Here is a 72,089-nt window from a genome sequence, read left to right as displayed (position 1 = left end):
CACAGGAGAACTTGTTATGGATTAACATAGCAAATGACACATACTGAAGCCCCAGACTCTCATCAGATAAATGGTGGTTTGGGAATACGCTTATACAGAAAATGGAAAAGACTTTGAATAAAGTTGAATATAGAGAAAAGTATTAACTTAAGTGGAAAGCAAATACAATAAATAAACTACACATACAGTAATCTACAAAGAATGGGGAAAGTAAAAAAAAAGTTATAAACATTTTCAAGGGTATATAAATACCAAATAAGTAATGCATGCCTGTGATTTGAATCCTGAGGAGACAAAGGCAGAGACAAATAGGTTCCTTGGGAGTCTGATGCCACATAACCTAAGGAGCAAATCCAGGTCAGCCTAAGCTATACAGAAAAACTAGCCACAAAGATTATTAAGAAGTTGTTTAAATTATCAAAATAAAGCTAATTATAAGCTCAGTGGTTATAATGACATGCTAAATCCTCTTTGACTGAGGTAAAGTAGAACAAATGTAATTAAAAGGAGGATTGCTGCCCTGCAGACTGAACTGCACTTGTAGGGGTGCCCCGCCATCTTGGCTCAGGGAAGCCAGAGCTATCTAACAGACAGTGCCAGCTATGCAGACATAGCCCGAGGCTAACATCCCTTGTGTCTCAGCCTGTCATGTTTTTGCTAGCTCCAGGGCCTAGGCAGCTCTGTGGGCCGTTTCTGTGACAACCCTGTCAGGGTTGGTTTGTCCTGCAGAGTGATCAGCACTTGGAATAGGTCCCCGCAGCATCTGCCTACGTTGCTCCCTGACAGAAAAGACAGACAGCACTAGGTTCACAGAGACAATCCGAGTATAGTATTGTTTGGGGCAGGACAAGTCAGGGCTCCAAGGGCACACAAGAGGAGGGCAGCATATCAGCAAACTCTGCCAGGGGAAACCCTGTCATCCATTGATGCAGAAATAGCCTTACAGACTCATAGGATGTTCAAGCACCAGCCAGAGACAACAAGACCAACTAATGCCAGAGATAAACAGATGGCAAAATGCAAATATAGGAACATTACTAACAGAAATCAAGGCAATATGGCAGCATCTAAACCCAATTCTCAAACAACAGCAAGTCCTGGATACCACAGACAACAGAAAAACAAGATTTGGATTTAAAATCACTGGTCATGATGCCATTAGAGGTACACAAAAAGGGCAAAAATAAATCTCTTAAAAAATACGGGGGAACAGGAATAAGTAAGAAGTCCTTACAATGAAAACACAAAGATCACTTAAAGAAATTCAGAAGAATATGGGTCAACAGATAGAAGCTAATAAAGAGGAACCACAAAGATCACTTAAAGAAATTCAGACTAAACAAAGGGAACAGTGACAATATCCAAATAACAAAATAAAAAATGAAGAGGGAGATGTAACAAGAGAAGTTAAAGAAACTCAAAAAAACCCATCAGATCCTACCACAAAAGCCTATAGTCAACAAGACTGGAGAATCTGGAGGAAATGAAAAATTTCCTAGACATCTAGATACCAAATACCAAAATTAAATCAGAACCAAATAGATCATCTAAACAGTCCCATAACCCCTAAAGAAATAGAAGGGGTCATAGAAATTCTTCCAACCAAAAAAAGCACAGGACCAGATGGTTTCAGTGCAGAATCGTATCAGACCTTCAAAGAAAGAAGACCTAACACCAATACTCTTCAAACTATTCCACAAAATAAAAATAGAAGGAATACTACCCAACTCATTCTACAAAGCCACAATAATGCTGATACCAAAACCACACAAAGATCCAACAATGAGAGAGAACTTCAGATCAGTTTCCCTTATGAACATCTATGCTAAAATACTCAATACAATTCTTGATAACAGAATCCAAGAACACATCAAAAACATCATTCACATTGATCAAGTAGGCTTCATCCCAGGGATGCAGGGATGGTTCAATACACGGAAATCCATCAATGCAATCTACTACATAAACAAATTCAAAACAAAAAAAACCACAAGGTCAATTTATTAGATGCTGAAAAAGCATTTGAAAAAAGTCAGCATCCTTTCATGCTAAAAGTCTTGGAAAGAACAGGAATTCAAGGCCCATGCCTAAACATAGTAAAAGCAATATACAGCATACCAGAAGACAACATCAAAGTAAGTGGAGAGAAACTTGAAGCAATCCCACTAAAATCATGTACTAGACAAGGTTGACTGTCTCTCCATATCTTTTCATATAGTACTTGAGAAAGTAGTTAGAGGAATTTAACAACATAAGGAGGTCAAAAGGATACAAATTAGAAAGGAAGAAGTCAATCTATAATCATTTGCAGATGTTATGATAGTATACTTAAGTGACCCAAAAAAACTCCACCAGAGAACTCCTACATCTGATAAAAAACTTCAGCAATGTGGCTAGTTATAAAATCAACTCAAGCAAATCAGTAGCCTTCCTATACTCAAAGGACAAGCAGACTGAGAAAGAAATTAGGGAGATGACACCCTTCACAATAGCCTCAAACAATATAAAGTATCTTGGTGTGACTCTAACCAAACAAGTGAGAGATCTGTATGACAAGAACTTCCGGTCTCTAAAGAAGAAAATTGAAGAAGACCTGAAAAAATGGAAATATCTTCCATGCTCATGGATTGGCAAGATTAATATAGTTAAAATGGCCATCTTGCCAAAAGCAATATATAGATTCAATGCACTCCCTATCAACATCCCAACTCAGTTCTTCATAGAGTTAGAAAGGGCAATTCTCAAATTCATCTGGAATAACAAGAAACCCAGGGTAGCTAAAATATTCTCAACTGTAAAAGTACTTCTGTGGTAATCAGTATTCCGTACCTCAATCAATACTACAGAGCAATAGTGATAAAAACTGAGTGGTATTGGTACAGTGACAGGCAGGTAGATGAATGGAATAGGATTGAAGATCCAGAAATGAACCCACAGAGCTATGATCACTTGATCTTTGACAAAGAAGCTGAAAACACCCAGTTTAAACAAGTTAGCCTTTTCAACAGATGGTGCTTGTTCAATTGGAGGTCATCATGCAGAAGAAATGCAAATTGATCCATTCTTATCTCCTAGAGCTAAGCTCAACTCCAAGTGGATCAAGGGCCTCCACATAAAGCCAGACACACAGAAACTAATAGAAAAGAAACTGGTGAAGACCCTTGAGTACATAGGCACAGGGGGAAAATTCCTGGTCAGAACACCAATAGCTTTTGATCTAAGATCCAGAACTGAAAAATGGGACCTCATAAAATTACAAAGTTTCTGTAAGGCAAAGGACACCATCAAAAGGACTAATCAGCAACCAACAAATTGGGAAAAGATGTTTACCAACTCTACATCTGACTGAGGGCTAATATCCAATATATACAAGGAACTCAAGAAGTTAGACCCCAGAAAACCAAATAACCCCCTTAAAAATGGGGTGCAGAGTGAAATAAAGAATTTTCACTTGAGGTAGAAAATAGCTGAGAAGCAACTTAAGAAATGTTCAGCATCATTAGTCATTAGGGAAATGCAAATCAAAACAACCCTAAGATTTCACCTCACACCAGTCAGAATGGCTAAGATTAAAAACTCAGGAGACGACAGGTATTGGCGAGGACATGGAGAAAGAGGAACACTCTTCCACTGCTGATTGGATTGCAAGCTGGTACAACCATTCTGGAAATCAGAAAACTGGGCATGACACTTCAGGCGGACCCTGCTGTAACACTCCTGGGCATATACCCAGAAAATTCCCTAGCCTGCAATAAAGATACATGCTCCACTATGTTCACAGGAGCCCTAATTATAATAGCCAGAAGCTGGAGATAACCCAGATGTCCTTCAACAGAGGAATGGATACAAAAGATATGGTATATATACACAGTGGAGTACTATTCAGCCATTAGAAACAATGAATTCATGAAATTCTTAGACAAATGAATGGAGCTGGAGAACATCATCCTAAGTGAATATAACCCAGTCTCAAAAGTACACTCATGGTATGCAATCACTGATAAGCAGATATAAGCCTAGAAGCTTGTAATGCCCAAGACACAATCCACATATCATATGATGTCCAAGAAGAAGGAAGAATTGGCCCCTGGTTCTAGAAAGGATCAGTGCAGCAGTGTAGGGGAATACTAGAAAAAAAAATCAGAAGGGATGGATGGAGGAACAGGGGGAGAGAAGAGGGTCTATGGGACTTGTGGGGAGGAGGGATCAAGGAAAGGGGAAATCATTTGAAATGTAAATAATGAATATATCGAATAAAAAAAAAGAATTGCAGGAGAAATTAAGTCAACAGGCAAAAGTCATGAAAGAGGAAAGACAAAAATCACTTAAAGAATTACATGAAAACACAAACAAACATGTGAAGAAACTGAGCAAAACTTTCCAGGATTTAAAAACAGAAACAACTAAGAAATTGCCAAGGGAGACAACTTTGGAGATAGAAAACCTTGGGACGAAATCAGGCACCATAGATGCAAATATTAACAATAGAATACAAGTAATAGAGGAAAGAATCTCAGATGCCGAAGATACCATAGAAACCTTGTAACTCAAAACATCCAGGAAATCCAGGACACAATGAGAAGACCAAACCTTTGGATTATAGGTATAGATGAGAGTGAAGATTTACAACTGAAAGGGCCAGCAAATATCTTCAACAAAATTATGGAAGAAAATTTCCCTAACCTAAAGAGAGAGATGCCCATGAATATACAAGAAGCCTACAGAACTCCAAACAGATTGGACCAGAATAGAAATACCTCCCATCACATAATAGCCAAACCCCAAATGTACTAAAGAAAGAATGAATATTAAAGGCAGTAAGAGAAAAAGACCAAGTAACATATAAAGGAAGACCTATCAGAATTACATCAGATTTCTCACCAGAGACCATGAAAGTTAGAAGATTCTGGGCATATCTCATGCAGACTCTAAGAGAACACAAATATCAACCAAGACTTCTACACCCAGGAAAACTCTCAATCACCATAGATGGAGAAACTGATATATTCCATGACAAAACCAAATCTACAGAATATTTTTCCACAAACCCAGCCATCCAAATGTTAATAGGTGGAAAACTCCAATTCAAGGAGGGAAGGTACACTCTGGGAAAAGCAGAATAGTAACCTTCTTTGATCAAACCCAAAAGAGGATAACCACTCAAATATAAAAATAACATCAAAAATGACAGGAAGTAATAATCACTATTCCTGAATACCTCTTATCATCAATGGACTCAATTCCCCAATAAAAAGACATAAACTAACAGACTGGATACAAAAACAGGACCCTACATTTTGCTGCATACAGGAAACACACCTCAGTGTCAAAGACAAACACTACCTTAGAGTAAAAGACTGGAAGACGATTTTTACCAGAAAATGGTCTCAGGAAACAAGCTGGAGGAGCAATTCTAATATCAGATAAATTGACTTTCAACCTAAAGTCATCAAAAGAGACATGGAAGGACACTTCTTGCTGGTCAAAGGAAAAATTCGCTAAGAAATCTCAATTCTGAACATCTATGCTCCAAATGCAAGGGCAATGTCATTTGTAAGCAAGGGCAATGTCATTTGTAAAAGAAACTTTACTAAAGCTTTGGACCAGTTGGATTTAGCAGATATATATGTGTATATATCTATATAACATTTCATCCTAAAGCAAAAGAATATACCTTTTACTCAGCACCTGATAGTACCTTCTCCAAAATCGACCATATAATTGGTCACAAGACTGACCTCAAAAAATGTGATAGCATACTTAAGTGACCCAAAAAACTCCACCAGAGAACTCCTACAGCTGATAACAACTTCAGCAAAGTGGTTAGTTATAAAATCAACTCAAGCAAATCAGTAGCCTTTCTATACTCAAAGGATAAGCAGACTGAGAAAGAAATTACGGAAATGACACCCTTAATAATAGCCACAAACAGTATAAAATGCCTTGGTGTGACTCTAACCAAACAAGTGAAAGATCTGTATGACAAGAACTTCAGGTCTCTGAAGAAGGAAGTTTAAGAAGATTTCAGAAAATTGAAAAATCTTCCATGCTCGTGGATTGGCAGGATTAATATAGTTAAAATGGCGATCTTGCCCATAGCATATACAGACTCAATGCAATCCATCAAAATCCCAATTCAGGTCTTTATAGAGTTAGAAAGAGCAATTCTCAAATTCATCTGGAATAACAAAAACTACCCAGGATAACTAAAACTACTCTCACCAGTAAAAGAATTTCTGGGGGAATTAGTATCCCAGACCTCAAGCAATACTACAGAGCAATAGTGTTAAAAGCTGCATGGTATTGGTACATTGACAGGCAGGTGGATAAATAGAACAGGATTGAAGACCCAGAAATGTACTCACACACCTATGGTAGCATGATCTTTGACAAAGAAGTTCAAAACATCCATTGAAAAAAAGATAGCCTTTTCAACAAGTGACTGGTTCAACTGGAGGTCAGCATGTGGAAGAACGCCAATTGATCCAATCTTATCTCCTTGTATTAAGCTCGACTCCAAGTTGATCAAGGGTTTCCACATAAAGCCAGACACACTTAAACCAATAGAAAAGAAACTGGGGAAGAGCCTTGAGGACATGGGCACAGGGGGGAAAGCTACTGAAGAGAATACCAATAGCTTTTGATCTAAGATCAAAAATTGAAAAGTGGGACTTCACAAAATTACAAAGTTTCTATAAGGCAAAGGACACCATCAAAAGGACAAATTGGCAACCAACAAATTGCAAAAAGATCTTCACCAACCTTACATTTGATAGAGGGCTAATATCCAATATATACCAGGAACTCAAGAAGTTAGACCCCAGAAAACCAAATAAACCTATTAAAATTGGGGTACAGAACTAAACAAAGACTTTTCTCCTGAGGAATATCGAATGGCTGAGAAGCACCTTAAGAAATGTTTAATGTCATTAGTCATTAGGGAAATGCAAATCAAAACAACCCTGATATTTCACCTCACACTAGTCAGAATGGCTAAGATTAAAAACTTAGGAGACAACAGGTGTTGGTGAGGATGTGGAGAAAGAGGAACACTCCTCCACTGTTGGTGGGATTACAATCAAGTACAACCATTCTGGAAATCAGTCTGGCAGTTCCTCATAAAACTGGGAATGACACTTCAGGATGACACTGCTATACCACTCCTGGGCATATACACAGAGGATTTCCCAGCATGCAATAAAGATACATGCACCACTATGTTCATACTGTCCTATTTATAAAGGCCAGAAGCTGGAGAGAAGCCAGATGTCCCTCAACGTTGGAATGGATACAAAAAAAATGTGGTATATATACACAATGGAATACTATTCAGCCATTAGAAACAATGAATTCATGAAATTATTAGACAAATGGATGGAGCTGGAGAACATCTTCCTAAGTGAGGTAACCCAGTCTCAAAAGAACACTCATGGTATATACTCACTGATAAGTGAATATTAGCCTAGAATCTTGGAATACACAAGCCAAAATCAACATATCAAATGATGTCCAAGAAGAAGGAAGGAGTGGCCCCTGGTTCTGGAAAGGCTCAGAGCAGCAGTGTAGGGAAATAGCAGAACATGGAAATGGGAAGGGTTGGATGGGGGAACAGAGGGAGGGACTAGGGCTTGTGGGAGTTTTGGGGAGTAGGGATCCAAGAAATGGAAAATCATTTGAAATATAAATAAAGTATATCAAATAAAAAAAAGGGGGTATTGCTAAATTGAATCGGCCCATACTTTTAATGTCTTTAAATTGCTGTGCTAAGTACATGCTATGTTGGGAGAAAGACTCTAGGTTTGGGATAAAAGGAAAGAAGAAAAGATTTTGGACTCCTTCTAATGTTGTAAAGATCAAATTTGATAGGAGACACCCTGAAGATCTTGGTGTCAGAAAGAAAAAATTCAAACGTACCAAATTCACTGGCAATACGTATTGCTAAACAACCTAATGAAACATCTCCAAAATTGATAGGGGTATATATATGTTTTCAGTCAGATCTTAAGCTTATTTGCACAATAAATCATGGTGGCTATATAATTCTCATACTTACTACAACATACCATCATTTTATATGACATGAATGGAGATTCACATTAAAGTTTGATTATATGATCAAGCCAACTTCTGAAGAAAGAGAGTTGTCTTTCATTTCCTCAAAAAAGAGCAGCAAATCACCCTTAATTGATCTGTGCCCTCTGTATGTTTCATACAAATATCTTTGTTGTACAATGTATTGGTGATAAAGTGTGTATTATGCAGAATGCAAGGTCAGCAGGGTAACACTGACATGATTCACCATCTGGGATGCTGAAATGCTGAGACCTACTGTTTAAGCTATCTGATTGATCCTGCCTCAAACTGAAGTTGTTTCTACAGACTTACTTCAAGAACTTCTTCAGAAAGACTGCTAGTTTCATTTGGTCTTGGCTCATCCATCCTTTCAATACTGTTTCAGTTTTGAGTTCACATAAAGACTCCCTAAACATATAGACACTGGGTAAAGTATACTACAGTTACCTTTCTTTATCCATTTTTCTTATTTTGGGGGGTACACAAAAATGAAGTCTTGACTCTAGTTCTCCAGGAGGCTATTATCAGAAGATGTCATCCCCTTCCCTTAATTTGTAATGGAGGAAATTTGTCATTTTATGAATGATACATATGCTTTCATTTTAGAATATTTAACAATAATTATGGTCTCGGACAGGGAAGAAATGGAATATGAAGCTTAGACTCAAAGTTGTCTTTCCTTCCCTCTTTTCTACCCTTTTGTCTTTCTTAGGTAAGGAAAAGAGGAGGAAAAAGAAAAAGGAGATAAAGTAATATTATAGTAAATTATACAAATAGGGAAAGATTATTGAATCTACCCTTAGAAACAGTTTATAATTTTGACCTTACATTGGTTGAAATTTTTTATTTTGATGCAAAATTATGATTATATTTTGTTATATAGGTACAAAATTTTGTATATTGATATTTAAATACATTTTTGGTAAAATGCAATAGCTTATTGCGTATTAATACAAATGTAATGATATTTGATACACATGATCTATGTGCATGCTTTAGTATATATTTCAGGAATTGTATTTGTATAATTTTCCTTATATTTTTAAAGCCAAGCAAACTCTTAATTTTTATTACATTATTTATTTACATTCCAAATGTTACCCACATTTTCATCCCCCATTCAAGACATTTTTACCCCCTAACTTCTCCCCTTTTTCTCTCAGAATGTGCTTTCCCACCCACCCAACTCACCCCACCCATCCCAACTAACATCACCTCATCCCCTATCTTGTATTGTCTTTCCCTGGAGCATCAACTCTCCACAGAATAAGGCACATCCTCTCCCACCAAAGCCAGGAAAGGTAGCACTCTCCTACATATATGCCAGAGGCCATAGACCAGCGCATGTATGCTCTTTGCTTGGTGGCTTAGCTTCTGAGAGCTCCCAGGGGTTTGGGTTAGTTGATTCTGTTGGTCTTTCTATGGGATTGTCATCCCCTTTGGCTCCTGCAATCCTTCTCCAAACACTTCCATAGAGGTCCCCAAACTCAGTCCACTGATTGACTGTATCTATATCTGTCTCAGTTAGAAGATGGGAGAGACTCTCAGAGAATGGCTGTACTAGGCTTCTGTCTGCAAGTACTGTATGACATCCATAATAGTGTCAGGGTTTGGTGCGTGCCAGATGGTTTTAGTACAGAATTTTATCAGACATTCAAAGAAGAGTTAATACCAATACTCCTCAAACTATTCCACAAAACACAATCAAAACACTTCGTAATTAATTCTATGATGCCATAGTTAAACTGATACTTATCCCACACAAAGACCTAACAAAGAAAGATAACTTCAGACCAATTTGGTTATGACTATTAACACAAGATTACTTTTATAATTATTTTTCTTTTTATTGGTTATTTTATTTATTGACATTACCAAGTTTCCCCTCCAGCACACAACCTCTATCCCATTCCTCTTTTCCACTGCTTCTATGAGGGTACTCCCCCTCCAACACTTCCACTCCTGACTCATCTCCCTAGCATTCCCTTATGCTGGAGCATTGAGCTTCCATAGACCCAAGGGCCTCCCCACCGACTGACGGCAGATAAAGCAATACTCTGCTACATATGCAGCTGAAGCCAAATGGATACAAAAAAAACGTGATAAGTTTACACAATGGAGTACTACTCAGATATTAAAATCAAAGACTTCACGAAATTCTTAGGCAAATGAATGGAATTAGAAAATATCATCCTGAGTGGGATAACCCAGTCACAAAACAGCACACATAGTATGCACCTACCGATAAGTATATATGAGACAAATAGCTCAGAAGACCCACAATACAACTCAAAGATCATGTGAAGCTCAAGAAGTGAATGCTTCAGTCATATTTATATTTAATATATATTTTTATTTTGTATATTCTTTGTTTACAATCCAAAAGCTTGCTTCTTTCCCAGTTCCCCCCCTCCCCATATGTCCCATAAGTTGTCTTCTCTCCATCCATTCTCCTATCTTCCCCCTCCCTTTTCTCTGTCCTGGTACTCCCCTACAATGCTGGATAAGCCTTTCCAGTATTAGGGCCTTCTTCTTCCTTCTTGATTGGAATCATTTGATATGCTAATTGTATCTTCAGTATTCAGAGCTTCAGGGCTAGTAAATTTCCACTTATCAATGATTATATTCCATGTGAATTCTTTTGTGATTGCATTACCTCGCTTAGGATGATATTTTCCAGTTCCATCCATTTGCCTAAAAAATTCATGAATTCATTGTTTTTAATTGCTGAATAGTACTCCATTGTGTATATATACCACATTTTCTGTATCCATTCCGCCACTGAGGGATATCTGGTTTCTTTCCAGCTTCTGGCTATTATAAATAAGGCTCCTGTGAACATAGTGGAGCATGTGTCCTTATTGCATGCTGGGGAATCCTCTGGGTATGTGCCTAGGAGAGGTATAGCAGGGTCCTCCAGAAGTGTCATGTCCAGTTTTCTTAAGAACCACCAGGCTGATTTTCATAGTGGTTGTACCATCATACAATCCCACCAGCAGTAAAGGAGTGTTCCACTTTCTCTACATCCTCGCCAACACCTGCTGTCTCCTGAGTTTTTAACCTTAGTCATTCTGACTGGTGTGAGGTGAAATCTCAGGGTTGTTTTGATTTGCATTTCCCTAATGGCTAATGATGTTGAGCATTTCTAAAGGTGCTTCTCAGCCATCCGAATTTCTTCAGGTGAAATTTCTTTGGTTAGGTCTGTACCCCATTTTATAATAGGGTTATTTGATTCCCTGGGGTCTAACTTCTTGAGTTCTTTTTATATATTGGATATTCGCCCTCTATCGGATGTAGGATTGATGAAGATCTTTTCCCAATTTGTTGGTTGCCGTTTTGTCCTTTTGACGGTGTCCTTTACCTTACAGAAACTTTGTAATTTTATGAGATCCCATTTGTCAATTCTTGATCTTAGAGCATACGCTATTGGTGTTCTGTTCAGGAACGTTTCCCCTGTGCCTATGTCCTCAAGGGTTTTCCCCAGTTTCTTTTCTATTAGTTTCAGTGTGTCTGGCTTTATGTGGAGGTCCTTGATCCACTTGGAGTTGAGCTCAGTACAAGGAGATAAGAATGGATCCATTTGCATTCTCCTGCATGCTGACCTCCAGTTGAACTAGCACCATTTGTTGAAAAGGCTATCTTTTTTTCCACTGGATGTTTTCAGCTCCTTTGTCGAAGATCAAGTGAGTATAGGTGTGTGGATTCATTTCTGGTTCTTCAATTCTATTCCATTGGTCCATTTGCCTGTCACTGCGCCAATACCATGCAGATTTTAACACTATTACTCTTTAGTATTGCTTGAGGTTTGGGATACTAATTCACCCAGAAGTTCTTTTACTGTGGAGAATAATTTTAGCTATCCTGGGTTTTTTTTAAATTTTTTTTTATTTGATATAATTTATTTACTTTTCAAATGATTTCCCCTTTTCTAGCCCCCCAATCCCCGAAAGTCCCGTAAGCCCCCTTCTCTTCCTCTGTCCTCCGACCCACCCCTTCCCACTTCCCCATTTTGGTTTTGCCGAATACTGCTTCACTGAGTCTTTCCAGAACCAGGGGCCACTCCTCCTTTCTTCTTGTACCTCATTTGATGTGTGGATTAGGTTTTGGGTATTCCAGTTTTCTAGGTTAATATCCACTTATTAGTGACTGCATACCATGAGTCACCTTTTGAGTCTGGGTTACCTCACTTAGTATGATGTTCTCTAGCTCCATCCATTTGCCTAAGAATTTCATGAATTCATTGTTTCTAATGGCTGAATAGTACTCCATTGTGTAGATATACCACATTTTTTGCATCCACTCTTCTGTTGAGGGATACCTGGGTTCTTTCCAGCATCTGGCAATTATAAATAGGGCTGCTATGAACATAGTAGAGCATGTATCCTTATTACATGGTGGGGAATCCTCTGGGTATATGCCCAGGAGTGGTATAGCAGGATCTTCTGGAAGTGAGGTGCCCAGTTTTCGGAGGAACCGCCAGACTGATTTCCAGAGTGGTTGTACCAATTTGCAACCCCACCAGCAGTGGAGGAGTGTTCCTCTTTCTCCACACCCTCTCCAACACCTGCTGTCTCCTGAATTTTTAATCTTAGCCATTCTGACTGGTGTAAGATGAAATCTCAGGGTTGTTTTGATTTGCATTTCCCTAATGACTAATGAAGTTGAGCATTTTTTAAGATGCTTCTCCGCCATCCGAAGTTCTTCAGGTGAGAATTCTTTGTTTAACACTGTACCCCATTTTTTAATAGGGTTGTTCGGTTTTCTGGAGTCTAACTTCTTGAGTTCTTTATATATATTGGATATTAGCCCTCTATCTGATGTAAGATTGGTGAAGATCTTTTCCCAATTTGTTGGTTGCCGATTTGTCCTCTTAATGGTGTCCTTTGACTTACAGAAACTTTGTAATTTTATGAGGTCCCATTTGTCAATTCTTGCTCTTAGACCATAAGCTATTGGTGTTCTGTTCAGAAACTTTCTCCCTGTACCGATGTCCTCAAGGGTCTTCCCCAGTTTCTTTTCTATTAGCTTCAGAGTGTCTGGCTTTATGTGGAGGTCCTTGATCCATTTGGATTTGAGCTTAGTACAAGGAGACAACGATGGATCAATTCGCATTCTTCTGCATTCTAACCTCCAGTTGAACCAGCACCATTTGTTGAAAAGGCTATCTTTTTTCCATTGGACGTTTTCAGCCTCTTTGTTGAGGATCAAGTGGCCATAGGTGTGTGGGTTCATTTCTGGATCTTCAATCCTGTTCCATTGATCCTCCTGCCTGTCACTGTACCAATACCATGCAGTTTTTAACACTATTGCTCCGTAGTATTGCTTGAGGTCAGGGATACTGATTCCCCCAGATTTTCTTTTGTTGCTGAGAATAGTTTTAGCTATCCTGGGTTTTTTGTTGTTCCAGATGAATTTGATAATTGCTCTACCCAAAAAACTCCACTAGAGAACTCCTACAGCTGATAAACAACTTCAACAAAGTGGCAGGTTATAAAATCAACACAAGCAAATCAGTGGCCTTCCTATACTCAAAGGATAAGCAGGCTGAGAAAGAAATTAGGGAAATGACCCCCTTCACAATAGCCACAAACAGTATAAAGTATCTTGGGGTGACTCTTACCAAACATGTGAAAGATCTGTATGACAAGAACTTCAAGACTCTGAAGAAGGAAATGGAAGAAGATCTCAAAAAATGGGAAAACCTCCCATGCTCATGGATCGGTAGAATCAATATAGTTAAAATGGCCATTTTGCCAAAAGCAATATACAGATTCAATGCAATACCCAGCTATTCTGGGTTTTAAGAATGTGATATACTTTCTATTGACTTTGAAAGCTGCTATGACAAACTGTTAGGGATGATAAAATACAAGTTACAAAAAATTAGGGATGGTTATGAAATATAAATTAATAGTGAGTCACACTCAGATACTAGTTTACTTGTTACAAAAAAGGTTTTTAAAATAATTCAAAATGTAAATACCTGACAATAAACTATGTTTGACAATTTAGATATACTAGAGATACTTGATCTTGAAAAACCTCAGAGATCCATAGCAAATAGCATTAAAATTAATTATTAAAGGATCTTTTGACTATGAGACATATCTGTTCCTAACATTACCCCCATCTACATCAAAGAAAATCGTGAGCCTCAGAGATCTCTTAATAGAGTTGGTTTGATTGTGGCAAGCTAGCCACTGGACAAAGAAAATGCTCATACCTCAACTATAGACAAATCTGTCCAGAAAGGCAAATTGGATGTAGGAAAGTTGTCAACCAAGATCTGCCTAGAAAGTTATTCATAATTCCTGCTTCACAAAAGGTCTATCATATATACTAGGGCACAAGGCTCATAATGAACACATCAATGTTATATAGAATACAGAGGACTCTCCAGACAATCAGATGTATCTATCATTTCTATAATTTTGGAACACCATCCCTTTTCTTCATGCTTATTGAAGTAATATGTATTGTGTCTCAGAACTCTGACAGGTTTGAAGACAAGATTATTAAAGTCTTATGAAAAGCTTGAGTTGCTTAGATCTAAGAAGATGTTATTAGGAAAGAAATACTAGTTAGGATAGAGAATGACTTAGGTACAGAATTCTAAACTCATTTAGATTAGATATATAATAGTATAATTTATCTGAATTGCCAAAAATAAATACACTGGACATCATAAATATAGCTCTTACCTATTATTTTCATTATTGATATAGGATTGTTTCTACTTTGTGTTGTTTATTACTATAACAAAAAGCATTTTGATTTGGAGAAAAAGTAGAAAATGTTGAGGTTTGATATGATGTTCCTTGTATTCTAACACTAAGCATTGCTTTCTCAAGACACGACTGCACTGATAAACAGACCACATATACTGAAAGTGATGAAATGTGAACTTTTTCCCAATTTAACTCATCCACAAAAATGTAGCCACTGTGACTTGGCATTGGAGGGAGAAAGGTGTGACTGGAGATTCAAGTGAAAGATTGCAGGTAGAGGAAAACAAAGAGGAAAACAGGATAAGATGGACCAGAACCAGGTGTCCAGGAGATAAAACAAGTAACAGCAGACTCATGATGCTGATAGAAGACTTCAAGAAGTACATAAATAGCTCCCTTAAAGAAATACAGGAGATCACAGTTAAACAGGTAGCAGCCCTTAAAGAATTATAGGAAAGCACAACCAAACAGGTGAAGGAATTAAACAAAACCATTCAGGATCTAAAAACTGAGTGAGAAGCAATAAAGAAATCACAAAGGGAGACAGCTCTGGACATAGAAATCCAAGGAAAGAAGTCAGGAGTCATGGATTCAAGCATCAACAACAGAATTCGAGAGATAGAAGAGAGAATTGTAGATGCAGAAAATACCAGAGAAAACATTGGCACAACAGTTAAAGAAAATACAAAGGGCAAAACATCCCTGAGCCAAAACATCCAGAAAATAAAGTACAAAATAAGAATACCAAACCTAAGGATTAAAGGTATAGAAGACAGAGAATATGCCCAGCATATGTTTTCAACAAAATTATAGAAGAGATGCCCATGTACATACAAGAAGCCAATGAACCCCAAATATATTGGACCAAAAAAGAAATTCCTCCCATCGCATAATAATTAAAACATCAAATTCAATAAACACAGAAATAATATTAAAAGTAGTAAGGGAAAAAGAACAAGTAACATATAAATATAGACCTATCAGAATTACAACAGATTTCTCACCAGAGAAAATGAAAGCCACAAGATACTGGGCAGATGTCATACAGATCCTAAAGGAACACAGATGTCAAGCCTGTGTTCCTTTAGGGTCTGGATGACATCTAAAGGCTACTATACCTGGCAAAACTCTCAATTATCATAGATGGGGAAACCAAGGAATTCCATAACAATAACAAATTTTCACAATGTTTTTCAACAAGCCCAGCCCTTCAAAGGATAATGAATGGAAAACACCAACAAAAGGAGGGAAAGTATACATTAGAAAGACCAAGAAATTAATCTTCTTTTAGCAAATCAAAAAGAAGGGAGCCACTCAACATAACTCCACCTCTAATAAAGAAAATAACAGGAAGCCAACAAACCCTTCTCCTTAATATCTCTTAATATCAATGGACTCATTTCTCCCCTAAAAAGACATAGACTAACAGAATGTATACATAAGCAGGACCCAAGATTTTTCTGAATACAGGAAACCCACCTCAGGCACAAAGACAGATACTATCTCAGCGTAAATGTCTGGAAAAACAATTTTCCAATTAAATAGTCCCAAGAAACAAGCTGGTGAAGCCACTCTAATGTCGCATAAAATCAACTTTAAACCTAAAGTAATCAAAAAAGATAAGGAAGGATACTTCATATTCATCAAAGGAAAGATCTACCAAGATGACCTCTCAATTCTGAACATATATTCTCCAACTACAAGGGCACCCACATTCATAAAAGATACTTTACTAACGGTTAAGACACACAATGTACCCCACAATCTAATAGTGGGAGACTTCAACACCCCAGTCTCATCAATGGACAGATCAGGGAATCACAAAATAAACAGAGAAAAATTGAAACTACCAGAAGGTATGAACCAAATGGATTTATCAGTTATTATAAGACATTTTATGCTAAAACAAAAGAATATACCTTCTCCTCAGCATCTCACATGACCTTCTCCAAAACTACCATATACTCAGTCACAAAACAGACCTCAGCAGATATAAGAAAATTGAAATAATTCCATGCATCCTATCAGAGCACCACTGTTATTGAAGGTCAGACTTCAATAGCAATAAAAACAACAGAAAGCCGACATACACATAGAAACTAAGCAACATTCTACTCAATGATAACTTGATAAAGGAAGAAATAAAAAAGAAATTAGAGACCTTTTTGAATTTAAGGAAGATGAAGGAACAACATACCCAAACTTATGGGACATGATGAAAGCATTGCTAAGAGGAAAACACATAGCTGTAAGTGCCTCCAAAAAGAAATTGAACTAGCACATACTAACAGCTAACAGCACAGCTGTAGGCTCTAGAACAAAAAGAATCAAATACCCCCAAGAGGAGTAAAGGACAAGAAATGATCAAACTCAGGGCTTAAATCAACCAAGTAGAAACAAAAAGAAGTATACAAAGAATCAACCAAACCAAACCCAGAGCTGGTTCTTTGAAAAAAAAAAAAACAAAAAACAAAAACAAAAAGATACATAAAGTAACCAGTGGGCATAGAAACAGTATCCAAATCAGCAAAATCAGAAATGAAAAGGGAGACATAAAAACAGATACTGAAGAAATCCAAAAAAAAAAAAAAAAAAAATCAACAGATTCTACCACAAAATCCTATACTCAACAAAAGTGGAAAATCAAGATAAATGGACAATTTTCTAGACGATAAAAGGTACTAAATTTAAATCAGGATCAGATAAATGATTTAAACAATCCCATAACCTCTAATAAGCAGTCATTGAGTCTCCCAATCTAAAAAAGCCCAGGACAAGATAGGTTCAGTGTAGATTTCAACCAGACCTTCAAAGAAGACTTAAGACTTAATACTCTTCAAACTATTCCATAAAATAGAAACAGAAGGAACACTACCCAATTTGTTTTATGAAGTCACAATTACTCTGATACCTAAACCACACAAAGACCCAAAAAAGAAAGAGAGCTTTAGACCAATTTCCATTATGAATATTGATGCAAAAATATTCAATAAAATTCTTGCCAACTAAATCCAAGAACACATCAAGATGATCATCCATCATGATCAAGTAAGCTTAAGCCAACGGATGCAGGAATGGTTCCATATACAGGAATAAATTAATGTAATCCACTATATAAACAAAATCAAAGAATAAAAACTACATGATCATTTCATTAGATACTGAGAAAACATTTGACAAAATACAACACTTCTTCATGATATAAGCTTTAGAAAGATCAGACATTCAAGGCCCATACCTAAACAGAGCAAAAGCAATATACAGCAAACCAGTAGTCAACATCAAACTAAATAGAGAGAAACTTGAAGGAATTCTACTGAAATCAGGGACTCTACAAGGCTGTCCACTGTCTTTCTACCTGCTCAATATAGTACTTGAATTCCTAGCCAGAGCAATTAGACAACAAAAGGAGGTCAAATGGATTCAAATTGGAAAGGAAGATGTCAAAGTATCACCATTTGTAGATGATATGATAGTATACTTAAGTGGTCCCAAAAAATTCCACAAGAGATCTCTTCAGCCTGATGAACAACGTCAACAAAGTGGCTGAATATAAAATTAACTCAGACAAATCAGTAGCCTTCATATATCAAAGGATAAAGGGGCTGAAAAAGAAATTAGCGAAATGACACCCTTCACAATAGACACAAATAATATAAAATACTTTGGTGTGACTCTAACCAAGCAAGTGATAATCTATATGACAAGAACTTCAAGTCTCTGAAGAAAAGAAATTGAAGAAGATCTTGGAAAATGGAAATCTTCCTCACTTACATGCTCAGGGAGTGGCAGGGCTAATACAGTAAAAATGGCCATGTTGTCTAAAGAAATCTACAGATTCAATGTAATCTCCATCGAAGTTTCAACTCAATTCAACCTTTCCATCCTTTTATATGGCATAGATGAAAATGTATACTACATTTTGATTATGCAGTCCAAATTGTCTTATAAATTAATAGATGTTTTTCCTTGATTATATGTATAGACCAAGGGATTATTTTAAGCTGTATTTTGAACACTGTGCATTCTATTCATATGTTAATGCAGAAATATATAGTATTTTTGAAAGTTTATATGTTTACAGAACAAAAGTATCAGACACCAAACATACAAGAAATGTTGATCTGGTGATCCTATCTCATAGACTACCTGAAAGGCTGTTTCCTAAAAAATATGAATCATAAGGAACTAGCTAAGATCTTGCAGCCTTAAAAAGTGTAACAGTCAAGAATTCAGTTAGCACTTCATTTTCTCTTCACACAGACACTGGATTCCAAAATATACAAATAAAACAACCTAACTAAAAATAGCAAAATATTTCAAAAAATATATTAAAATGTAACAAGAAAATAATGTTGAAATAAACACTGTCATCAATTTAAATTGTAAATACCATACTCATTAAAAAAGATCAGATTCTGTTGAGGGATACCTGGGTTCTTTCCAGCATCTGGCAATTATAAATAGGGCTGCTATGAACATAGTAGAGCATGTATCCTTATTACATGGTGGGGAATCCTCTGGGTATATGCCCAGGAGTGGTATAGCAGGATCTTCTGGAAGTGAGGTGCCCAGTTTTCAGAGGAACCGCCAGACTGATTTCCAGAGTGGTTGTACCAATTTGCAACCCCACCAGCAATGAAGGAGTGTTCCTCTTTCTCCACATCGTCTCCAACACCTGCTGTCTCCTGAATTTTTAATCTTAGCCATTCTGACTGGTGTAAGGTGAAATCTCAGGGTTGTTTTGATTTGCATTTCACTAATGACTAATGAAGTTGAGCATTTTTTAAGATGCTTCTCTGCCATCCGAAGTTCTTCAGGTGAGAATTCTTTGTTTAACTCTGTACCCCATTTTTAATAGGGTTGTTTGGTTTTCTGGAGTCTAACTTCTTGAGTTCTTTATATATATTGGATATTAGCCCTCTATCTGATGTAGGGTTGGTGAAGATCTTTTCCCAATTTGTTGGTTGCCAATTTGTCCTTTTGATGGTGTCCTTTGCCTTACAGAAACTTTGTAATTTTATGAGGTCCCATTTGTCAATTCTTGCTCTTAGACCATAAGCTATTGGTGTTCTGTTCAGAAACTTTCTCCCTGTACCGATGTCCTCAAGGGTCTTCCCCAATTTCTTTTCTATTAGCTTCAGAGTGTCTGGCTTTATGTGGAGGTCATTGATCCACTTGGATTTGAACTTAGTACAAGGAGACAAGGATGGATCAATTCGCAATCTTCTGCATGCTGACCTCCAGTTGAACCAGCACCATTTGTTGAAAAGGCTATCTTTTTTCCATTGGATGTTTTCAACCCCTTTGTTGAGGATCAAGTGGCCATAGGTGTGTGGGTTTATTTCTGGATCTTCAATCCTGTTCCATTGATCCGCCTGCCTGTCACTGTACCAATACCATACAGTTTTTAACACTATTGCTCAACAGAAGAGTGGATGCAAAAAATGTGGTATATCTACACAATGGAGTACTATTGAGACATTAGAAACAATGAATTCATGAAATTCTTAGGCAAATAGATGGAGCTAGAGAACATCATACTAAGTGAGGTAACCCAGACTCAAAAGGTGAATCATGGTATGTACTCACTAATAAGTGGATATTAACCTAGAACACTGGAATACCCAAAACCTAATCCACACATCAAATGAGGTACAAGAAGAAAGGAGGAGTGGCCCCTTGTTCTGGCAAGACTCAGTGAAGCACTATTCGGGAAAACCAGAACGGTGAAGTGGGAAGGGGTGGGTGGGAGCACAGGGGGAGAGAAGGAGACTTATGGGACTTTCGGGGAGTGGGGGGCTAGAAAAGGGGAAATTATTAGAAATGTAAATAAAAAAATATATCGAATAAAAAATAATTCAGAAAAAAAAGATCAGATTCATACGTTCTCAAAAAACACATGCATATGTATCAAAGTTCTGCTTAAACATTTTACACTACTTCTGTGGCTCTCTCACCTGGTAACACTGGATCTGTTTCTTCGTTGTTTTTGAATTATGTTTTTCACTGGTTATGGCTTCATAGTCCATAAATACAGATATTTATGAAGAATGGACATGACAGATTAAAACAGAAACTGTAATAGCAACAAAAAACATTGTAGAATTTGTATGGTAGAAAATTTTAGTGTAACAATTTGCTTAAAATTGATAAATTAGAATTAAGAACGTCAGATTTAATGAAAATGTAAAGCAAATCAAAAATATTATAACTGTCATATACAGAGCTCCACAATACATGCAAAATACCTCTGCGGGTTTGATAAGTATTCAATGCCTTTTGAGAAAAAATGCAAGTATTTTAACTTCAGATTTTCAGTGTTAACATTCATTATAAATCTAAATCATTTTATCATTAATTAATTTTACTTGTAGCATTCAAAACTGCTACTTATATGTGCATTGTACTTTCTCATGTAAAATTTTCCCATATTAAACATAAACTCATAATTTCCAATGCCCTTAAACTCACAATTATAGAAATGGGAATGAGAGATATCAGGTTGTCTTATGATATGAGGAAAACAACAAATAGAAAAAAAGTGACTAAGATTACTTATGTTGAATAATATTCTGGGTATGTTTTGCAATTTGGTTTATATGTGTTTATTTGATTTAATTTTACTCTAACAAACTACAAGTTTTCATTGTATTAATTTTCAAATCAAGCATGCATAGTAATTAGATTCATACTAAATGCATAATTTTTGAATCAAATGATTCTTGCTGAGTGGTGACTTGATATGAAGGGAATATAACTTAGGATATCTAATGCTTTTCTTACTTTATGTGTCTCTGCTCTGCGCATCAACAGTTTCTTTATGCTACCACTTTTGTATTCTTCATTTTCCCTTATGAAATTATGTGTTTTCTCATCTGTTTTTTGAATTAATCAATAAGCAAATATAAATGTAAAATATTTTAAAAATATTTTCAGAAAGGATTCTTACTATAGATGACTCTGATTTCATGACTTCCAATTTTGTTTGTTTTTTATATTGATTTATTCTTTGGCAATGTAATGCATTTACATATTGTGTCAGTTTACTCTAACTCCCACACTTACTTGAATCACTCCTGACCCTGTTATTTCCTCAACACCATATAATACTTTTCCCCACATTAAGATATGATATGATTTTAAAATTCACAATTTTTTTATCTCAGAATTCTGGGACAATTGATTTTTAAAATGTTTTGAAGAATATTTATGTTAAGAGAATGAAAGGATATCAGAGTGATAAATATAGAGATGATTAAGGAAGGCAATAAATTTCATTATTTGGATAGAGTAGACAGAGTCAGAGTAAATAATCATAGACACAGGCTTCCTTATTCATCTGGGTTCAAAGTATATTTTAAAAAAATTCTATAGCAATTTCTGTAAAAGCAACATATCAGAAAGTTTGTTGAAGAATCTTTACCCTCATCATTAATGGTTGTTAAATATAATTATTTTTCTGATTTTTTCTAAGTGTTTTTAGCACAGTATTGTATATTTGATTGCATTTTCACCATATTTACTCTTATTCATCAGTGATAGAATATACAGAAATCAAACATCTGCTTCAGAATTCTTTCTTCTGGGATTGACAGATGATTCAGAACTGCAGCTACTTGTCTTTGAACTCTTCTTCATGTATCTGGTCACAGTCCTGTGAAACCTCATCATTATCTTGGCTGTTGGCCTTGACTCCCACCTCTACACTCCAATGTACTTCTTTCTCTCTAACCTGTCCTTCACTGATATCTGCTTCATCACCAGCACAGTTCCCAAGATGTTGATAGACATCCAGAGACAGAACAATGCCATCAGTTACACAGATTGCCTTACACAGATGTACTTTGTTATTTTTCTTGGTGGAATGTAAAACTTTCTCCTTGCAGCAATGGTTTATGATCGATATGTGGCCATCTGCCATCCACTTAGATATATTGTCATTATGAATCCAAGCATCTATATTTTGCTAACACTATTCTCCCTCTTCAGTAGCATGATGGATGCCTTGCTGCATAGTCTGCTGGTGTTGAGACTATCCTTCCGCACATATTTGGAAATCCCTCACTTCTTCTGTGAACTTGATCATATAATCAAGCTGTCAAGCTCTGACACCCTCATCAATAGCATAGTTATATACCTGTCAGCTTTCTTATTTGCTGGACTTCCATTTGGGGGCATTATTTTATCTTATGTTAAAATTGTCTCCTCATTTTTGAAAATGTCTTCAAAGAGAGGTAGTTACAAGGTCTTGTCCACCTGTGGGTTTCTGTTGTCAGTTGTCTCCCTTTTCTATGGCTCATTGTTTGGAGTCTATATCAGCTCTTCCCTGACTGACTCTCCTAAAAAGATTGCAGTGGCTTCAGTGTTGTACACTGTGATTCCATAGATGCTAAACCCCTTTGTATATAGTTTGAGGAACAAAGACATGAAAGAAGCCTTGTAGAAAATAAGTAAGAGGATTTTGTAACAATATTCTTATACAAATCTGTAGTCAACTTTGAAAACTTGCTTCTATATTAACACATGATTGGTCCTTTTAGAATTATATTTTTGTTAAAAATTTTACTGTTATGCTAAAATATGCTACTGGTAAATATCTTTGCTAGATAATAGCCTATGAAATTGATATAGTTAGTTAATGTTAGTGCGTTTCATGGTATTCATTGTTTTCAAGACATATAGATGATATGTTGGTATAATTATTTAATCTCAAATTGAGGATTCTTAACCACTTTTACTTATTCAGTACCCCAATAAAGACAATGGCCATTATTATGGTAAACCTTAATCAGCACTAGTGCTGGGACGATATCTAAATTCCCATCAACAAACAATTTACCATGTTCTTTCTGGGCTGCACTTAACTCCAATTGGCCAGCCCTTATGTCCCTGTATTTATAATTTCCTTACTCCTGGCAGCATTCTGTTATTTTCTACTCATTTCTTACTCCCTCGTGGCCTCCTCAGACTCCAAGGTCAGGAGTGACTTGACATGACTAGCCCACCTATCTCTCTTCTGTCAAGCTATTGGCTGTAGGCATCTTTATTCACTAAACAAGGATAATTTTGAAGGCAAGGTTACATAGCATCACTTGGGTATGTCACTTGGTTACATGCAGACTCTCACATCCCTGGGACAACCAGGCCTTTGGGAGGGTCATCATTTTGTATTACAATACGAGCTAAAGACCAAACCTCCACATGAATATTTCTTTAAATGTTAGACAGTGCATTTACAGCAAAATATAACGAGAAAGCATTGTTTATTTTTAAGGACTTTGGAGGCAAGGAATTACTCCTCTTTAGACTATGGGTTCCATTGACGCTTTAAAATATGGTCTCTTCCGTTGATTGGTCCAGGCCAACACCTCAGGAGGGAAACTAAGAAATACATTTAAGCATGATGTCTTAATATTTTACATTTGTAGTGTTAAATAGTGAGATAGAAATATGGCACAAGCCGGGCAGTGGCGGCGCACACCTGTAATCCCAGCACTTGGGAGGCAGAGGCAGGTGGATTTCTGAGTTCGAGGCCAGCCTGGTGTACAGAGTGAGTTCCAGGACAGCCAGGGCTACACAGAGAAACCCTGTCTCAAAAAAAAAAAAAAAAAAAAAAAAAACAAGAAATATGGCACAAATTTTAGAGGGATGTAGGGAATGCATATCATGAAAATATACTATAGACATTAAAGTCTCAGAATTAATTAATTCAAAATATTAAATTTGGAATATTTTATTCTAATAGGAATGTCATTTTCCTTAAAATTAGCATTTTTGATGAACTTTTATTAAGTAAATTTGCCCTGACTATTTTTAAAAATATCATTTTGGAAGAATGTAACTTTGTGGTTGACTAATTGATGTTAATTAAAATATAGCTGTATTTTCCAATAACATGAGCTTTTTCTGCATGAAAAAAAAAACTGCTTACCAAATAGCCTGAGAAAGATGATGTATTTTAATATGCAGGTAGACATATGATGGACTTTGACAAATTGAGATACGGAGGCATAATCTGGACTACTGAAATAACTGGTAGATTCCTACTATTTTATCATGTTGTTCAAAAGAGCTAATTTTAAGGAGAAAAATATTTATTATTAGGCATATGTTTGAATTGTATAAATATACAATTTATCTCTAAAACTCAAACTCAGTAAAACAGTTTTACATTCTGTAGAATTATATTTGCTTAACAAATTGATCACAACACCCAGGAGTCCAGGTGACACCACAACATGTGGCTCAATATCCAGTAAAACTGGAACCCATGGGATCCAGAAACACAGGAAAGGCCAGCCAGCCAGAGGCACAAGTTTCTTCTGTTTTGTAACAATGCCCAGAGCAAACCCAAATTGCTGGCTCCACACCCACTGTTATAACATGCAGAAGAAGCTAGACTTCTAGGTTATATGACATACCCAGGACCACATGTGAGACCACAACCAGCAATGGGCATAAGATCTAGGGATGCAGGAACCTCACCCAGTCAGAGGCAAAGGTTCCTTCTGGCCTCTACCTGTGCCCAGAGCGAGCCATGGCTCTGGTACCTATCGATTCCTACAACACTTAGAGGAAGCTTGACTCCCAGAAGATCTGACACTCCCAAGATGATTGGAGTTCTGACACACCCAATATAACAGCTGAGGCCATAGAATCTACCCTAACACCAGACATAACTGGGATTCCCCACAGGAACTAGAGAAACAGGAACCCACACCCAGCCAGGGGAACACATTCCTTCAAACTTACACCCGTGTCCAGAGTGGACACAGGACTCTGGCTTCCCACCCACTCCTTCAACACCTAGAGAAAACATGACTCCCGGGAGCTCAGACATACTAGAATCTCAGGATATTACAGGGAGCTTGGACTTCTAGGAGTTCTGCCACACCAAGGATCTCAGAATCACAATATAGCAGAATCACAGGATTCCCAAAGACATCTGCACTCCCAGGCCCACAGAAGGGGCAGGATCCAACCAGAGACAACAAGTGCAGTTAGTTCTAGAGATTACAAGATGGTGAGAGGCAAGTGCAAGAACATAAGTAACAAAAACCAATGATACTTGACAAAAACTTTACCCAGTTTTTCTACCACACCAAGCACTGCAGACCCCAACATAGCTGAAAACCAAGATACATATCTAAACTCCTATCTCGTGATTATTAGAGGACTTTAAAAGGGTATAAATAACTCAAAGAAATACAGGAAAACACAGGTAAACAATCAGAAGCCCTTAAAGAGAAAACACATATGTCTCTTAAAGAAATACAGGAAAACACAATCACACATGTGAAGGAATTGAACAAAATTTCCCAGGATATAAAAAATGGGAAAAGAAGCATTAAAGAAAATCCAGAGGGAGATGACCCTGGAGATGGAAAATTCTAGGAAAGAGATCAGGTGTCAAAAATGCAAGCATTACCAACAAAATACAAAAGAAAGAAGAGAAAAGAATCTTAGATGTAGAAGGCACCATAAAAGACATTGACTAAACATTGAAAGAAAATACAAAAAGTAATAAGCTTCTAACTCAAAATATTCACGAAATCCAGGACACAATAAAAAGACTAATCCTAATAATAATAGGCATAGAAGAGAGTAAAGAATCCCAACTCATAAAGCCAGCAAACATTTTCACAAAAGTTATAGAAGAAAACTTTCTTACCCTAAAGAAAAAGATGCCCATAAACATACCAGAATCATACAGAACACCAAATAGATGTGATCACAAAAGACATTTCTCCAGTCATATAATAATCAAAACACCAAATGCACAGAAAAAATTAAAGAATATTCAAAGTGTTAAGGTAAAAAGGTCAAGTATCATATAAACAGAGACTCATCGGAATTACACCAGACTTATCAATAGGGACTTTAAAAGCCAGAACAACTCGGGCAGATGTCACACAGAACCTAAGAGAACAAAAATACTAGCCCAGGCTACTGCAACAAGAAAAACTCTCAATTACTACAGAATGAGAAAGCCATATGACATATGACATATGACATATATGACAAAATCAATTTAAACATTATCTTTCCACCACTCCAGCCGTATTAAAAAAAAATAGAAGGAAAGCTCCAATACAAGAAGGGAAACTACATCCAATAAAAACAAGAAACTAATCTTGTCACAAGAAACCCAAAAGAAGAGAACCACACAAGCATAATTCCACCTCTAAGAACAAAAATAATAGGAAACAACAATGATTGTTCCTTAAAATCTCTCAACATCAACAGATTCAACTCGCCAATAAAAGGAAATAGTATAACAGGATACATGAATAGAACCCTGAATTTTGCTGCATAAAAGAAACACACCTCAGTGAAAAAAGCAGCTACTACCTCAAAGTAAAAGGCTGAAAAAATTCCATGCAAATGCTCACAAGAAAAAGGCTGGCATAACAATTCTGTTATCCAATAAAATAGACTTTCAACCAAAACTTATCAATAAGTTCAGTAGGTCACTAAACATTCCTCAAAAGAAAAATCTGTCAGTTGGAAATCTCAATTCTGAACATCTATGCCCCACATTTATAGACATCCACTTTTGTAAAAGAAATGTTAATGAAGCTCAAAGCACATATTGAACCTTAAACAAGAGTAGTAGGAGACTTTAGCACTGCAATCTCACCAACGGACAGATCATAGAAACAGAAATTTAACGGAGACACAATGAAACTTAAAGAATGAAACAAATGAATTTAACAAATATTTATATAACAATTCACCCTAAGACAAAAGAATATACCTTCTTTTCCACACCTCTTTGTACCTTCTCGAAAACTGAACATCTAGTTCAACACAAAACAGGCCTCAACAGATGCAAGAAGACTGAAATAATCCCATGCATGTTATTAGGTCAACATGGACTAAGGCTGGTCTTCAATAACAACAACAACAACAACAACAACAACAACAGCAAAATGAATAGATAGATAAATAAATAAATAAACACAGAAAGCTGACATACACATAGAAGCTGAACAATAATCTACAAAATGATGAATTGGTCAGGGAAGAAATAAATAAAGAAAAGACATTTTATATTTTAATGAAAATGAAGACACAACATACTGAAATATATGGGAAGTGCTAAGAGGAAATTTCATAGCACTGAGTGCCTCCCTAAAGAAATTGAAGTAAGCATACACTACCATCTTAACAGCACACCTGAAAGCTCTAGAACTAAAAGAAGCAAATACACATAAGAGGAGTAGGTGGCAGGAAATAATCAACAGAAGGCTGAAAATAACCAAGTAGAAACAAAGAGAACTATGCAAAGAATCAACAAAACCAGCAGTTGGTTGTTTAAGAAAATGAACAAAATAGATACAATTTTAGCCAGACTAGTCAGAGGTCATAGAGGCAGTATATAAATTTAAAAAAATCAGAAATGAAGACATAAAAGAGAAACTGAAGAAATTAAAAAATGTTATCACATCCTTCTACAAAATCCTATACTCAACAAAACGGGAAAATCCAAATGAAATGGATGGATTCCTAGATAGATATCATGTAACAAAGTTAAATCAGTATCAGATTAAACATTTAAATGATCCCATCACTCCTAAGGTGATAGAAGCAGTCATTAACAATCTCCCAACCAAAAAACCCCAGGAGCAGCTGGATTTATTGTAGAATTCTATCAGTAATACCAATACTTCTAATACTGTTTCATGAAATACAAAGAGAAAGTACACTACCTAATACAATCTGTGATGCCACAGTTATACTGGTACCAAAACCAAACAATGACCCAACAAAGAAAGAGAACTTCAGACCAATTTTTCTCATGAATATTGATGCAAAAATACTCTTAAAATTCTTGCAAACTGAATCTAAGAATACATCAAAACCATTATTCATCATGATCAAGTACGCTTCATCCCAGGGATGCAAGTAGAGTTCAACATACAGAAATCTATCAATGCAATCCACTATACAAACAAATTCAGAGAAAGAAAACATAATCATCTCATTATATACTGAAAAGTGTTTGACAAAATATGGCAACCATTAATGCTAAAGTATTGGAGAGATTAGGAAATCAAGGTCCATACCTAAGTATAATAAAAGCAAAATACAGCAAAAGAATAGCCAATTCCCAACTAAATTGAGAGAAAAGTTAAGCAATCCTATCAAAAACAGGGATAAGACAAAACTACTCACTCTCCCCTTATCTTTTCAATATAGTACTTTAAGTTATATCCAGAGCAATTAGGCAACAAAAGGGATACAAATGGGAAAGGTGGAGGTGAAAATATCACTATTTGCGGAAAATATGAAAGTATACATACATGACCCAAAAAATCTAAAAGAGAACTCCTATATCTGATAAAAAAAAAAAAAAACAAAGTGGCTGGATACAAAATTAACTCGAATCATTAGGTCTCCTATATTCAAAGAATAAACAGTCTGAGAAATTATGAAAATAAAACCTTTTACAATAATCACAACATATATATCTTTGTATGACTCTAATCAAGAAAGTAAAATATCTGTTTGACAAGAACTTTAAGTTTCTGAAGAAAGAAATCAGAGCATCTTAGAAGAAGGAAAGATCTCCCATGCTCGTACTTCTGTAGGATTATCATTGTTAAATGGCCATTTTACCAAATCAATCTACAGATTCAATGCAATCCCCATCAAAATTCCAATTCAATTCTTTACAGAGATAGGGCAATTCTCCAATTATCTGGAACAACAACAGCAACAACAACAAAAGCCAGGATAGCAAAAACCACTCTCAGTAATAAAAGAACTTCTGGTGGAATTAGCATCCCTGACTTCAAGCTATAATATAGAGCAGTAGTGATTAAAAAAAAATGTGTGCTATTGTTATAGAGACTGGAAGGTAGATCAATGGAATACAAATGAAGAACCAGAAATTAACCCACACAACTTTGGTCACTGGGTTTTGCCAAAGGACCTAAAACCATCCAGTAGAAAAAAGACAGCATTTTCAACAAATGGTGCTGGGTCAACTGGCAGTCAGCGTGTAGAAGAATGTAAATTGATTCACTCTTAGCTCCTCATACAAAGTTCCCATCCAAATAGACCAAGGACCTCCACTTAAATTTTGTTGAAGACATATGCTGGCTCTTTAATTTGGAAATCTTCACCCTCTCCTATAGCTATGATCCTTAGGTTTGGCCTTCACATTTTTTCCTGGATATCCTGGGTGTTTTGGATTAAGTGCTTTTGTGCTTTGTGTATTTTTCATTTTCTTTGACTGTTGTGCCAACATTTTCTAGAGTATCTTCTGCATCTAAGACTCTCTTTTCTGTCTCTTGTATTCTGTTTTTGATACTTGAATCCATGACTCCTGACTTATTTCCTAGATTTTTTATGTCTAGAGTTGTTTCCCTTTGTGATTTGTTTATTGTTTCTACCTGCATTTTTAGATCCTGGACAGTTTTATTAAATTCGTTTACTTTTTTTTTTTGTTTCTATCCATTCATATTAGCAGCACTTCTAAAGATATATTTAATTTGTTTATTTACATTTTGAAATTATAATTACATCACACTTCCATTCTCTCCAAATATCTAGTCTTAAGTATGCCATCACAATAAGCTCTCCTTCAGGGAAAAGACCACAGTTTGCTGAGAGATGCAAGATCCTTTTCATGACTGTATCAAAAAATACCAGAGAATGGAAGAATACAGTTTCTACTTATCCTGCTTTTGTGAGCTAATCAGCAAAAAAGTTTCTTCCTCAGGATGTTATCACTTTAAGGATTTCTATTCTTCTGTAGACACCTGAGAACCAAATGGAGAGGGCACTATTTAATGAGGATCATCACCAACCAAAGTCCCATGGGCCACCTGCACTATATATAATAAACTTGTGATCATCACTCAACAATCTTTTCCAGTTAAGTAGGTACAACTCCAACACTAGACTCAGTAATAATTATTACTGCACAGCAAGCAAAAGGGCTTTCTTGAATTCCTGTTTTTACACAAAGAACAACTTCTCTTATTCTATTTAAAAGTCCAGGAAGAGTTATTTGCCACTCCTTAGTACCAGTTCCCAGGTAACCTGAAAGACTCCCTGTTTATATTCTGTTGCATGTGTTTATTTCAGTAATTATATTCTGATACTATAGCATATACTGAAATTATAAACATTTTGTATTGGAGTCTGTTCTTTCTTAGTATTAAAGAGTCTTCAATAGCCTATATGTAGTGCATTGTAATATTTGACTTTCTGTATTTTATTATCCATTTGCAGAACACATATTTTTCAAGTTTTGCTGTGTGTGTTTTGAGGATGATGAGGAAATCAAATCTGTTATGGAAATAATGACCTTATTTACCTTTTCTGAAATCATTCAAAGATTATTTAAAATGCACAATGTAGACTATCACAATTCAAAATAAATGTATTTATTTTTGCTATTATGGAATATTATATTGTTCAGTATAAATATATGTCTTATATATGATTTATGTTACCTCATCTATATATGTATGTGGCAGGGTGAAGTATTGAATATTAGAACCTTGGAAGAAAAATAGCTATCAACTTCAGTTTAAAGATGCTGCTTAGGTATGGAACATATATTATTAAAGACAGGTAGAACATAGATGCATTGCTTTATTTATTAATATGACATGCAATAGGATAATAAGTTTGAATTTCTTGGCTAATAATGATTACATATTTTAATCATTATGCATGTTATGCTTTAACACAACATATTGATATCAACTTGGGATATCTTAATTGATATTAAAATATTCTATAAACTTCTTTTAAAATTATTTTTCTCTAGTAAGATTTGATACTCTCATTTAAATTGCCTTTAATTTATTCATGAGTTTGAGTATGTTTATGTGTATATATCTGTGTATGAATATGTGCATGTTTTTGCAGAAGTGTACATTTGGTGGTTAGAAATCAAACTTTGGGTGCTGATTTTCTACTTATGCCATGTGGATCACACAGTTCAAACTCTGGATGTCAAGCTTTACCTGTATCTGCTAAGCCATCACATCAGCCTTAGATTTGGTAATTCATATTCCTAAATACCAATTATATTAACTGAATACCTTAATGTATATATTTTTAGTTAATGTATATAATTTACATAAATATTTTCAGGATTTTGTCTTCTATGTATACTAAAGTAGAATTGTAGTCCATGATCCTTACATTGAATATGAGATTATAAATTCAAGGCTTTGTACTCATAATTTCATTTTCTAAACATTAGTTACTTCCTATTATGAACGCTCAAGATAGTATATTGTTTGTATGTCATTAATAATTAGAAAAATATAATGATAGGTGCCTCATACATTAAGCACTGCTTTTGATGACCCTTGATATAATGCATTGCAGATTGATGATGAGTCACAATCCTACATATTATGACACAAATGCATGTTATAAAGCAATTCTATATTTTACTTAAACAGAGAATAATGGGACAAAAACTAAAATTAACTATGGCAGCTTTGATATTAATTTCCTTCATTTATATGCTATAAGTAATTTTGTTTGATTTGGGGAGCTAGATTCAGCATTTTGAGAATATTTTTTTCATAAACAATATTTTACATACTAATTATCTAGTGTTTCCATGGTAGAAAAGAGAAAACATTCAAAATATTTAACATAGCAAAGAAGTGAGTAGAAAAAAAGGATGATATGATAGGAGATGGAAAGGGAGAACAAGATTGACAATTAATAATATAGGTAATATTTTTTCTACAATGAAGTATGCTTAGGAAATCTTTTATGTTTTTATGTCTGTTTTCCCCCAACAGTCTCCTAAATAGCATGGAATCAACCAATCAAACAGATGCAATAGAATTTCTGCTCTTGGGCCTTTCAGACGATCCAGAGTTGCAGTCCATTCTTTTTGGATTGTTCCTGTTCATGTACCTGGTCACATTCCTGGGAAACCTAATCATAACCCTGACTATCAGTTTAGAGTCCCATCTCCATACCCCCATGTACTTTTTTCTCTCAAATCTATCCTTGGCTGATATCTGTATAAGCTCAACTACAGTCCCAAAGATGCTCTTGAAAATCCAAACACAGGATCACAGAATTACATACACAGGATGCCTCACTCAGGCTTGTTTTGTCTTGCTTTTTGCTGGATTAGAAAATTGCTTGCTTGCAGCAATGGCCTATGACCGCTATGTGGCCATTTGTCACCCTCTGAGGTACACAGTCATCATGAACTCATGCTTCTGCAGTGTACTTATTATAGTGTCCTTGGCTATTAGTGCTGCCAATGCACTACTCCTTAGTCTCATGGTACTGCATCTGACTTTCTGCACAGAGGTGGAAATCCCCCACTTCTTCTGTGAACTTGCTCAAATCATAAAGCTTGCCTGCTCAGATACTCTCATCAATAACATTTTGATTTATATCTCAGCTTTGACATTTGGTGGTATACCTTTCTTTGGAATATTTCTTTCTTATGCTGAAATTGTCTCCTCTGTTTTGAAAATTCCATCAAGGCAAGGAAGGTATAAAGCATTTTCCACCTGTGGCTCCCACCTGTCAGTAGTTTTCTTGTTTTATGGAACAGGCCTAGGTGTGTACATTAGCTCTGCAGTTACTGAATCACCTAGGAAAACAGCAGTTGCTTCAGTGATGTATTCCATTGTCACGCAGATGCTGAACCCTTTTATCTACAGCTTGAGGAACAGAGAAATGAACGAAGCTTTAAGGAAACACGTTGGAAGAATAGCATCCATTATATAATAAGTTATCCTCTTTGGATGTGGACTTATTTGATAGAATTATGCCATAGTGGCTAGATTTCAAAAGACTCAGCATGCCTAATTATTTCTTTTACCAATCCTAAATGAACAGTTAACATAAAATCTAATAAGAACCATTTTGTCCTTGTTTATTTCTGGCTATGATTTTGGATGACCTTTTTTCACTCAAGCATAAAGTTCTTCTATTTTTCAAAAACAGGTTAATCCACCCTGTCAGGGACTTTTCCCATTTCTTATTTAAAAAAATCTGAGCTCTTTTATCTTGAGAACTGTTACAGGACAATACTGAAACATACACTTTTGAAAAACATTGCTTCTGAGATCACTGAACAGTGATGGTTTTGAAGAGAAAAAGATAGTTAAGACTCAATTGAGTTATTTTTAGCTGCTGAATTCAGGTATTTTTACCTGCACTATCTAGATTCTCATGAGTGGACATAGCACTTGCTATGTACCTTATAGCTGCCTAGGAGTTCTTCAAGATAAATGTGTGTGAACAAATTCTTACTCACATATCCTTTCTATTTATATTGACAAGTTATATATGAATGTTTACGCAAATCCACTAGCTGATTATTAATTGTAATACTATCTAGTAATGTATCAAAGCCTGGATTTTGATTTCAGTGCTCATAATCATTCTTAGCTATGGCTTGACACAAAATATTTTCTCCATTGCTGAAGATACATATTGGTAAGTGGCATAATGAACCATCTATTATATTATTCTGGGTTTTTATTTTATATGTAAATAAAATTACATAATTTGCTTCTTAAAGCTTAGTATATTTTAAGCATCAAGATCCAACAAGTTTATTCCATTTATCAAATTCTTCAATTTTTTTCCTGTGAGTTTGTTTTACATTGCAAACAGAAGCAAAGATGTTTTGTTATTAAACATGCTTTAGTTTATCAGTGTTATTGTAAATAACTCCCACCTAATATAGCTATTTTTTCTAAATTCTTACTACCTTTGATCTAAATCACTGGTAGAGTTTTTCTTACATATGAGTTATGTGATAGCACAGTGCATGCAATTTACCAAATCTTCTTCTATACTAAAAATTGTGGACAATGCAGGTCTTAATTTAATATTAGTACCAATAGAAATATTGACAAAATCCATAAATGATCGTAAAATAATGATACATGCACATATATATTAATGAGTAATGACAGTCTGTAATATAAGGAAACTGGATGTAATATACATGATTGAAAATAGTAAATGTGTTAGGTGCACACAATGTGTTTGATGCAACACATACACACACACACATACACACACACACACACACACACTCACTCATACCAGATATGTTATCGATGACAAACAAAGTAAATTTTAGTAATCTTTTTGCACCAATAAGTTTGTATTTTTGTCACTAACTGAAGTATAGTTGAAGAGTTAGTTCCTTATTGGTGAAGGAGGACTCAAAAAAATCAACACTAAAAAGTCCATTTTAGCACAGATGAAGACACATGAAAGCTACAACTACAACACAACCTTACTGCATGATTACTGGGAAGATCCAGAGTCCTGAGAACAGGCTGGTCAGAGTCTACAGACCCAGCAGCTGTTTTCTGCTTCAATAACATTGGATAAAATCTCTTGATTCTTACAAATTTCAGGATTCCCAGGCATGGAAATCTTGTTTCTTTCCAAATTCTTAATGGCATCCACATTCAACATGGATGAGATGTTTCAGTGTAAAGGAATTTACTGTACAACATAACAGACTATTATTGACTTTGACAATAATCTGAGAACCATGAGTATCACTGTAAAATCTTAAGGAAATTTAAGTAAGCCAGACAAGGAGAAGCAGTGCCTGTGCTTTATTATTATAAGCTTTGTAAGAGTGACCTAAATGGAGAATGGAGAATAAGAGAAATTAGTCTGGGTGGGAAGATTTGGTAAGTGAAGGAGGCTTTATTTAATGACTATTCATTGACCCTAATTATAGAAATGTATAAAATTTCTTTTGTATATGCAAATCATATATGTTAATTAAAATATAGACAAATACTTTCTGCTATCAAAATTTTACTCTAGCTTGTCTGTGTAACCTTCAGCCTTTGGAAGTTCTCTACACCATCTTCAAAACTAATTCCGTCAAATCCTCTAATACTCTTCATCCCCCTAAGCATCTGTCTTTACCTTCTTTCTCTATCTCTCCTTCAAGAACAAGATAAAACACAATAAAAGGGAAACAACCAAAATAAATAACACAAAATAGCAAAAAATTAAGGTGTTTTTGCACAAACACACACACACACACACACACACACACACACACACACAAACAATGAAGTTCATGTTAATTGATCAATAGTCCCTGGGCCTATCCAGGAAACTCATTGTTATTCCCACTGAAACATTAACCTTGTTTCCCTGAGTTTTCTCTAAAGCAGCTGTTTTCTGTAAAGCCTATGGTGTCATGCAACTGAGATTCCAACAATATCAAGTGTTACAACTTTTAGATGCTGATTAAGCCATGGGAAGTGAGTTGACTTTACTGTGCTTCAGGAAAAACTAAGCACAATAATTCCTATCTGGAAGCTACAAATTTAAGGAATAAGCTTGCAAGCTCAGACCCATTGCTATACCAGTGTCCAATGCATTTTACTTTCAATAATGAGCTCAAAACTTTAACCTTCACAGCCTTGAGCAGGCTAAGCAGACCTTGAACATTTGCCATGACGCACCTTGTCGAACTGGATAGAGACATCTGTCTTGGTTGTACTTTCAGGATCTCATGGGAACTTAGCTGTTTTGGTTGCCTGCACTGACCTTGCTCTACAACATACTCAAGCTGAAGTACAGGATGGGTTTTGTGGTTTTTCCCTGTATAAACATAAAGCTTATTATTAAACTTTGAGCCTTGATCAGAACTTTGGCTTCATTTTTTCTTTTACCTCCCTACCTTTTAATTTCCAGCCCCCTTTCAGGCAAACCCAGTTCATCCTTGGCTGCTGTACTGCTAGAGGTGGCATCCAACTATGGGGACTTAAAATGGGAGAACCCACTCAGAAGTTCTAGTAGCCACTCAGAGAGATCATATCACCTTTTGCGTTTGGGTTCTTATAAAACATGTTATTGATAATAATAAATAAAAAGATACTTCACAAGTGTTAAGTAGTGCCCAGAAACAGCTTGAGGAATTCCAGAAAGAATGCCTGTCAGAGAAGGCTTCTGTAGAAAGAGGCACTCTCAACTTGAAATCACAGAAATACAGACCTAGAATCTTGTATAAACTTAGGGAGACGGAGCTTGAAGGCATTGATGATGAATTGGAACCAGAGGAAGAAGATGATTTAGAAGAGGCTGTCAAATATAATAATGAGGATCAGCCTCCTTATTTGCCTTCTGCTCTGTCTATGGCTTTTCCTGTAAGAGACGCTGTCCACATGGACATGAAAATATATAAAGTTAGAAGTTAAGCTACAGAAATGGACTAATGAAGTACCAGAATTAAAGAGAGTATCAAGTACAGGAAAAAACAATATTTCTAAGATATGCCAGTCTCTGCTAGAATGAGTCATGAATGAGGCTAGCAAGAAGGGGTAGGATACATCTGAAGTGTTTGCTTTTCCTCTAGTTGAGATAGTTGGTCAGCAAGGCAATGCAGTAAGACAGTATCAAATATTACAGTTCAAAGTGATAAAAGAGTTGCAAACAACTGTGGCACAGTAAGGGGTACTACAGCTCCAAGTTTTGTTGGATACTGTAAAGGATATAAATTTAACCACTCAACTGGAAAATCATATGTAGGGTTAATTTGTCTGGAGGAGATAACTTACTATGGACTTCTGAATGGCCTGAAGGAAGTAAAAGAGCTGCTAAGATGAATGCTCAGGCAGGTAATGCTCAGTGGGATATTAACATGCCTTTAGGAGAAAGTCAATATGAAGATAATGCTAATACAATTGGGCTGTCTGCAGGGATTTATGCACAGATTACAGTAGCTGCTTTTAGTACTCAGATTCAGTTACCAATTAAATGAAACTTGGTGGGAATTTATCTGGCATCAAACAAGGTCTTGATGAGCCATTTCAAGCCATTTGTGGACAGACTACAATAAACAGCTGGTAGAATTTTTGGAAGTGCTCAGGCAGGAATTGCTTTTGTTACACAATTGGCTTATGGAAATGCTAATGCAGGCTGTCATACTACTATCATGCCATACAAAACAAAGGCAGACTAATCTGAGTACATTCGACTTTGTGTAGAAATTAGACTCTCATGATAAAATCAGGGTCTGGCTGCTGCCTTACAGGGGACCTCTGTACAAGCAATGCTTTCACAAAGATGAAGGAATAAAGTATGTTTTAAAGGTGGAGGTCAGTGTCACTTTAAAAATGATTGTCCTAGGAACAGAATGGGCAATCAGGTTGTGCCCTAGGAGTTTGTCCTCAATGTAAGAAGGGTAATGACTGGGCCAGGGATTGTAGATCTAAAACCGATATCAGGGATATCCCTTATCAGCCTCAGGCCCCCATACATCCACAGCAAGTTTATGGGGACAAAAAGCTGTTGCTATGCCAGAGAAATCCTTTTCTGAACTTATCAGAGCAACCCCAGGAAGAGCAGGATTGGACCTTAATTCCACCACCTACACAATGCTAATCCCAGAAATGGGAGTTCAGGTGTTGCCTAAAGGAAATTTTGGGCCCTTGCCTTCAGAGATGAGAGGGTCACTTTTAGGATTAAGTAGCATTATTATAAGAGGACTACAACTCTATCTAGGAGTTATAGATAATGATTATGCAAGGGAAACTGAAATTATGGCTGCTTTCCCCAATGGCATTATAACTGTACCTGCTAATGAAATAGTTGTTTTAGTTCCATTACATCAATTACCCTCCAAATTTTTTAAGCATGAGAGAGAAAAAGGTAGTTTGGTTCATGTGTACTAGGTTCAATAAATTATTAATAAGAGACATAAACTTAAATTATTAATTGAAGGATAACGTTTGAAAGATCAATAGATACTAGAGCTAAAATAACAATTATTAGAGGACAAGATTGGCCATCAACTTGGCTTTTATCAGCTATTTTCACTCACCTCCAAGGAAATGGTTATTCCAGTAACCCAAAACAAAGTTCCAAACTTCTAACGTGGAAAAATGAGTAAAGTAATTCAGGACAAATTAAAACCTCTGTCATGTCACATTTGCCTGCTACTCTCTGGGGAAGAAATCTGCTTTCACAGATGGGTGTTACCATGGCAATCCTAATGAAGTATTGAATAAACAAATGCTAAGAAAAGGATTTTTACCTAGTCAAGGTCTGGGAAAGGATGAAAAGGGTATTGAGACATTTGAAAGGCCTAAGCCTCACTCTAACAGAGGTTTGGGGTATTCTCTGTAATGGCCACTATCTTGCCTACATCCCAAGCTAATAAAATTCAGCGCCTTAATAATGTTCCATTGTGGGTTGATCAGTGGTCTTTATCAAAAGAAAATTTAGAATCTGCCTTATTACTTATGCAAGAGCAATTAGAGGCAGGACATACAATAGTATCTCACTCACCTTGGAACACTACAATATTTTTTATTACTAAAACAATCTGGTACATGGTGACTGTTACAAGATCTAAGAAAGGTTAATTAAACCATGATACCTATGGTAACTTTAAAAACTGGGGTTACATCTCCTGTAGCCATTCCTAAAGAATATTATAGAAGAGTAGTGGATTTGAAAGATTATTTCTTTATTATATTTTGCACACTCAGGACTGTGAAAAATTTGCTTTCAGTGTTTCTTTTTTTTTTTTTTATTCGATATATTTTTTATTTACATTTCAAATGATTTCCCCTTTTCTAACCCCCCACTCCCCGAAAGTCCTGCAAGCCCCCTTTTCTCCCCCTGTCCTCCCACCTACCCCTTCCCACTTCCCCGCTCTGGTTTTGCCGAATACTTCTTCACTGAGTCTTTCCAGAACAGGGGGCCACACTTCCTTTCTTCTTGTAACTCATTTGATGAGTGGATTATGTTTTGGGTATTCCAGTTTTCTAGGTTAATATCCACTTATTAGTGAGTGCATACTATGATTCACCTTTTGAGTCAGGTTTACCTCACTTAGTAGGATATTCTTTAGCTCCATCCATTTGCCTAAGAATTTCATGAATTCATTGTTTCTAATGGCTGAATAGTACTCCATTGTGTAGATATACCACATTTTTTGCATCCACTCTTCTGTTGAGGGATACCTGGGTTCTTTCCAGCATCTGGCAATTATAAATAGGGCTGCTATGAACATAGTAGAGCATGTATCCTTATTACATGGTGGGGAATCCTCTGGGTATATGCCCAGGAGTGGTATAGCAGGATCTTCTGGAAGTGAGGTGCCCAGTTTTCTGAGGAACTGCCAGATTGATTTCCAGAGTGGTTGTACCAATTTGCAACCCCACCAGCAGTGGAGGAGTGTTCCTCTTTCTCCACACCCTCTACAACACCTGCTGTCTCCTGAATTTTTAATCTTAGCCATTCTGACTGGTGTAAGGTAAAATCTCAGGGTTGGTTTGATTTGCATTTCCCTAATGACTAATGAAGTTGAGCATTTTTTAAGATGCTTCTCCACCATCCGAAGTTCTTCAGTTGAGATTTCTTTGTTTAACTCTGTACCCCATTTTTTAATAGGGTTGTTTGGTTTTCTGGAGTCTAACTTCTTGAGTTCTTTATATATATTGGATATTAGCTCTCTATCTGATGTAGGGTTAGTGAAGATCTTTTCCCAATTTGTTGGTTGCTGATTTGTTCTCTTGATGGTGTCCTTTGCCTTACAGAAACTTTGTAATTTTATGAGGTCCCATTTGCCAATTCTTGATCTTAAAACATACGCTATTGGTGTTCTGTTCAGAAACTTTCTCCCTGTACCGATGTCCTCAAGGGTCTTCCCCAGTTTCTTTTCTATTAGCTTCAGAGTGTCTGGCTTTATGTGGAGGTCCTTGATCCATTTGGATTTGAGCATAGTACAAGGAGACAAGGATGGATCAATTCGCATTCTTCTGCATGCTGACCTCCAGTTGAACCAGCACCATTTGTTGAAAAGACTATTTTTTTTTCCATTGGAAGTTTTCAGCCTCTTTGTCGAGGATAAAGTGGCCATAGGTGTGTGGGTTCATTTCTGGATCTTCAATCCTGTTCCATTGATCCTCCTGCCTGTCACTGTACCAATACCATGCAGTTTTTAACACTATTGCTCTGTAGTATTGCTTGAGGTCAGGGATACTGATTCCCCCAGACTTTCTTTTGTTGCTGAGAAGAGTTTTAGCTATCCTGGGTTTTTTTGTTGTTCCAGATGAATTTGATAATTGCTCTTTCTAACTTTGTGAAGAATTGAGTTGGGATTTTGATGGGTATTGCATTGAATCTGTAGATTACTTTTGGCAAAATGGCCATTTTAACTATATTGATTCTACCGATTCATGAGCATGGAAGGTTTTCCCATTTTTTGAGGTCTTCTTCCATTTCCTTCTTCAGAGTCTTGAAGTTTTTGTCATACAGATCTTTCACATGTTTGGTAAGAGTCACCCCAAGATACTTTATACTGTTTGTGGCTATTGTGAAGGGAGTCATTTCCCTAATTTCTTTCTCAGCCTGCTTATCCTTTGAGTATAGGAAGGCCACTGATTTGCTTGAGTTGATGTTATTACCTGCCACTTTGCTGAAGTTGTTTATCAGCTGTAGGAGTTCTCTAGTGGAGTTTTTTGGGTCACTTAGGTAGACTATCATGTCATCTGCAAATAATGATAGTTTGACTTCTTCCTTTCCAATTTGTATCCCTTTGACCTCCTTATGTTGTCAAATTGCCCGAGCTAGTACCTCAAGTACAATATTGAAAAGATAAGGAGAGAGGGGGAAGCCCTGTCCAGTCCCTGATTTTAGTGGGATTGCTTCAAGTTTCTCTCCATTTAGTTTGATGCTGGCTACCGGTTTGCTGTATATTGCTTTTACTATGTTTAGGTATGGGCCTTGAATTCCTCTTCTTTCCAAGACTTTAAGCATGAAAGGATGCTGAATTTTGTCAAATGCTTTTTCAGCATCTAATGAAATGACCATGTGGTTTTTTTTCTTTGAGTTTCTTTATGTAGTGGATTGCATTGATGGATTTCCGTATATTGAACCAACCCTGCATTCCCGGGATAAAGCCTGCTTGATCATGGTGGATGATCGTTTTGATGTGTTCTTGGATTCGGTTGGCAATTTTATTGAGTATTTATGCATCGATATTCATAAGGGAAATTGGTCTGAAGTTCTCTTTCTTTGTTGGATCTTTGTGTGGTTTTGGTATCAGCGTAATTGTGGCTTCATAGAAGGAATTGGGTAGTGTTCCTTCTGTTTCTATTTTGTGGAATAATTTGAAGAGTATTGGTGTTAACTCTTCTTTGAAGGTCTGATAGAATTCTGCACTGAAACAATCTGGTCCTGTGCTTTTTTTGGTTGGACGACTTTCTATGACTCCTTCAATTTCTTTAGGCATTATGGGACTGTTTAGATGATCTATTTGGTCCTGATTTAATTCTGGTATTTGGTATCTGTCAAGGAAATTGTCCATTTCCTCCAGATTCTCCAGTTGTGTTGAGTACAGGCTCTTGTAGTAGGATCTGATGATTTTTTGGATTTCCTCAGTTTCCGTTGTTATATCTCCCTTTTCATTTCTAAGTTTGTTAATTTGGATACTTTCTCTGTGCCCTTTGGTCAGTCTGGCTAAGGGTTTATCTATCTTGTTTATTTTCTCAAAGAACCAGCTCCTGGTTTTGTTGATTCTTTGTATGGTTCTCTTTGGTTCTACTTGATTGATTTCAGCCCTGAGTTTGATGATTTCCTGCCTTCTACTCCTCTTGGGTGAAATAACTTCTTTTTGTTCCAGGGCTTTCAGGTATGTCACTAAGCTGGTAATGTATGCTCTCTCCATTTTCTTTTTGGAGGCACTCAGGGCTATGAGTTTTCCTCTTAGCACTGCTTTCATTGTGTCCCATAGATTTGGGTATGTTGTGTCTTCATTTTCATTGTGTTCTAAAATGTCTTTAATTTCTTTCTTTATTTCTTCCTTGACCAAGGTATCATTGAGTAGAATATTTTTCAATTTCCACGTGTATGTGGGTTTTCTGTTGTTTTTGTTGCTATTGAAGACCACTTTTACTCCATAGTGATCTGATAGGAGGCATGGGATTAGTTCGATCTTCTTATATTTGTTGAGGTCTGTCTTGTGACCAATTATATGGTCGATTTTGGAGAAGGTACCATGAGGTGATGAGAAAAAGGTATATGCTTTTGCTTTAGGATAGGATGTTCTATATATATCTGTTAAATCTAATTGGTCCAAAACTTCAATTAGTTTCATTGTGTCCCAGTTTAGTTTCTGTTTTCCTGATCGGTCCATTGAGGAAAGTCCAGTGTTGAAGTCACCCACAATTATTGTATTAGGTATAATGTGTGCTTTGAGCTTTAATAAAGTTTCTTTTACGAAAAGGGTGCCCTTGCATTTGGAGCATAGATGTTCAGGATTGAGAGTTTTTCTTATTGTATTTTTCCTTTGACCAGCAAGAAGTGTCCCTCAGAGTCTCTTTTGATGTCTTTGGGTTGAAAGTCAATTTTATCTGATATTAAAATGGCTACTCCAGCTTGTTTCCTGAGACCATTTGCTTGTAAAATTGTCTTCCAGCCTTTTACTCTAAGGTAGTGTTTGTCATTGACCCTTAGGTGTGTTTCCTGTAAGCAGCAAAATGTAGGTTCCTGTTTACTTATCCAGTCAGTTAGTCTATGTCTTTTTATTGGTGCATTTAGTCCATTGATGTTAAGAGATATTAAGGAATGATTGTTACTTCCTGTCATTTTTGACGTTATTTTTAAATTTGATTGGTTAACTTCTTTGGGTTTGATGAAAGGTTACTATCTTGCTTTTTCCAGGGTGAAGTTTCCCTCCTTGTATTGGTGTTTTCCTCCTATTATCCTTTGTAGGGCTGGATTTGTGGATAGATATTGGGTAAACTTGGTTTTGTCATGGAATATCTTAATTTCTCCATCTATGGTGATTGAGAGTTTTGCTGGATATAGTAGTTTTGGCTGGCATTTGTGTTCTCTTAGAGTCTGCATGAGATCAGCCCAGGATCTTTTAGCCTTCATAGTCTCAGGTGAAAAGTCTGCTGTGATTCTGATAGGTCTTCCTTTATATGTTACTTGGCCTTTTTCTCTTACTGCCTTTAATATTCTTTCGTTGTTTAGTACATTTGGTGTTTTGATTATTATGTGACGGGAAGTATTTCTGTTCTGGTCCAGTCTGTTTGGAGTTCTGTAGGCTTCTTGTATATTCATGGGCATCTCTCTCTTTAGGTTAGGGAACTTTTCTTCCAAAATTTTATTGAAGATATTTGCTGGCCCTTTAAGTTGTAAATCTTCACTCTCATCTATGCCTATAATCCGTAGGGTTGGTCTTCTCATTGTGTCCTGGATTTCCTGGATATTTTGGGTTACAAGCTTTTTGCTTTTTGCATTTTCTTTAACTGTTGAGTCCATGGTTTCTATGGTATCTTCAGCGTCTGAGATTCTTTCTTCTATCTCTTGTATTCTATGTCCACTGATTTCTTCCCAATTCTTTCTATCTCCAAAGTTGTCTCCCTTTGAGTTTTCTTAGTTGTTTCTACTTCTGTTTTTAGATCCTGGATGGTTTTGCTTAGCTCCTTCTCTTGCTTGTTTGTGGTTTCCTATAATTCTTTAAGAGATTTTTGTGTTTCCTCTTTCATGACCTTAGCCTGTTGACCAAAGTTCTCCTGTATTTCTTTAAGTGTTTTTTGTGTTTCCTCATTATTGGCTTTTGTATTCTCCTGGATTTCTTTCAATGATTTTTGTGTTTCCCTTGCAAGGGCTTCTAACTTTTGATCCATTTTCTCCTGAATTTCTTTAAGTATGTCCTTCATGTGTTCCTGTACCAGCATCATGACCAGTGATTTTAAATCCAAATCTTGTTTTACTGGTGTGATGGGGTATCCAGGACATGCTGGTAGAGGAGAATTGGGTTCAGATGTTGCCATATTGTCCTGATTTCTGTTAGTGACATTCCTGCGTTTGCCTTTTGCCATCTAGTTCTCACTGGTGTTAGTTGGTGTTGTCAATGCTGGACTCACCAGTGCAAGCTGCCCCTTCCCAGGTGGCCTCTGGCGTACAGCTTACTTCCTGTTCTGCCTCCCTCAGGACCTGGAGATGTGGTGTTGCATCTCAGGCTGATCTGGATCCGGCAGCGGAAAGGTCTGAGGGCTACTGCCAGAGGCCTCAGGACTGAAACCTAAGCTCTGTGCCACAGGAATGAGCTGTGCTGTGAGCTCCCAGATTGCCTCTGTGTGCACACCAGGTCTCCCACACTTCCTGGAGACCAAGTGCTGTGGCCCAGGCTGTTCAGATCCCAAAGCAGGGGCCTGAAGGCTCCTGCTTGGGCCTGCTGGATTCACAGGAGCACACCGATTTCTCCCCGCTGGCTGCCCGGAAGCCCCACTTGCCTCTTTCAGGACCTTGAGATGTGGTGTTGCTGCTCAGGCTGATCTGGATCCGGAAGCGGAGAGGTCTGAGGGCTACTGCCAGAGGCCTCAGGACTGAAGCCTAAGCTCTGTGCCACAGGAATGAGCTTTCAGTGTTTCTTGTATTAACATTAAAGATCCGATGAAATGGTATCAGTAAATAGTTCTCCTTCAAGGCATGATTACCAGTCCTACATTCTGTCAGTTTTTAAGGAATTTGGAATTGAGCATAAAACTGGAATTCCTTATAATTCAATGGGACAAGGAATTGTTGAACGAGCACATTACATTCTGAAAAATTGGGGGGGGGGGAAAGGGGGAATTATATTCTCCAAGGACACCAAAGCATACCTTGTTTTGTCTTGTTTTTATTTATTTATTTATTTATTTATTTATTTATTTATTTATTTATTTTTTGGTGAACTGATGCAAAACGTCAGCCTGCAGAGGATCACCAGTGATATCCAGTCCCTTCTAGATCGTATGACATGATTAAATGATGAGACCATTTATTTAATATAGGGAATGGGCCAGACCCTGTTTTAATATGGTGACAGGTTCTGTTTGTATGTTTTTGCAGAAGGAAAATGGAATTCAATGGCTGCCTGAAAGATTGGTTTATCAAGTGGACACGGGTCCTAAGCCTTCGAATGATGATAATACCAATGATTAAAACAGTTCAGAACCCTCATCAACCAGCTAAATTAACTTGGAATGTTTTCTCTATGCTCACTGGAGATCAAATGAACGCATTTAACTCCCTGAGACACCATCTTTACACCTGGTGGCCTGATCCTGTTTTTGTTGTTGTTGTTGTTGTTGTTGTTTTTTTTTTTTTTTTTTTTTTTTTTTTTTTTTTTTTTTTTTTTTTTTTTTTTTATCTCTTGTCAGCTCACAGCAAGCTTAGACACTTGGGATATACCTAATCAATTACCCCATGGAGATTTACCTGACTATTATGGAAAAGAGTCCTGATCTCTAAAACCTTGCTAATATAAGGTTTAAATAGATATTTTGGATGTGGGCATCCAGTGCTTAGAGACAATCTATGTACTTATTCCTTTTTTATGTGCCTCCTGGATGGGAGGAATAGATCTCAGGATCATAATTGTAGATGGGCAGAAGATTTTTTTTCTATGCTGCTTGGAGATGTGGGGCCACTGGAACGCTTTGTTGGAAGTCCCAAAGAGATTTAATTATGGTAACTAGAAATTCAACAGTTCCTGGCCTGTCGAGTTCTAGTTGTAAAGGCACTGAACATTATTTGTGTCATGGATTTAGTTGTGCCAAAGTTTTGCTGTCTGATACTGGAGAGGAGGAAGATCTTGTCTTAGAATTTTTTGTAATTCTATTATCGTAAAATTCACAGAGTCTGGCAAAAAGATTAGAGAATACTGGCTTAAAGGAAGGACTTGGGGGCTTAGACTATATAAACTGGTTATGATGATGGGTTACTCTTTACAATTAAGCTTAAAATTGAGCTTATTTCTTTTTCAGTAGGACCCAGTAAGATTATAAATCTTGCTCTTATTGACTTTGCTATGATATAGCTCCTCCTTACTATGAAAGTATTGCTTAGTATCTAGCAATGTTTCTTACTCTAATAACTGATTCTAATGTTTCTTATTCTCATTGTCAATGGAATCAGAAATTTGGCATAAGTCTTTCTTTACATGAAGTTTCTGGACTAGTTAGTTGCATAGGGAAAATTAATAAAAATAAAATACAGAGCGTATGCAATTAAATGCTTACTGTTTCCACCTCTTCATCTTAGTTTATTCTGCCAAAAGTGGGATGGTAGGTTTGTTCCACAGGTCTTACACCCTGCATACATACACAAGTTTTTAATAGGCCCAAAGGTTTTGTTTTTTGTGTATTGGTTCATCTTATTCCTAGGATCATTTATCATTCTAATGATGAGTTCTTGGAGCACTGGCATGGAAACTTCTCTTGCTTCAAGAAAGAAACTTGCTGCAGCAATAATTTTACAGTACTGATGGGCCTCAGCGTAGGAGCAGATATAAATGCTTCTGCCCTAGTTTTGCAAGAAAAAATTTATGAGCTTCTTGGAACAGCAATAGATACTTATAAAAAATAAACAAATGTCTATTTCTTATTTACAAGTGTCTCTAACATCCTTGTCTGAGGCAGTCCTTCAAAACAGGAGAAGACTTGATCTTTTGTTCCTTCAACCTAAAGGAATATGTGCAGCACTTCATGAAGAATGTTATTTTACATAAATCATTCAGGCATAGTAAAGGATTCTATGCTAAAGTTTGAGAAGGACTGTTCAAAAGGAAAAGCAAATGAGAACAGAGTCAAGGATGGTTTGAATACTGTTATTTTTTTTATTTTGTTTATATTTTATTTTTGTAATTTTTGTTTTGTTTTGTTTTGGTTTTTTTTGCAACAGAGTTTCTCTGTATAGCCCTGGCTATCCTGGGACTCACTCTGTAGACCAGGCTGGCCTTGAACTCAGAAATCCTCCTGCCTCTGCCTCCCAAGTACTGGGATTAAAGGTGAGTGCCACCACCACCCAGCTTTCACTTCTCTATGGCTTACAACTTTAAATTCTACATTGCTTGAACCATTAATTAAATTTTTGTTGCTTTTAATTTTTGGAGCTTATATTATAAACAGGTTGGCTGCTTTCATACAAGATTGCTTTCAGCAATCTCAGCTATTGACAATGGCAGTTGGTCATCTCTATGGACAGATGCATTAAGTGCATATGCAGCTTTCATATGTCTTTGTGGCTTTGGCCTGTATGGGAAAGTGTGTACTATAAAAGACCAGTTAGTCAGAGATAGATAAGAGTGTTTTTGAGTGCCTATCCACCTAAGATAGAGCATGCATCAATGCTTCCATGGCAGGTAAGAAGGAGCAATATAGACACAGACCTAAGACAAATTGTCTATACTATACCCTAAATGGGATTATGGAAAATGAATGAAAATGAATAAATCTTGAGCCCCCATCCAGCCACTGGTACAGTTTGTCTTTAAACAACAACAACAACAACAACAACAATAATAATAAAAGAGGAATTGTAACCTCCTCAGCTTTGAGCAGGCTAAGCAGACCTTGAAAATTCACCATGTTGAGTCTTATCAACCTGGACAGAGACACTTATCTTGTCTGGAATTGCATGTTCCCATGTGAACTAGCTGTTTTGGCTGCCTGCACTGATCTTGCTCTACAACATACGCCAGCAGAAGCAGGGGATGGGTTTTGTGGTATTTCCCCTTATAAACACAAAGCTTATTATTAAGCTTCAAGTCTTGACTAGAACCTTTGTCTTGGCTTCATTCTTTTCTCACACTCCTACTTTTTCCATTTCCAGCCACACTTTCTGGTAAATCCAGTTCACCCATGGCTGCTGGATTGCTATGCTCAACCACAAGAACTAAGAGCCAATTAATAAGGTGTGCATTACCTTATATTTGGTATTGTGTTAAAGATGCAAAGAATAGATTAGTATACTTCATTTCAAAACATTTATTCCTATCTATTTCAAATTTTGAGGGTGAATCCACATTATATTTATTCTTTGAATATCACAAATCTATACAATATATTCTGATTATATATCCATTCTATTTCATTCCTAGAATTCTCATTTGTTCATTCCCCATCATTATTCATTCTCAAATTCACATTCTCTTTGTTTTGACTGAGACCAGTTAGTGCTTCTGTTTGTGTTTCAATATAGGATCCTTGAATGGGATATAGTCAATTACCAGTTACCAGCCAACATAGAAAATGGACTCTCTTCTCTAAGGAGCCAACACTTACTCAGATAGTGGTGGGACATTATAAGTTCCTTATTTTTTTGAAACCATTATATATCCATTACAAACAAAAACATGCCCAAATTTGGTCCCAATTGCTAGTCAGGTTGTGATTTCTAAACTCAAACTAGTGATAATAATTTTAACACAAATATTGAATACAATTCATCCATGTGTAGCTTTTATGGTTAGCTTTTCATCAATTTGGCATCAGCACCAAGAAACTAGGGAAAGAGAATTTCAACTGAGAAAACATCTCCATCAGCTTGAACTTTTAATACTGTTTGATGTGAGGGGGCTCTGCTCAGGGTAGGAATTAAAGCTAACTGGCAGATGTTATGGGGTGTATGAGAAAACAGTCTGAGAAAGCCATAAAATTATGGAACTAAACAACATTGATCCATAATACTTGCTTTAGGTTTCTGCCCTAAATACCTTCTGACTTCTCACAATGAGAAACTATGAGCTCTGTGACTCCTATCTCCAAAGGTTGATTTGGTCACAGAGTATAGCATAAATTTCTATTTTAAAAAAATAAGGGAAACATACCTTAGTTTCTCCATTGTGGTCTATATAAAACCTAAATTTTCCCTTTGGCTAAGAAATACCAATGCACAACATTTACTCATTACTTCAATAAGGAAGCTTTGCTTTTGACATTGTCTTTAATCTAGTAAATGTATTTCATGGTTTGTAGCCTATCTATTTTTTATGAAGGAGTATTTGTGTGGTGGTAGAGATAGAGTGTGCACATGCCACAGCACTCATGTAGAAGTAAAAAGATAATTTGTAGAGACAACTTCTTCCTTCTATCTTGATTGAGTTTCTTAGACTGATATTCAATTTGCTGAATACTTTGATTAAATTTCTTCATGTTTATGAAAGGTAGAGGATATTATTGTGTTAATTTTAACTTATGGTCCTGTTACCTTTATATACAACTTTGTTTAGAAGATAATTCAGTGTTTAGTGTATACTACTGATGATGACTCAGGAAAGGGAGTTTGGACTTGTTATCCTTGATAGTGCTGTCTTTTTTTTTAATTTTTTATTTGATATAATTTATTTACATTTCAAATGATTTCCCTTTTCTAGCCCCCCCCACTCCCCGAAAGTCCCGTAAGCCCCCTTCTCTTCCCCTGCCCTCCCACCCACCCGTTCCCACTTCCCCGTTCTGGTTTTGCCGAATACTGTTTCACTGAGTCTTTCCAGAACCAGGGGCCACTCCTCCTTTCTTCTTGTACCTCATTTGATGTGTGGATTATGTTTTGGGTATTCCAGTTTTCTAGGTTAATATCCACTTATTAGTGAGTGCATACCATGATTCACCTTTTGAGTCTGGGTTACCTCGATAGTGCTGTCTTTTTAACTGTTTCACAATAATAGTGCCCATATAGTGTACTGGTCAGTTTTAAATACTAACCTGCCACAAACTAGATCCTTCCAGAAAAGGAGCCTCTATTGAAGAATAGTTTAGAACAGTATAGACTTCATACATATCTATGCAGTGATTTCTTAATTGCTGTATGCTGTGTCAATAGTCAACCGCTATTAGTGGCAATATTCTACAGGCAGGGAATTAGGTTCTAATAAATGAAGGAGAACATAGATTGTCTTCAATTTTCTTCGTGGATTTTGTGAGAGTAACTTCTTGAGTTACTGCTGCAACATATTTGAAATTATGATTGTGAATTGGAAACATGCTATTCAATCCTTTTCACTTATTAATTGGTTTTGGTCCGAAAATTTTATTACATCAGCAAAAGTAAAAATGTAACAGGTTGTTATTTCTTCTTTCTTTCATAATTTCTTCATATATTCTACCAAATTTAGAACAGAAACATAGTAAACATTACTTCTGATGGACAAATAAAGCATATATGTGATAGAAACTGAAAAAAAAAATCCTGTCTTCTGAAAGAAATACTAGGGCTCAGCCTCTAAACCAAGTTTCTAGCTAAGAAAAGTTATAATTACAAAATTATAGATTAAAAATATTTAAATGTCCAACTATGATGCTAAATCCTCAAAGTCCCAATCTCTATTGGATAAACATGCAGAAATCTCTAGAAGAATGGTTTCACTTGTAGTAATTATGGAGGATAAATAAAGCATGTATAAAATACTTCTAAAAATATATGTCCATAGGAATTTAATTTAACTTAGTAAATTCTATAAATTTTATGAAAATAAAAAGAGATTGAATACTACTCAATTAAAAAGACTAAGGAACTGTTTACTCTATCAAGCAAAGGAGTTTGAAATGCAATGAAGGATATACTAGGACAAAAATATGTTACAATTAACTAAAAGATATATTTTTCAGATTGTAGATGAATAAGCAAAAATAATATTACCAAATACTTACATGGTGTTAACCATAAGCACTTTCAATTTTGTCATAACAGGTATAAAATAGATTAAATATTTATTATGCTATATGAATGTAGCACATTTACAAGAATAGACAAAGTAACTTCTTAATATTATTTAAATTTAGGTGTCCTGTGACCATACAATAGGAATGAAAGGATAAAATTGAAGAAGACAACAAAATGTTCAAAGTATTTGAAATGCATGTGGGCCAGTACTAAAGGATTTCACATGATTTTTCCTAATGACTGAATAATGCAAATAATAATTATTCTTTCATAACTTTTATAGTTTTGAAAACTATACCTTAAAGATTTCTACTTACCTCAAGTTGCCACAGTAATTACAAAGCTACACTTATGAAACACTGTGGATATGGAAGTGACAAAGGTCCCAGGACCACCATATATTCTGTGATCACACTCAGCATCTATATCCAGGTAAATAGTCAGCACAGTCTTCCCTTCTTTGAGGAATCAGAATTCATTTCTATTTTGGATTTCCTACATTTGTAGCTTCCCTAGGCTTCATTCATTTCCAATAGTTAACTGAGGATGCTTCTGTTGTGTTCATGGTAGGGATATCTGCACCTTATTGGATTATGCTACATTGCTGAGACATATCTATTCCTGTTACTCTTCTTTGAGCATAAGATTATGAATATATAATATAGTGGACAGGATTGGTTCATTTATGAAACTTCTGCTTTTTTCCCTTCATTGTCCATATTATTACTTTTCTGCTTTCATACCAGAATATATTACTTCATTATTCTAGTGGGTTTTTTTTTTTTGGAATCTAGCTTGGTTTTCATACTCTATGATTTCATTTTGTGCTAAATTTAAAATATATTCAGGATTCTCAATCATATACTTAACTTAGAATACATATATATGTGTATAAAAGACCAGATTGTTCTTGGTTTTCACTTCCATGCTCTTAGTCCCCATGGCTCAGTGTGCCTTTAACTGAAATTATACTCTAAGAAATTACAGAAAGAAGATAAAGCAGATACCAAGATAATATCTATGTTCATCTTTCTCCATGTTTAAGTTATGGAATATTTAAAAATGAAGTCCAAACAATGCCTAAAGAAATAAGAATGAATTCAGGTTTCCTAAATTCATCAATACTGATACTTTGCAATCAGAGAGAGAAAGAGAAAGAGAGAGAGAGAGAGAGAGAGAGAGAGAGAGAGAGAGAGAGAGAGAGAGAGAGTAAGAGAGTAAGAGAGAAAGAGGTGGGAGAGAATAGTTTCAAAATGATTTCCTATTTTTTTTTATTTTTTTATTGGTTATGTTATTTATTTACATTTCAAGTGGTATCTCTCTTCCAGTATCCCCACAGTAATTCCTGTATCCCTATCACACTCAGCATACATATCCAGGTAAATAGCACAGTCTTCCCTTCTTTGAAGAACCAGAATTCTTTTCTATTTTGGATTTGTTACATTTGTAGCTTCCATAGGCTTCAATCAAAAACAAACAATGAATAAAAACATGGGTATAGAACTAAATGGAGAATAAAGAACAGAGAAATTTTGAAGGTCCAAGAAGCACTTTATCATTTTTTAATTCTTTAGTGATTGGGGAAATTCAAGCCCTCCTGCTTCTATAAGGGTGCTCCCCCACAGAACTTCTCGAGCCTTACTGCCCTAGCAATTCCCTATGCTAGGGCATCAAGCCTTTACAGGACCAAGGTCCTTCCCTAGCATTGATTCCAGATAAGGGCATTCTCTGCTACATATGCAGTTAGAGCCATCAGTATCTCTATCTTTTAAAATGTTCAAAGTTAAAATCTCCAAAATAATCAGATTGCTACACTTTATCAAAAATTTATTCAGGGGAAAAACTCAAGGATTTAAATAAAACAGAAAATAAAAGAGAGAATGTCTGGATGAAATACCATATTTTAAGCAATGTGTAATCTTCTACTGCAGAGTAGGGTGATAAAATTTGAAATCTATAATTATTTAACTTAAAATGAGACATTTTAAAAGCCTAATTAGACCTACTGAAAATGTCCTTTGCCTTAGATAAGTTTCCCAGTTTTATGAGGTTCCATTTATCTATTCGTGATCTTAGAGCATAAACTACTGAAGTTCTATTTAAGGAATTTCCCATTTTGTCAGTGAGTTCAAGGTTCATTCCCACTTTCTCTTCTATGGAAAGAAAAAGCCAGCAACCTACAGATTGGGAAAAATAATCTTTACTAACACCACATCTGATAGAATACCAATGTCCAAAATATATAAAGTACTCAAGAAGCTAACCACCAAAACAAACAAACAACCCAATCAAAACATGGGGTATAGAGCTAAATGGAGAATGCAGACCAGAGAAATTTGAAGGGCTGAGAAGTACTTTAAAATTTTTTGAATTCCTTAGTGATTGGGGAAATGCAATTTCAAATGATCCTGATATTCCTCCCTACACAAATCAGATTGACTAACATTAAAACCACAGGGGACAGCACATGTTGGATAGGATATGGAGTGAGAGTAATATTCTTCCATTACTGGTGGGATTGCAAACTGGTAGAAATATTCTGGAAATCAATCTGGAGATTCCTCAGAAAATTGGAAATAGATCAACCTGAACAATGAGCTATATCACTTTCGGGCATATACCCAAAAGATGCCCCACCCATGCCACTGGGGCAAGTGTTCCACTATGCTTTTAGTAGCCTTTTTGTGATAGACAGAAACTGAAAACAACCCAGATGTACCACAATGGAAGAATGGATTAAAAAATGAGGCTCATTTACACAATTGAATACTACTCAACTATTAAGAACGAGGATATTATAGGTTTTTCAGACAAATGGATTGAACTAGAAAATATTGTCCTGAGTGAGATTACTAAGAACCAAAAGGACATGCATGATATGTCCCCACTGATAATAGGATATTATCCAAAATGAGTACAGAATACCCAGGATAAAACCTACAGGACACAAGAAGATAAAAAGGATAAGGACCCAAGTGAGAATGCATCAATCCCAGTTGGGAGGAAGAAGAAAAACAGTCACAAGGGGAAGAGGGAGGGAGGGACTTCGGTGGAAGAGGGGACAGGGATGTGCAGCAGGGATGGGAACATGATCGAGTAGTGTGTGTGTGTGTGTGTGTGTGTGTGTGTGTGTGTGTGTGCGTGGGTGTGGGCGTGGGCATAGGCATGAGCATGTGTGTGGGTGTGTGTATGTGTGTGTCCATGTCTGTGTGTGTGTGTGTGTGTGTGTGTGTGTGTGTGTGTGTGTGGCAGGGTGTGGATAAGGATTGAAACCCTGAGGGCCAGTAGAAAGAATGGAAACCAGCAACTTCTAGAACCAGGAGATGGATGCACCCTCTGTCATATACCAGAGGTCCGGGACATGAGAGACTCACAGGTCTCAAAGGGAGGGACCTTAGATGAAATGTTCTATGATGGGAAAGGGGAAACTTGTAGAGTCTACCTCCAGTGGAGGGGCAGAGCATCAAGTGCAGGGATGGGATTATCATTTTTTAGTCAAAAGCTCTGGCCCAGCATTGATCATATCTGAAGGAATTGCAGGGACAAAAATGGAGAGGAGTTCCAGTGATAAGCCCAAATTTGGATCAAACTCAAGGGAAGGTCTGGGAAACTGACAATCTTAGCGATGCTCTGGTGTGCTTGCTGACAGGAGCCTAGCATGTCTGCACTCTGAAAGGCTCAACAAGCAGCTGAAAGAATCTAATGCAGATAATAACCAGGAACTGAATCCAGGATCCTCTGTGGTTGAATTTGGGGAGAGCTGTAAGAAGCTATGGGAAAGTGCGATCCCATGGCAAAACTAGCAGTCTCAACTGATCTGGAACCCCGAGATCTCTCAGACAAGGAGCCAACAACCAGGAAGCATACCTCAGCTAGTATGAGGCTCCTGACAAATATACATCAGAGGATTGTCTGGAATGGTCTTATTGAAAGAAGAAGCACCTACCAATCAAGAAACTTGAGGCCCCAGGGAATAGTTAGGCCTGTTGGCTTGAGGGTGGGGAGGTGGAGGGGATACTCTTGAAGACAGGGAAGGAGGTATGGGATAGGATGGGGAGCAGTCGGGTTGCAGACTGGGAGGAAAATGAAAGGGGAAATCATTTGAAATGTAGATAAAAAATATATCGAATAAAAAAAATATATATATATATATATATATTACAAAATATAATTATAAATCTAATTGGTAAAATTCACTTTCCCAAATAAATTTCCTAGAAATGTTTTTATATTTTGAATGTATAATACAATTATTTTATATCCACTTCTTTTTACTCTCACCAACTTCCATGAATCAACACTTTTTCTCACTCAAATCCATTGACTTTATTTTTTGATTCATGTATATATTAATAAGTATTTATATACACATGTATGCATAATTTATGTCTGCTAATGCACTTAATTTTCTAAATTTTTATACATATAGAAATTAAGAAATTTTATTACAGAAAAATAAATAACTGATAAATCACAGAATATATTAAAGATTTTTCATCAATATAATATATAGAAGACAACAACAAATCACATATTCATACTCATCAGGAATTCTGTCTTTAAGAAAGGCATGAGTAGTTCAACTCTCAAGTAGAAAAAATATAAGAGAAGACTTTATACCTTAGCAATGAGTTTTCGTAAGGCCTGTTTCATTTCTTTATTCCTTAAGCTATAGATAAAAGGGTTCACCATTTGAGGAAGCACCGTGTACATCATATATGACACAGTAGTTGTCCAAGGGGAAACAGTAATTGAAGAGCTAATATAAACTCCGACTCCTGCACCATAAAATAAAGAGACAACTGAAATGTGAGACCCACAAGTAGAAAAGGCTTTGTACTTTCCTCTAAGAGAAGATATTTTCAAAATAGAAGAGACAATTTGAGTATAAGAGAAAATGATTCCAAAGATAGGAATTCCACCAAATATAAATGTTGCAAGATATATGAGGATATAATTGATGACCGTATCAGAACAGGCAAGCTTGATGACTTGAGCAAGCTCACAGAAGAATAGAGGAAGTTCATTATTTGTGCAAAATGAGAGACGCAGTACCATCAGACACTGTAATAAGCTGTTCACAATGCTAATGATCAGGGACAAGAGAATTAGCAGGTCACAGAATTGTGGATTCATAATTACTGTGTAATTCAGTGGATGACAAATAGCTGCATAGCGGTCATAAGCCATTGCAGCAAGGATACAGCTTTCTACTAAAGCAAAATTCAGAACAAAGCAGGCCTGAGTGAGGCAGCCTGTGTAACTGATGCTATGATCTTCTGTGTGGATATTTTTCAGCAGATTAGGAATGGTGCTTGTGCTTAGGCAGATGTCAGCAAATGAAAGTTTGGAGAGAAAAAGATACATTGGTGTTTGTAGATGGGAGTCTGAGCTGACAGCAATGATGATGAGCAAATTTCCCAGAATTGTGACCAGATATATAAACAGAAAGAGGCCAAAGATGAGGGGCTCCATTGTGGGATCATTGGTTAGCTCAATCAGAAAAAAGTAATATGCACCTGTTTGGTTTCCAGGTTCCATGTTTCTGGTCTACCTAAAAGAAACACCAAGTAAAATTAAATGTAGAGACACCATGTTTCAGCATTGCTTGGGGACACCTTAGTGATAAAATTTTACTCTCAATTCATATGTTTCTTTCAGACTCATTTAAAATAAAGATAGACATGTACACAATACTTAATTTCATTGAGTCGGATGTGATATCTAATGTTTTAATCATTGTCTATATCATCATATTTGTGTGTGGCTATTTTTTGTACATATGTGTAGAATTACACATATGTAGATTTCAAAACAGGACTTTTAAGAGTAAGTTTTCTCCCTTTGCAACTTGATTCTGATGCAAAAACTGCAGTTGTCAGCCTTTGCAGAAAGAATCTTTAACTGGTAAGTAATCTTGTAGTCACAATATATTTTTTTGAAAAATTTATACTTAATGAAGATCTTTCTAATCTGCAAGGTGAAATTATATAAAGAGCAAATATTTTCATATGCAAACTTCTCCATCACTTTATCTTTAATTTTCCTTTTCATTTATTTATTTATTTATTTATTTATTTATTTATTTATTTATTTATTTATTTATTTATTTTGAGACAGGATTTTTCTGTATAGCCCTGGCAGTCCTGGAACTAACTCTGTAGAAGAGGCTGGCCTCGAACTAAGAAATCTGCCTGAGTCTGCCTCCCAAGTGCTGGGATTAAAGGCATGCGCCACCATTGCCCGGCTATTTATATTTTTTTTAATTATTTATTTTTATTTATTTATTTATATTACAGGTCACCAATAATAGATAGCATATACAAGTAGGATATCATTGTAGTCACTCTGTCAATCTTTTTTTTTAATATTTTTATTTTCTATATTCTTTGTTTACATTCCAAATGATTTCCCCTTTCCCGGATCCCCCCTCCCCATATGTCCCATAAACCTTCTTTTCTCCATCCCTTCTCCAATCACCTCCCTCCTTTTTCTCTGTCCTTATATTCCCTTCCAATGCTAGATCAATCCTTTCCAGGATCAGGACCCTTTCCATACTTCTTCATGGGAGTCATTTGTTATGCAATTTGTGCCTTGGGTATTCAGGGCTTCTGGGCTAATTAATATCGACTTATCAGAGATTGCATTCCATATGTATTCTTTTGTGATTGGGTTACCTCGCTTAGGATGATATTTTCCAGATCAAAGAATTTGCCTAAAAATTTTGTGAATTCATTGTTTCTAATTGCTGAGTAGTACTCCGTTGTGTAAATATACCACATTTTCTGTATCCATTCCTCCTTTGAGGGGCATCTGGGTTCTTTCCAGCTTCTGACTATTATAAATAAGGCTGCTATGAACATAATGGAGCATGTGTCTTTATTGCATGCCGGGAAATCCTTTGGGTATATGCCCAGGAGAGGTATAGCAGGGTCCTCTGGAAGTCTCATGTCCAGTTTCCTGAGGAACCTCCAGACTGATTTCCACAGAGGTTGTACCATCTTGCAGCCCCACCAGCAGTGGAGGAGTGTTCCTCTTTCTCCACATCCTCACCAACACCTGCTGTCTCCTGAGTTTTTGACCTTATTTATCTTTTATTAAGCCCAATTTTATATAATGTTATAACCATTTTCATTCAGTAAAAGATATTCTATTTTAAATAATGGAAAGTTAATATTCTTTGAAACAGTAAATCCCCTTTTTTCTTATTAGGGACAAAATTCATATAACGATGACATAATTGAAGTAGTATCATTTTCCATCCTCAATAATCTACTAGCACAACCTTTAGTAAACAGAGATTGTAAATACTTAAACAATATGCAGCAATCTGAAATTGTCACATTTATTATTGACATTTATTATTGAGTGTGATGTACTAATAATTTCTATTTTTTATCAATCTCTAAATTAAAAAGAAAGTAAGACCAAAATGACAACATTTTTATTATGAATCTTTTACTCTTTAAACAAACATAAATAAATAACAATAGGTTTATTTACCATATTTTTATAAATATTCCAGCATAGTTGTCATTTCTCGCTTATACTGTGCTGTCTGCCTACCTCTGTATTTTATTTCATACCTATATTCATTTTTCTGCATTTATGTCTCATTTGTTCTAATATCCTTTCCTACTTCCTCCTAACATCTTTTCTCCTCTGGTCTTCCTTCTATTTTCATGACCTGTACTTATCTTAAATGTGTATGTACCTATCCACATATGTGTATATTTGTATGTGAATATGTATATGATATAGTATATATATATATATGCATATATATGCATATATATATCTATATGTGTATAAATGATAGATATGTGACACTTTCTTTCACTGATTTAGATGTCCAATTCTTATCTTTTTAAGACAGAATTTTGAAGTGTGCCCAGTCTGGCTTGCACTCACCGTATTGTCCAGGCTACTATTCTTTTCCACTGGGAATGCCTACACAATCAACAAAATACAAGTCATTCTGTGGATAAAATACAAAGACCTTTAGCTCTATACCCTAGGCCTATGCAGACGTATTGGTTTTATATGGTAGTACCATTTTTATTTTTTTGTGAATAACCTGAATACTCTTTTCCATATTAAGTGTCCTAACTTAACTCCTACCATCAGAGAATAAGGGCTTCTCTTTCTTTTTATCCTTACTGATATTTTGTCAGTGAAACACATTTTCAAATTTCAACTTATACATTTATTCTGGTAAGCATTGAGAATGCAATCAAAAGAAGGCTTAGCATTTGCATCACTAAAAAAATACATAGCATAGAAAAAGAGAAATATTGAGAATGAAATAAGGTGGTATTTAAAAAATGGTCACCAAATACTGATTTCCACTAAGATGTAAAAAGTCATGTCTAATTAAGTGTTCTTACATTTTCCTACCACCATATCTTTAGAAGAGAAATCTTTGATATTTTTTAGTATGAACAAAATATGTTAATGCTCAGAATACAAAAGCCATTTTTATCTAACACATATAAACCACTCAGGATCTTACAACTTCTGTTCCCTTAGTGAAATAGTATATTCATTCTTGTAATATAGAAATAACTAATCAATTAGTTTTTAATTGGTGCAATTGGGAACTGAGAAAGCCATTAGGAAGCAGAACAAAGCATACACAATTTCAAACAATCAGATGTGGGTATAGTTTGTATACTAGCAAATAGCTCATTGAATGTACTAATTATTTTTCTATTCATTCACAAACAATTTCACACTGAATATAATCAAATATTTGTCTACTAGACTTCATCATATCTTGATGAACACTATGAAATTATTTCATTACTTTAAGTAAATAGGATGAAAGTACTCAGCAACACTCAACATTTAAGTCCACCATTCTGCCTTTGATGTCTTAGTTTCTGATTTCTTCTACCAATTCTCACACAAAAATTTATAACCTCATTAGAAAGAATAATATATGATATGAATTAAGAAACATCAAAAAGATAACATGTAGATTCAGAATTATGAAAAAAATCAAAAAATTACTATATATTAAAATACCTTATGGAGGATCTTCATTTGATTACTAAGACTGGAAAATAAATGAAACAAATATTAAGTAGGTCTGTTTATATGAAACTGTATAGGAAATAAAATGAATCAATTCCTGTGTGATTTACATATTTATATCTTATGTAAACAAAGCATTACTAAGTACTTTATTTGATCAGAAGTGGCTGCAAATCTTACCTTTATACTGAAGACAGAAAATATGCGACTATCAGAAACATAGGAAAGTCACCAGTATTCATTCCTGAATTGAATAGACCTATTGAAGGTGGTATTGATTCTAATGTCTTTGTCTCTCCAAGGGCTTAATGTCCAAAGGTGTTCATTAGAGTAACTGTTACATTACCAATATCATCTCTTGAGTACCTATCCTTAAAGAGAAAGAGAGCATAGAAATTATTTCATCATCACTAATGTTATGATTCTACTTGGGGTTTTCAAATGTTGAGTTCTTTTTATCCATGTATACATTTATATTTTTAAGGAAATAATCATATAATTTGTCCCACACTCTTCCTTCCTCTAATCTTTTTATATACCTCCAAATCTCTCTTTCAAATTAATGACCTTCTTATTAATTGATATATGCAAACACATGCATATTTCAAAACACAGCATTCTCTGTCAGTATAATACTCTATTGTACACATATTTTCAAGACTAATCAATTGATATTAGATACCAATTGATTTCCTCTTCCCAGAGGAATGGCATTTCTACTGTTTTCAGAATTTCCTTGTTGGCTGGAGTTCTTTGTGTAGAATTAAGGCTTTAGGTGGATTTCAAAAATCTGCATTAGCCCATTGTGATTATTCTTATTGAGTTTATGATTAGATAGTTTCGTAAGACATTATGTGCTGGTGATAGCATACAGTGACAGGGTCTGACTGCAGTAGTCCTGGATGGAGACATCTCAGAAGCCCCCAACAGCTCCTTGTCATTGTAAGCTATACCCAGCGTCTACATTTTGTATAATGACAAGGAGATGCTGTAGGCAGTCCCTGTAATTGAATAATTGAGTAATTATTCCCAGCAATTATTATTTTGGCTTCAGAAATTTCCAGAAAACACCATAATTTTACTGTTCTTACACATGTGTCCCATATTGTTTCTCTGAAAAGTTACATTTTCCTTACAGATAAAAAAAATGTCTAATTAATGGTAGTACAAATTTTATTTGGAATTTTTTTGTGTCTGTCGAGACAAAAAGAACTGTGATCTGACTCAGAGCTAGCCCATGGAGAAGACTGAGATGATTAAGGCCAAACTTACTGAGCAGGCAGAGCTCTATAAAAATATAAAAGCCTGATGAAGCAACATCTTAAGTAAATGGCTAGATTTATATTTAAAATAAAAGACTGGGCTTAGGATATGCAAGATAGGAACTATCCAGATAATTTTTTTTAGAATAGCAAGAGAGAGAACTGCTTAGAAAACTCTCTTCAGCAAAGAATAGCTAGTGAAAGTCTTCAAGAAAGAAAGCTATCTGGAGATTTTCAGAAAAAGCAGAACACGAACACAGAGAGAAAGAAAACTGGAAAAATTTCTTGAGCAGAATGCAGGAAACCATCTTGGATCTACAATTTGATTTTTGGTACTTTTTTTCAAGGCTCCCAGATACCCCTTCCTCAGAACCCTCCTCCTAGCAGAGACTGGGCCTTGGCAGAAAACTGCATAAAATAATCCTTTCATAATAGAACACTTATTACTCAAGCTAATATTGATCTTTTGAAAGTAAGGTTTGAACATTTCAATAACTTGTTAATGGAGTTTTATATATACATATGGCATTATGATCAGTTACTCTAGTTTCTCCATGTCCCTCAGATCCCTCTAAAATAAGCTCCATTCAACTCTGTCTCTTTATTAGGATCCCATATCTTAATGTATTCAATTCGTAGCTCTAATTTTCTCATGGGTGCGATAATCCAATCGAGTTTGGACAAGTCTCTAGTCGCCAAAACCCTTATATCACCTTAGCAAGATATGCTATAGTTGATTTTGCAGTTATTAGCCAATTATAAGCAGTAATTCCAGAAAAGCATGATTTCAGCAATTATTCTGAATATTGCAAATTTATTAATATGTATTTTATGGTTTTACAGAATAAAAACTGAGTACTGTGGAAAAAATAAAAGCTCATATTAATATGAAGAAAATAAAACTACTCATAAATCTACTTAATGAAATAAATTCAAGCAGCAGATTACTTTTTCCAGAACAAGATAATTTATAATGTAACTTGTGATTTTTTCAATTCAACTAAATATGAATGTTGTTTAACTTGAATAAATGTTTATGTTGATTCAAGATTTTATAAATAAATATATTTTACATATTAAAAGGACATTTATTTAACACTGATTATAATATATCTAAGCAAAAGGAAAGTTTTGAAATGTAAGCATTTTTAGCCTATAAAATGTTCATTATCATATATCACAAGTATTTTATATGTAATATATTTACTATGATACATAAATGAAGCGCACATTTGCAGAACTAGAAGGAATAGCTTCCTGCTATTCTTTATATTGGGGTTATCCTTTGAGTATACAAAAGGGAATGAAGGGATAAAATAGGATCACAACATAATTAGGTGTTGAAGGTACTCTAAATGAATGTGATCCAGTATTAAACTCTTTCTCATTTTCTCTCTGAATAACTGAATAAGCTAAAAACAAGAACATTTTTTTTTCATGCATGAGTATTGCTCTCCAAGCAATTTGGCAACTCATTTCTCTCCTAGGAATTATAAAGCTAGATTTATAAAGAGTTGTTGATATTGATGTCCCAAAGTTCCATAACTATATACACTACAGAGTATGTAGTATAGTATGGACATGTCTGCTCTTCATCATACTCAGCAGCTTTATTCATGTCAATAGGCAGCACACACTTCATGCAAAAGAATTCATTGTTATTTTGTGTTTCTTTCACTTTTAGTTCCCATGGGCTTCTCTTTCATTTCCAAGGATGAGCTCGAGAATATCCCTTTGTGTTCATGCTGAGGTATCTGAATTTTCCTAGATGATGTTTTACTGCTGAACCAGAACTATGCATGCTATTCCTTTTCTGTCAGGAGGATTATGAGGATATAAGTTGATGGATTGCTTGACTTGTGAAGCATCTGTTTTAGTGCCTTCAATTTCCATTAGTATTCTTCTATTTTGAATCAGCAAATGAGATAATTTTATTATACTATTGTCTCCTGGAGTCTATTTATGGATTACATATACCATAGCAATTTATATTTTGTCAAATGTGAAATATGTTAAAAATTCTCAGTCATGTAAATAAATTAGAATAGGAAATATATAAGTGGCAGTGACATTATTGGCTTTCGCTTCCATAGTATTATTCTGAATTGGTTAGCAAGACTTTATCCAAAACTACTTTTTATTTATGAATATTCTAAAGGCAAAATATAGAAGATGAGGGACCCACCAAGATGATGGATATGTTTATATGTTTTCCTGCATTAATTATGGATTTCTATCCACTTATTAGTGAGTGCATACCATGATTGATCTTTTGAGACTGGGTTACCTCACTTAGCTTGGAAAACTGGAATATGCAAAACATAATCCACACTTCAAATGAGGTACAAGAAGAATGGAGGAGTGGCCCCTAGTTCTGGAAAGACCTAGTGTAACAGTATAAGATGAAACCAGAACAGGGAAGTGGGAAGGGATGGGTGGGAGAACAGAGGGAGGGAAGGGGGCTTATGTGACTTTCAGGGAGTGGGGAACCAGAAAAGGGGAAATCATTTGAAATGTAAATAAAAAATATATCAAATAAAATTTAAAAAAAAGAAAAAAGATATAATCAAAAAATATGATTTCTAAAACAAAATGAAAATAAAATAATACTAAAAGAAATAAGAATATAGTTATACTTTCTTAATTCATAAATGATGCTGTTTTAACATCAAAATTCTTAAATATAGGAAAGAGCATAAATTAATATGTATTGTAAGTTCCACTACATTACTTTTAAACTTTCAGAAAGAAGGAAGTTATTTTAGACTAATTGTTTCTATTATGTAATCTTGAAATTATTATATACATGTTACATGAATATATCTTTGTATTTTATGTATATATACATATAAAGATTTTTTTTATGAATTTTGTTGTGCTTCTTACTTCAAATATAATTCCTATATCATCATTTATCTATTATCTTGAGAATACTAGACATCATTTCTTTGTTATCTTAGGAAATGTCCATTTTATGTATACATAATAAGCCTAATAAGAGAGTAAGCATCTCATTGTCTGTCTTACATTCCATGAGTAAACAGAACAATCTAAGGAGTCCTTCTCTCTCTACCCCAAGTTTTCCATATAATGGGAACAGAATATTGGAAAATCATCACTTGGTTGCCAACACATATCCTGATATTCCCATAACTCACATTGTGGATGTAGGTGACATGTAAGACAGTTTATTTTCCAACTCTGGTATTTAAAGAAAAGTGTTCCATAATATATATAAGGATTTTTTTTCTAGGAAGAGTTTAACTCTGAACATTGCAAAGCAGTATACATGGAGAATAAATGGAACTGGTAAAAACTAAGCAAACTTTTATCATTGACATATTAACTAATATAACTTAATTGTAAATGTACAGGAAATGCAACATCTATGGAAAACAAGGGATAAGCTTTCGTAGACAGCTGTCTAGAAATCTATGAGGAATGTTATTATAATAATCAAAATAACCATCAGGGCTGTAGTAATAACTCACAGATAAAGAGTATATATACAGTATGCCCAGTGGACCTGACTTTGACCCAACATAGCAATGTTAGGCAGCTTACAACAGGTTATAACTTCAGTACCAGGGATATGTAAACCATCTGGTCTTATGAGAAAATTACAATTGTGGGGTCTTGCATATAATAGTTCTTAAGAAAATATATAGTATATTTGGAGAAATAACAAAAGTAACATTTACAGAATGTGTGTGTTTGTGTGTGTGTGTATTAGATCTATGAATATATTTACATATCATTATTAAATTATTAAGTGTGAAGATTTTTACCTTGTTCTGATATTTGGCTTGAGAAAATATATTCTATATATATTGTTAATATCAAATTTCAAAACGGTAAAATGACAAAATGATAAGAAATTAACAAATCAAAGATAACATATTCATAAATTCTTATATAAAATATAGGAAACTACAGTAAAACTCATCAGGAATTCTGTCTCTGTGGAACACGTGAATCACTCAAGTCCCAATCTATGAACATATCACAAAAAGCAAGATACCTTTGTGATAAGTGTTCCCAAAGCTTTCTTCATGTCTCTATTTCTTAGACTATAGATAAATGGGTTCAACATTTGAGGGAGTACTGTGTACATCATATAGGACACTGTAGTTATCTGAGGGGAAACAGTAATTGCAGAACAGATGTATACTCCAACTGCTGCACCATAGAATAAGGATACAACTAAAAAATGAGACCCACAAGTAGAAAAGGCTTTGTACCTTCCTTTCAGGGAAGATATTTTCAAAATAGAAGAGACAATCCGAGTATAGGAGAAAATGATCCCAGAGATTGGAATTCCACCAAATATAAATGTTGCAAGATATATGAGGCTATAATTGATAAGTGTATCAGAGCAGGCAAGTTTGATGACTTGAGCAAGTTCACAGAAGAAAAGAGGAAGCTCAGTATTTGTACAAAATGACAATCGCAGTATCATCAGACACTGTAATAAGCTATTTGCAATGCTAATGATCAAGGACGAAAGAATCAGCAGACCACAGAAGTACGGATTCATAATTACTGTGTAATTTAGAGGATGACAAATAGCTGCATAGCGGTCATAGGCCATTGCAGCAAGGACACAGCTTTCTAATACAGCAAAACACAAAACAAAGCAGGCCTGAGTGACGCAACCTGTGTAACTGATGCTTTGGTCCTGTGTGTGGATGTTCTTCAACATATTTGGGACAGTGGTTGTACTTAGGCAGATGTCAGTAAATGAAAGTTTGGAGAGAAAGAGGTACATTGGTGTTTGTAGATGGGAATCCGAGCTGACAGCAATGATGATGAGCAAATTTCCCAGAATTGTGACCAGATATGTAAATATAAAGAAGCCAAAAATTAGGAGCTTTATTGTAGGATCATGTGTTAGTCTCATCAAAATAAAGTAGGATGTGCCTGTTTGGTTTCCAGGTTCCATGTTGCTGACCAACCTAGTAGAAATACAAAGTAAAATCAGATGTATGGACACAATGCTCTAAAATATTTGGGAATATTTTAGAAATAACATTTTTAACTCTCAGTTCAGATGCACTCCTCAATGTCATTTGAAATATAAACCAGTAAATAATACTTAATATTTTTATTTGATTTTGATAAAGGATGACTTATTTATTTTCTTGTATTTGAATGGGGACATTCATGTACATTGACACACACATAGAGATCAAAATGTAACTTATACTAGTCAGAGTTTTCCCTTTGGCCCATGAGATTTGATTTAGTAGCCAGTTTATTAACCTCTTCAACAGGAAACTACCTGGTAAGTAATCTTGAAAGTTCTATAGATGTTAAGCTTTGAAGACCTATTTTTACAAAGATCTTTAACATTTGCATAATAAAAAACATGAAGGCATACATATTTTCCTTAACAAGTTTTTCTTCCATCATCCTCTCTTTCTTTTTCAGTGTTATTTATCTAAATACAATTTTAAGTAAAGTTAATGCATATTTTCATTAGGAAAAGAGCATTTTTATAAAGTTTCACCAATACAGAGTTTATATTGTTTTAAACTCTTCATTTTAGTCACCACAAAATTATTATCATTCTTAATCATTTGAGGTTATGTCATTTTAAATCACTGGGAATCTACAAAACATAGTTATAATAAAACAGATTGTGTGAATAATTGATTAATGTATAGTGAACAACAGATTCCATTTCATTTTTATGTGTATTTTGAATTTGACTTATTCATAAATACTTTTCTTCTTACTATATAATTTTTATTGATTAAATATACAATTAGGAACAAAATATCATAACCTTAAAATTTTTGTACCTTTAAATTACCTTCCAAAGTAATACATTTTACATATAATTTAAAACATCACTCAGCCTCTGTATTTTCTTCCACTGCTATATAAGAAGCAATAGATTTCGTTGAGAAACTCAGAGACAGACAGACAGACAGACAGACACACACACACACACACACACAGAGAGAGGGGGGAGAGGGAGAGATACTTAAACTATTAATTTCATTATATTATTGTTTCTTTTCAGACCATGTTATCTTGTTATCTTATTTAAATAATAATTTATAGACATAAGCATTTATTCACAAATGGTATAATTTACATTTTCACCATGGAGAATAATGTTCATTATGTATATTATAATATTTTCATTATCAGTTTATGTATGACTTTCTACTGTATAAGATATGCAATGAACATGAATTTACAGACCTTTGGTTATATCCCCAGGCTTGTGTAAATGGGTTAGTTTCACACAGCCCTTCTATATTTTGTTATTTTTTTATCAGCTATGGTGAGAAACCTGCATAAGTAATTTTCATTGTGAGTGTCCAAGATTATATTCCCACCAGCAGTGAATATCTCCGTTTTTTATCTTGTTAACTTTTTGTTGTCCAGTGACACATATTTTTGAACATAGATTTGTTTGTTTTGCTAAGTACTGAGAATGTAATGAAATGAAAATTTACATTTGCAAACAGAAGTATTCCCTAATATATATGGAGAGAAAATTTGAGGATAATATTATATATTTCTAAGAAACAATGACAAAAAATGGGATTTCCACTTAGATGTGGAAAGTGTATGTCTAGTTGAGTTTATTTTTCACTTTCATCCTGTTTATACAAAAGAACACTTAGACATACACAAAAATAAACACAATATGATAGTGCTCATAATATAAGTGTCCAGCAGAGAAATTTTCTATGAGACAAATATAAAACAATTACAATACTACTTTTATCATCCCTGTAGCTCTAATGAGAGATATACAAGTGTGTATTCTTCTATTTACTAATTATTATATTATAAAACTCAGAGACCCAATATGATACAGTAGAAATCATATGACCTCAAGATATTCCTGAGTGGAATAAATATTTTCCAATACCTTTCTTACACAGCATTCAAAATGGTATAAGCAAGTTCTCAAATATATTTCAATACATTTTGATGAATACCATATAACTTCTTAACTATTGGGAGTAAATAAAATAAAATCACTCAGTACATAAATCAATATATAGTACCATTTTGCCATTTTCTCCTGAATTTCTAAGTCTTGAGCTCTCACAAGAGACTCTACAATATCAACAGAAAGAATTTATGTGTGGTAGAAGCTGAAAAAAATCAAATTAATTAAACATATAGCATGAAAATTGTGAAAAACAAAGAAGTGACATAATGCTAAGATATAAAACATTTCTCATACAGCCTAATATAAAATTTTAAATACTATATATATATATATACATATATATATATATATATGTTTGTGCGTGTGTGTATATATATATATATATATATATATAGAGAGAGAGAGAGAGAGAGAGAGAGAGAAACTTGCACGAAATAACAAGAATTGATGATGAATGAGTTTGATATATGAATCATACCTGATTAAAGCATTAACTACACATATTGAGATCAGAAATGGCTATCAAGGAATTACCTTCTTCTTAAAGATAAAATGTGTTCCTCTGTGCAAAATTAGTGAATATTAGTTGCTCAGGCCATGTCTACCATAGGAAGAACGAAGGGTTTTCTTGTTGAAGTAGGCAGATTTACTGAATAAGGTATTCACAGACTGATTTCTTTATCTCTCCCCAAGGGTTCAATATCCAATGTTCCTCATTAGAGTAGCTATGATATTGGTATTATAATCCCTGGAGGTCCAGTCCTTAAAGACAAAAAGTATTCAAGTGATTTCATCCTCATTCATGTAATGACTCCCTGGGAGAATTTTCATCATACACTTCTTTAGCACAAAGTATGTTTATTATTATTTCTTTGATATATTGAGAATATTATATAATTACATATATAATATATATTATAATGATATATTATATAAAATATATTAATATATAAATATTATATGATTACATATTGTGCCTTAGCCCACTCCTCCGTCCAATTATTTCTCTGTTCTCATGTCCACTTTCAAATCATGGCCTTAATTTTACTAATGTATGTTACACACATATATATATATATATATATATATATATATATATATATATATATATATATATATATATATGTATATATATACATATACACACACACACACACACACACACATATATATATATATATATATATATGCTTAAATATAATTTGCTCAGTCTACATAATATTCCTTGTGTGTATAATTTTTATGGACTTGCAATTTGACTTTGAATAAAGAATCTGTGGACTATTCTTTGAGGAAGACTATTTCTCCTCTTTTCTGCATTCCTTAATTAATGGCCTATACTTCTTTCCATAGTAAAAACGTTTAGAGTTTTCCTCTGCTCGACTTAGCATATCTAACTTTGTTCTTGTTCAGCTTATGTTTAAATAGTCATGCTTGGAAGATATTATGGCAGTACCTTTGATCATAAATAAGAAACATGTATTTTATAGACCTTGCATGTGCATCACAAATAGATTCTTTAAAAAGTTACATTGTCCATTACAATTATGAACACAGTACTTATTATGATAGTAGGAAAATTAATTTGTATTTTACCATTAAAAATTTCCAATATATGGTTACAAACAGTAATATTAGGCAAGTTATTAAATGTTTTCTAAAAATTCAAACTCCCTGACAAATTATTACTGAATGATGTTAAGTGTGATTTTTATTACAGATTATTTACTATATGTGTGTTTTATTTGATTTTATTTTATTTCTTTTATTTACATTGCAAATCTTATCTCCTTTCCACACTTACCTTTCAAATTCTCCTATCTGATCCTCCCTGCACCTACTCACTAACCCACCCACTCATGATTCTCTATCCTTGCATTCTACTACACTGGGGCAATGAGCCTTCACAGGACTAAGGGCCTCTGCTCTCTTTGATATCCAGCAAGACGATTATCTCCTATATATGTAGCTGGAGCCATGGATCCCTCCATGTGTACTCTTTGGTTATTGGTTAGTCCCTGGAAGCCTTGGAGGTACTGCTTCGTTCATATTGTTCTTCCTCAAATGGGGTTGAAAACCTCTTCAGATCCTTTGGTCCTTTCTCTAGCTCCTCCAATGGAGACCCTGTGCTCAATCAAGTGGTTTTCTGGGAGCATCCCTCTTTGTATTTGTCTGGCACTGAAGTGCCTCTCAGTAGAAAAATATAACAGGCTCATGTCAGCAAACACTTGGTAGGATCTCTAATAGGGTCTAGGTTTGCTAACTGTATATGGAATGGATCCTCCAGTGGGGCAGTCACTGGATGGCCTTTCCTTCAGTCTCTGCCCCACACTTTGTCTCTGTATCTCCTTCCATGAGTACTTTGTTTCCCCTTCTAAGAAGGACAAAAGTATCCAAACTTTGGTCTTCTTTCTTCTGAGCTTCATGTGGTCTGTGAATCACCTTGGGTATTCTGAGCTTCTGGGCTAATAGCCACTTATCAGTGACTGTATATCATGTGTGTTCTTTTGTGATTGGGTTACCGCACTCAGGATGATATTTTGTAGTTCCATCCATTAGCCTAAGAATTTCATGAATTCATTGTTTTTGATAGCTGAGTAGTACTCCATTGAGTAACTGTACCACAAGTTCTCTATCCATCCCTCTGTTGAGGGAAATCTGGTTTTTTTCCAACTTCTGGATATTATAAATAAGGCTGCAATGAGCATATTCGAGCATGTGTCTTTATTACATATTGGACTATCTTCTTGGTATATGTGCAGGAGTGGTATAGCTGGGTCCTCAAGTCGTACTATGTCCAATTTTCTGAGGAACTGTGAAACTGATTTTCAGAGTGGTTATACCAGCTTGCAATCCCGCAAGCAATGGAGGAGTGTTCCTATTTCTCTGCATCCAGCATCTGCTGTCATCTGAGTGTTTGATCTTAGCTATTCTGACTTATATGAAGTGGAATCTGAGGGTTATTTTGATTTCCATCCCTGAAGATTAAGGTTGTTGAACATTTTAGGTACTTCTCAGACATTCCATATTCCTCAGTTGAGAATTCTTTGTTTAACACTGTACCCCATTTTTAACAGGGCTATTTTGTTCTCTGGAGTCTAACTTCTTGAGTTCTTTGTATATATTGGATATTAGTATTCTATCGGATGTAAGATTGGTAAAGAACTTTTTCTAATCTGTTGGTTGCCATTTTGACAGTGTCCTTTGACTTACAGAAGCTGTGCAATTATATAAGGTCCCATTTGTCAATTATTCATCTTAAAGCATAAGCTATTGGTGTTCTTTTCAGGAAATATTCTCCTGTGTCCATGTTCTCAAGTCTCTTCCCCAACTTTGTTTTCTATTAGTTTTAGTGTATCTGATTTTATGTAGAGGTTCTTGATTCTCTTGGACTTGAGCTTTATGTGAAGAGATCAATGGATCAATTTGCATTCCTCTTTTTTATTAATTTTTTTTATTTATATTTCAAACGTTATGACCTTTTAGCATTTCCCCTCTGAAAACCCCCTATCCACCCTACCAGTTGAATGAGCACCATTTGTAGAAAATGCTCTCTTTTCTCCACTGAATGTTTTTAGCTGCTTTGTCAAAGATCAAGTGACAATTAGGTGTGTGGGT

At 35.4% G+C, this 72,089-nt stretch overlaps 3 protein-coding genes and 1 pseudogene across 3 annotated transcripts; 2 read left to right on the top strand and 2 right to left on the bottom strand.

Annotated features, from left to right (window-relative positions):
* Positions 1–17,453: 17,453 nt before the first annotated feature.
* On the top strand, positions 17,454–23,247 carry LOC127689826 (olfactory receptor 7G2-like; annotated as a pseudogene).
* A 9,353-nt stretch (positions 23,248–32,600) lies between these two features.
* LOC127690157 (olfactory receptor 7G2-like) lies at positions 32,601–33,542 on the top strand. The gene has a single exon (XM_052189706.1). It carries the CDS (start codon positions 32,604–32,606, stop codon positions 33,540–33,542), a length of 939 nt encoding a protein of 312 aa, XP_052045666.1. The 5' UTR covers positions 32,601–32,603.
* Positions 33,543–55,868: 22,326 nt separating this feature from the next.
* On the bottom strand, positions 55,869–56,795 carry LOC127690156 (olfactory receptor 7G2-like). Its single transcript, XM_052189705.1, has one exon. It carries the CDS (start codon positions 56,793–56,795, stop codon positions 55,869–55,871), a length of 927 nt encoding a protein of 308 aa, XP_052045665.1.
* An 8,760-nt stretch (positions 56,796–65,555) lies between these two features.
* On the bottom strand, positions 65,556–66,494 carry LOC127690155 (olfactory receptor 7G1-like). Its single transcript, XM_052189703.1, has one exon. The coding sequence runs from the start codon at positions 66,492–66,494 to the stop codon at positions 65,556–65,558; it is 939 nt and encodes a 312-aa protein (XP_052045663.1).
* Positions 66,495–72,089: the final 5,595 nt, after the last annotated feature.

The sequence above is a fragment of the Apodemus sylvaticus genome, chromosome 7 (assembly GCF_947179515.1).
Source record: "Apodemus sylvaticus chromosome 7, mApoSyl1.1, whole genome shotgun sequence".
NCBI lineage: Eukaryota > Metazoa > Chordata > Mammalia > Rodentia > Muridae > Apodemus > Apodemus sylvaticus.
The sequence above is the reverse complement of the archived record's forward strand: the minus strand, read 5'-3'. Positions and strand labels throughout refer to the sequence as shown.

Excerpts from the sequence above, each read along its gene's own strand:
- LOC127690157 (XM_052189706.1), top strand. The coding sequence starts at position 32,604 with ATGGAATCAACCAATCAAACAGATGCAATAGAATTTCTGCTCTTGGGC.
- LOC127690156 (XM_052189705.1), bottom strand. The coding sequence starts at position 56,795 with ATGGAACCTGGAAACCAAACAGGTGCATATTACTTTTTTCTGATTGAG.
- LOC127690155 (XM_052189703.1), bottom strand. The coding sequence starts at position 66,494 with ATGGAACCTGGAAACCAAACAGGCACATCCTACTTTATTTTGATGAGA.